We start from the raw sequence: 67,300 nt of genomic DNA on the forward strand, positions 1-67,300 counted from the left end.
GCCTCTGCCACCTGGAGCGGGTCCCCGAGCTCTGCCAGCCCAGCTCCTCCCCAGGACGTGGGCGCCATGGTGTCACGTGCCACAGTTTCCCCTGAAGGTCAGGTCAGGGAACACGTGCGCGTGCTAGTAAGTGGTAAAATGATGCATTTGGGGGGAGACTGACGCCAGGGAGCTCGGCCAAGGCTTCCTATAAAATGGTCCCCACAGCCCAGCCTGGGGACTGGGTCACCCCAACACGTCGCATTCCGTCCTGATCCACGCCCCCGCCCAGCCCGGGTGTCTCCCGGAGGCCGAGCACCCAGCGTGCGGCCGAAGTCGTACAGTCGACCCCGAGAAGCCGGCCGGCAGCACCCGGAAACCTGGCTTCCCGCAGCATCCCGGCTCAGAGCACTGCGGGCTCGGGCCCAGAATCCACGACCCAAGGCGCCTGCGCCTCTGCTGCCCATTCCAGGCCCGCGATGGGCCGTGTAGACGCACAGTCGGGTACGCCCACAGCGTGACCTCCGAGAGGGGGCCTGGGCACACGGAACCTACTGGAGCCCCGGGCTCGTCGCCGCGCCTTCCAAGCCCTCACGTCTGGGTGACTCTGGAAGAGGCGGGTGGGCGAGGCCGGGCCCACAGCCAAGTCTGGGCGCAGCAGGTGTCAGCACCGAAGCACGGCCGACGATGCCTGGTGCAGAGCCACCAGCAGGCTCTCCGTACCCCGGATGGTGGGGGGAGGCCGGGGCTGCAGGCGACATCGGGGCCGGCTTTCCAGGCGGCTGAGCCCCGTCACAGAGGGATTTGGGGGCAGCGAGCCGGCGAGGCCAGCAGCTCACTGCAGACTCCAGGACACGAGACTTCTGGTCACTTGGATATTGCATTTTATTTTTAAATTTTTTAAAAAGATTTATTTATTTATGATAGACATAGAGAGAGAGAGAGAGAGGCAGAGACACAGGAGGAAGGAGAAGCAGGATCCACGCAGGGAGCCCAACGTGGGACTCGATCCCGGGACCCTGGACCGTGAGCTGAGCCGCAGGCAGCCGCTGAGTGACCGAGCCCCCCAGGCGCCCTCTTTCCTTCCTTCCTTCCGTTTTCTTTCTTCCTCCCTTTTCTCTTTTTCTTTTTCTTCTTTCTTCCTTTCTTCTTTCTTTCCCTTTCTTCCTCTCTTTCTCTCCTTCTGTCTGTCTGTGTGTCTGTCTTCCTTTCTTCATCATTCACTACCTTAGAGACCCAGAAGCGGCCTGCAGTGGGGGTTGGTAATGAGAGGAAGGGCAAGGGGCGGACCTGAGGCCTCCTGGAGACAACTCTCCGGCCTCGAACTACAGTCCAGCCCAGCGGCCCGGAGAGGTCTGACCCCGCGGAGACACCTCAGCCGTAATCTCTTTCCTCAAAATGGGTTTGAAATGTCTGATATGGTCCTAAATGGGCTGTTTCCTTCCAAACTTGCATGGATCTAATAAATCGTCGGATGGGTGGAATGAACGTTAGCTGGGAGCCACGTGCTAACGCGGCCCGGAAGCTTCCATACACACCAACCCGGGGGTCCTTACAAGAACCCCAAGGAATAGTTGCCCTCATCCTTCTACATCCAGGAAAGAAATGCAGACTGAATTACATGAACGCCCGGATTCTGCTTGCCAAGCTCGCGTGAGCCAATGCCCAGGCTCCGCGGTGCCTCGCCGTCCCCCGCCCTGCACAGGCCTGGACACCGGGGGGCACGCAGGCCGCCCCTGCCCCCGCGTCAGTCAGCCGACGGGCGTCAGCACTGTGCACCGAGGCTTCCTCCTCCAGTCACCCTCCGCCGGGGCTTCCGTTCTCTCTCGTCCCTTATCCTTGTCACCTGGGCCACTATCCCAGTGTCCTGGCCACTCCCATCTCACCCCCGTCACGTCTGCCCTCTGTGCTAACCGGAGGAAGCAGACACAGAGCTGAACACGTAAGCCTTTCGCCTGCGAAGCCGCAGTCACTCCCGCAACCCACGGAGTCGTTTCCGACTTTAGGCCCGGGAGCCAAGGCGTCTAGCGTCTCCTCCTAGTCGGCACGTCCTGCGTTACCGCCCAGTCTCCCGGTCACCCCTGCTGTTGCGAGCCAGAGTCTCCACAACTCCGAACCACAAATTCCACGGTAGCCGTATCCCGGTGTCATCCCCTTGATTCATGCTGCCCTTTGGTTCAGGACACCCCTCCACATCCTGCACACGCAGCTCCTGCCCCCTCCCCACGCTTCATCGGCCATATCCCCAGGGACAGCGTCTCTGCGTGGGACAACGGAGGCTGCTGCAGTCACCACCATTCAGCTCCGTCCACTCCTGAGAAGCCCCAAAATTATATGCTGATTTATTGAGCCTACCATAAAGTTCCAAAATCAAATGTTAAACATTTCTGCAAAACAGGACATCCTCTAGAGGCAAGACAGCAGTTGTTTCAGCGCTCCGAGCTTAGTAAATACTCAATAAATGGGCGGAATGAATGGATGCCCCGTGGGCTAGAGGCCAGGACACCTGAATTCCAGTCTTTCTTCTACTAACTGGCCATGAGGTTTTGGGAAAATCACTCCTCCTCACTAAACCTCTCTCTGTTCATCTGTAAAATGAGGCATTTGGACCAACTCATCTTCTCTGAAGTAAATCCCTCGTAGCCCTAAAATTCTACAATTTCATGAAATTGCTAAATCCATTTATACTCTTGATGTCAAAGAAAAATGAAGGTACAGCTAATATTTATTAACTGTTCTTGTTTTCTGCTTCATTGCTCATTTCATGCATTACGGTGTATGCTTTGTGATCTATTCTGTGTTTTAGTTATCACAATAAACTTTTGAGGCAGATATTGCTATGCTTGTCTCTTCACTTTGGGGAAACTGTACTTATATTAACTTGAGAAGACTTCAGCTTCTAGTCTTGGTAGAATTACAACCACTTGAAGACACTGGGAAATAGAGTAAAATTGTGATTCCCAAGAGAAAGAATCAATGAGCTGAGCCTTAAAATAACCCTGATTTATGCTAAGGAGGGGAGACAGAGGCCGGGGATGGAGAAGCTGAGGTAGCCGGGAGTTCAGGATAACACTTCCAGAAAGGAGAGGAGCTACCCAGCAAAAGAACATCATCTGTCTGCTGAGATACCCTCATGAGTCCGCTAAATATCAGGCCATGTGTGTATAATGCGAAATTCCACAGACCAGGCAAAAGAAATGACCAGAGAGTAGTGAGCGGAATGACCCACGGCTCTCACAAGGTATGGAAATGGTGGTGTACTCACCAGCCAAGGGGGTGAGTGAGGCCTTGGTGACGCCGGGGACATTCAACCAAGACCCCAGAGGAGTCATCTTTGAGCAAAGCGGCTGAACCACTGTTGGACTGAAGGTTACTGTCGACTCCGCATAGCCACGCTTAAAGCCAAGACTCAAAGGGATCAAACCATTTCAGGAGTAAATGAACTGCCTGCCGAAACGAAGCCTAACTAAACGAAGATAGCAAAGTCCAAATACGTAACGAGACAGTCACACGGCATCTACCACGTAATTAAAAAATTATGAGGCACATAAAAGAGCAAGAAAATGTTCACCCATAACCAAGAGAAAAATAAGTCAATAAAAATAGACCAATAAATGACAAAGAGGAAGCACATGTATTTAAGTAACTGGACAAGACCCAACAAAGAGGCGAGAACCCAAACTCAAACCCAGGTCTCCCGACGCTTTTACATAGTATTCTTCCCAAACATGTCCTCACCAGGTTCTGGGCACCTGTGGTCCATTTATAAGGTGTTACCAAGGTACTCCCAAAGCAACTTCCCTATACTTCCCCGCTTTGCTGGAGTTAGAATCCCTCGGAAGCTTGCAGTGGTGAACACAGATAGGAACCTGTGAAGGCCGGTCTCTGATCCGGGACCAGCACGGGCCGTCTCCGTGGACACATTTCAGCAGCATTGGGATGCTGGTCTCCCCCGGCCCTCGGAATGGCACCTGCGCTGGAATTCCCCACAGCCCCCTGAGGTCTATCTCTGGCCAGGAGCTCTGCACTACGGGCTGTGGCTCACAGGAAGACGGGAAACCGTGCGTGAGCAGGGGGGGCCCATGCCCGGGAAAGCGGCCTCAACTTCAGCCTGAGCTGGCAAAACTGTAAACAAGACTAAAGGGGAACACGGCAAGTACCTGCGGCTGCGTCGGCCTGCGGGAAGGTGCAAGCACCCTCACCCCGATGCCAGGCTTCTGTTCACGTGTGCACTGCCTACAAGTGTTTGTGAGAAAATACTTTAGGGAGTAGAGACACAGGGTCACCTCCCAGGCTCCCTACAATTTACTACATAAGTTGTTCCCAAAGCAAATATCAAAGCCCTGCAATTTGCTAATTACAGGCGGGATCCTGGGCTTGTGGGCCCAATTAACCACTTGTTCCTCATTTTCTGTGTGTGACCCGCCGGCTGCACCCACAATTACCCACTTGTCTTTTAACTACCCTGAGAGCGGGCTGACTCACCTCCAATCCACTCCCACTATCACCTCCAGATGGCCTTGGGTATCTTTTTGCTTTCCAGGTGCCCCCCCCACCTCCACTCACCTATTATCTCTCTCTCGGTCTCTCTGCATCAAAGGCCGATGTCTGGTCTCCCCTCCTTGGGGCTCTTACAAGATTTCCCGGCCTTGCTCCTTGCCTCGGCTCGGAGCCCACAAGGCAGGAAGCAGCTCCTGTTGGTCTGGGCACCTTGCCTAGCTCACCCAAGGAAGCTCAGGAGGCTCTGGCCACGTTCAGCCTCTGCCCCCAGACACAGAAGAGGTAAAGAAAATTACAGCTTCTCCGGAGCCGGCCCACTGCCAAAGCTCCTGCCCACACTCTCCAGCGCGGCATCCCTGGCTCCCCACCTCATCGGCCAGGGCTGGCTCCAGGGACACTCGGTGCCAAGCTTGCGGAAGGAGGTCCCAGCAGTTATTACCATGGTAGTTCTCCAGGGGACGCGCGTCAGGGAAGGAGAACGACCTCCTCATGACCTCTGCTCCCTTCGGCAGGCTACCTGGCAAGCCAACATTTCCAGCAAACTTGTTGGTTTCCTATGACCGTGGTCCCCATCCTTTTTGGGAAAATCTGATGAAAGTTCTGGACCCTCTCCAGCATGAAATGCTCAGATTCATTCATCCAGTCATTCAATCCTTCATTCATTGCATCATTCAACAAGCACGGGGCACCTACGTGCTGGGCACCATTGTAGGGATCAAGGAAACATCCGTGGGCAAAAATAGAAATTCCCATTTTGGGGGGACCTGACCTCACATCCCAGCAGGAAAACATAGGCAATAAATAACAAGTGTAATAAGAAAGGCTTAATTTGCCAGAAAGCGAGTGCCGTGGGAGAAGAGCAACCCAGCAGGGAAGAGAGCCGTCAGCGGGGGAGAGGCCGCATCTGGGCACAGGGTGTGCCGGGCTGTGCTCCCCGAGGAGCGAACAGTCCGCGAAGAACTGAAGCAGGTGAGGGTCTGCCCGGCGGGCAAGTGGAGAAGGCGCCAGAGCCAGAGCACGCAGGCCAGGGCCAAGCAGGGCCGCGGGGTGGCCGGAGCCCAGGGGGGGCAGGGGCTGGGGGGACGGCGAGGAGGGTGGAGGCCACACAGGGCCGCGTGGGCCGCCAGGACTTGGACTTTGACTCCGAGGCTAATCAGGACCCATTAGCGGGTTTGAGCCAAGGGGTAATGCGAGCCGACTTTGCCTGGACGGCTGTGGTCGGGAGCAAGTGGTCCCAGTGCGAGATGATGGCGGCTGAGGCGGGTGGTGGCACAGCAGCCGGGGACACGGGGTCAGGGTGCTCCCTGGGTCGCTGCGGTGCGTGGCGTGCGCGAGAAGACGTGCGTGCACGGATTTACACTTCCCGTACTACAGTGCAGCGGGTTGTGGGTCACCTAGACCCACCCGTGATGCAGGTAAAGGGCCCTGTGAGATGATAAAGGGATGTGGGGACCCCGAGGAGGGAGGGAAAGCAGTGACCCCGGGGGAAAAGGGGGCCTTCGCTGCATCTGCAAGTTCCGCCTCTTTTATTTATTTATTTATTATTTGTTTGTTTGTTTATTTATTTTTTTTTTTCCGCTTCTTTTAGAGAACACGTATAGACGATATTTAAGGTCGGACGTTAGCATCGGGCAACCTGAGTGGTGGCTCCGTGTGCAGCTATTATGATATTTTCTGTGTGTTTAAAATAAACAGGAAATAGGACTGCTCCTCTCGGGGTTTTCCCGAAAGCCTCCTGCTGGCGTTGTGGACGCCGCCAGGGGAGGTCGGCACAGTTAATTCTTTTTTTTTTGTTTTGTTTCTTGTTTTTTGAAAAATTTATTTACATCCAATTAATTAACATATAATATAGCGTATTATTAGTTTCAGAGGTAGAATTCAAGAGGTGTTGGATATAACACCCAGTGCTCATGACTTCACGCGCCCTCCTTCATGCCCATCCCCCAGTTACCCTATTTCCCCAACCCCCTCCCCTCCTGTGACCCTCAGTTTGTTTCTTATGATTAAGAGTCTCTGTTTTCATCTTCTTCATTTTTCCTTCCCTTCCCAGAGGCACAGTTGATTCTGCTGGCACTTCCGGCCATGCCATTGGGGGTGGCCTCTTGCTCACCTGCTCTCCTCCCTGGGCTCCCACGAACAGAGCACACCCGACACCCGAAGAGTCCGGAAGAGGAAGAGGACGGGGACAACCCGGAGGACTGCGCGAGGCCTCCTGCAGGAGGATCCGGGACATCGGGCAGGTTAGGACTTGCACAGGGGAGTCTCTGCAGCGGGGGGGCTGCCTCTGAACGGGGCCCACCATGGGGCAGGCGCACGCCCTGGGGCCTACTCGGCTGTGACCCACTTTGGGGGCAGATGTCCTTTTCTGGGCACTGAGTTAGGGGCACAAGGTCAAATGGAAGGTGCATTCAGAGCCCTGAGGTCACCCCAGTGGGGCGGGTCTGTGGCAGCCACGCAGACGAGGTGGGGGGTCGTGTAGCTGGGGGGTCTCCTGGCTGAGCCTCCTCAGGAGCAGATGCCCAGCAGGCCCCCCTGCAGCTCTGCGCCAGCCACCGTCCGCCACCGCGGGCCGTGGCCGTCCTCACAATCTGCAGACCTGTCACGGAGCCTGGGGGACGGTCCCCCGCTGAAACCTGCCAGGTCACCAGTCCTGATTAGGTGCCAAGAGAACGATTTCCCAGGCCACAGCTTTAACAAGACCAGGCTTCCTAATGACTGGTTTTCTCCTAATTAAATAAAAAGAGGGGAGAGAAACCCGTGATTACTCCACCTTGGAGCACCACCTTCCATTTATGTGCGTCTCTCTTCAGAGGAGCTCAAAGTCTTTGTATGTTATTGTATATTTTTCCCTTGTAACGTCCTTGAGCTTCCAGGAGTGGTTATTATGGGACCACTTTACAGCTGGGAAAGGCTGAGGCCGGCGAACAGGGTCCAGGCACCCGCGCCGGCCGTGGTCACTGTCTTGAGGCTCTTTTTTTTTTTTTTTAAAGATTTTATTTATTTATTCATGAGACAGAGAGAGAGAGAGGCAGGGACCCAGGCAGAGGGAGAAGCAGGCTCCATTCAGGGAGCCCGACACAGGACTCGATCCCGGGACCCCGGGGTCACGCCCTGGGCCAAAAGCGGTGCTAAACCGATGAGCCCCCCGGGGCTACCCGTGTCTTGAGGCTCGTTTGGGGTTGAAAATCAAGTCACCCCCCCGCAGATAATCCAGGCTAAAGCAACACATAAGGAATAGTCACCTACGACGCACTTCGCGGGAGGTGTCGGCACTACGTCATCCTCATGGCAACCCTATTAAACAGACGGGGTCGCGCCAGGCTGACCCGCGAGGACAGCGAGACGCGGGAGGCCCGGGGAGCCGCGGGGCTGCTTCGTCATCCGACTCGTAGTGGGGGCAGGAGCCAGCCAGTGCTCAGTAAGCCCTTCCCGGGGACAGACGTCGTACGTTGGTTAAGTCAGTGTAACTCTTCCAACAACCCACCCCGCTGCCGCCGTTCTAGGTATCACCACCCTGTGGCTGACGAGGCTAAGTGACTTGCCCAGGGTCACGCAGCCAGTCAGTGGCGGAGCCTGTGGGAACCCGCAAAAGCCACGCAGGTGCCACCCGCCGGCGCTTTCTCCACCTGAAGGAAAACCGTGGTGCGTGGCTTGGCCTGGAAGGCCCCGCGCGAGTCCAGGCGGCCGAGGTCCAGCCCCGGGGTGGCTCTGGGCCCTTCTCGACGTCTCTGGAAGGTGGGTGTGGGTGCTCCCTCCGTGTGCGGCTCCGAGCCAGGCTCTGGGACCGAGGGTCCCGGAGAGGCGACTGCAGCGGAAGGCGGACGCTCGGGCCTTCGGCTGGCACGATGGCACCACGGGGGCTGTTGGCCTTGAGGGCCGTCGGCGTCCGTGGGAGGGGCCCCGGCGGGCTGTGCGTGTGCGGGGCCGGGCGCCAGCTCCCCCACACCCTAGGGAGATGAGCCCCAGACTGTCCTGGAACCCGGGCTTTGTCCCCAAGAGCACCCGGTCAGGGCCCGTGCACCCACAGGCATCCACACCCCATGGGGACGGCCCCGGGCAGGGCACCGCTTCCAACCCCTTGACGGTCCCGCCAACCTTGTCTCAATAGATCGGCCCCCCCAGCCTCAGAGCAGGAGGCCTCCAAGCTGCCACCCGGCCCCCTACCCCGACCCCCGACCCTCAGGGGAGGCCCCGGCCCGGATGCCAGGCGTCAAGTCCCCTCAGCCTCCCTTCTCCTGGCAGACTGACGCTCGGGGAGCAGACTGGCTACCGACCCCACCGCCTGCCGCTGCCCGGCTGACCCTCTGCAGCAGGTCCCGCCGCCGGGCAGCCCACCCTGAGGGCGACAGTGGGCACTAAGCAGCCGGAGGTCCCTAACCCGCCGCCCCTGCACCCCAGCCCTGTGGCCTGGTCACGACTTCCAGGAAGGCCCTGACTTGCCCCGACGTCCCTCCTGTGCAGAGCAGGTTTGTCCCGTGCCATGGCTGCAATGGCGGGGACAGGGACAGCAGACAGAGGCCCTGGGGAGCACAGCGGGTGCCACCTGCACGCTGGGGTGATCTGGACCCGCCTGCCCCTCGCCAGCTGTGACCCGGGCACGCAGCTGGGCACCCGCAGCCTCCCGGGTCTCCACGGCAGGGCCCGCACTCCCGATCCCAGGACGCCTGGGCTGCTGCGAGGCCAGGGCACCTGCACCCAGGAGGCCTCCAGGAAGGAGCCACCGCTTTGCTTCAACGCCCGCAGGTAGAGGCGCCTCGGGATCAGCTTTGGGGGGCTCACATCCCTCAGCCTTTGTAGGTCGCCAAATCCCTGCAGAAATGGGAAAAGACAAGGAAGAAGAAAAGAACACCCCCCCACACCGCTGACAATGAACCGCCCCCTCCCGCCCCCCCAGACGCATCTACCCCCCAAGCTTCCTGCACAGGTTCAGACGCTTCAGAAACGCAGAACCGACGCAGAGCTCGGGGGCTCCTGGGGCACCCCCCCCCCCCGCCCCCCCTGGGGACCTGCCAGCTCGGGCTGCTCTGGCGGGAGCTCGGGTTTCTCCCTCCCAGGGCTGAGCGGCAGCAGCTGCTCCCAGGTCATGCCCGAGACAGGTCCGCACACGCCCGTGGCCTGGGGGGCGAGGCCGGGATCTGTGGGGGGGTAGGGGTGAGGGGGAAGGCCTGTGGGGCGAGGGGAGCGGACTGAGGGGTGAGGCTGGGGAGTTGGAGGGGGACGGCCTGGGGGGTGAGGCTGGGGAGTTGGAGGGGTACGGCCTGGGGGATGAGGCTGGGGGGTTAGAGGGGGGGCGGACTGGGGGGTGAGGCTGGGGGTTAGAGGGGGGGATGGCCTGGGGGGCGAGGCTGGGGTGTTAGGGGGGGGACGGCCTGGGGGGCGAGGCTGGGGGGTTAAAGGGGGAGATGGCCTGGGTGGTGAGGCTGGGGGTGCTGGGGGCGGCCTGGGGGGCGAGGCTGGGGCCTGGAGGGGGCTGAGGGCCAGGCCAGCGGCGGGTGGCGGGGTAGGTGAGGCCGGCTTTCCCCTCCCCAACCAAAATCAAAACAAAAAGACCCGAGCTGAGGAGAAACGCTGCCTTCGGCGCCAAGTGTGAGCCCCTCTTTTGGCTTTGGTTTTGGTTTTCAGTCGTTTTGGGATTCGCTGTATATGGGATCGGAAGTTAGTTTTCGATACGCGGCTGAAAGGGCAGGACCTAACTTTGCCCTCGGAACCCCGAACCCTGCAACCTTGAAAAGCTGGTCTTCCCCCTGGATTAGTTCAGATGGGGCAGTGGGCGCCCAGGGCCCTGGGTGTGTGGTAGAAATAGAGGCACCGAGCGCCGTGAGCACCTGTGGGTCCCTCCGACTGCGTATTTTTCATAGCAAACAAACAAAAAACCCAACCCGAGGCTGGCAGCCCATTCATTCCTTCACGAGGAGGCTTCAGCCGGGATCTGTTTGTTTTCCATCAATGGAAACCAAAACCGACCCTTGCAAGATGGAGATATTTCACCAAAGAGGCCTCAGGACGTCTTCTATCCCCTCTGATGCTATTTCCACGGAAAGGCCAAGATTTCCTTCTGGTGCCTGAGACGGTAACTGCCGTTCCGCTCACTGAGCGCACGCGTGGCGCAGGGTACGGGCCTGACCCGTCATCTCGCTTGTGACGATGCTGAGAGGTTGTTTCCTTAACTTCTGCTTTACAGGGAGGATGAGCTCAGGGAGGACTTCACGGGCCTCCGCTGGGCTCTGGGAGCTGCAGGCCTGTGCTCCTTCCCAAGTCCCAGTACCCAATTCCACGGCTCTCAACGCCGGCTGCACCTTAGAACCTTCTGGAAGAGACTCTAAAATACAGACGCTCAGGCCGCGCCCCCGAGAGCCCGATGGAAGTGGTCGGCGCGCTGGCGTCCGGGTAACAGGTGATTGTTTTCCTTCGTGGGTGGAGACAGAAGGGGGTTATAATAACCAGAAGGTTCTGGGTCAATCGGCTCCAACAATCGACTGGCCAGGGGAGAGAAACTCCGTAAAAGATTGATCTGACCCATGGGTGATCCCTGTTTCCTGCAAATAGACTATTTTCAGGCCCGGCCTGAGAGAGGGCCCGAGCTGGCGGTGGCGGGAGGCCAGTCGGCCAAGGACGCAGCCCGGAGCGTGGGAATCCCGAAGGGCCTAGGCTCTTCCACGTGCCATCAGTCTCTCCATTTGCCACCGAGGTCGGGAAGACACAGACTCCCCCAAGGGCTCCGTGTCAGCGTGACGCAGGGACAGGAGGACCCGGGGACAGTCCAAGCAGTCTCATAAGTCAGAAAAGACCGACTTCTGGGACCCCTGGGGGGCTCAGCGGTTTGGCGCCTGCCTTCGGCCCAGGGCGTGATCCTGGAGACCCAGGATCGAGTCCCACGTCGGGCTCCCTGCGTGGAGCCTGCTTCTCCCTCTGCCTGGGTCTCTGCCTCTCTCTCTCTGCATCTCTCATGAATAAATAAAATCTTCAAAAAAAAAAAAAAAAAAAAGACCGACTTCTTTATGAAAACACCCAGTGATTTCCCAACACTCAGAAGAAATCCAGAGAGTCTGTTTCATTAAAAAATAAACTGTGACGGTCTGACTGCTCACGAGGCTTAACCCGCTCTCTCGCTCCTTCGCGTGAAGCTGTGAGACCCACCACCACGTCCCGCACACACACGGAAGCGGAGAAGCCGTCTGTTTTCATTTCACCCCTGGTGACACAATTCAGGTGGTTTTGGTATTGGTTGATTTTGTAGCCGGAACAGTGATTCCCCCCAAATGTCTGCGGTGGGACCGACCCTGGGACGGGAGCGCCAGGTGGTTCTGGGCACCTCGGGCCGTCACCTACCCCCGTCGTAGACGAGCGCAGCCGTACGAAATGGACACAAGATTCTACTTAATGTAAAAATGCATGAAATCGCCTTACACGTGAAACTGCTGTGTTTCCCCTTGGCAATAGAAAGATTAACATTTCTGTATGGGGAATGGTTTTGATCTTGCCTTCCGGCTGCAGTATTTACATTCCAGTAAAGTTCATCTGGATCAGTTAGTAGTCACATGAACCAATGTGCAGCCCAAGATCATGCTCTTTTTTTTTCTTTTTCTTTTTTTTAATTCAAGATCATGCTCTTAAATAAAGTCGTCATCAAAAAAAATGGGGTTGGGCGGGGGGGCGGGGGCTGCTTATCCTAATGATCTAAAGATGAAAATCTCAAAGAGGCAGAAATGTTCCTTAATGTGGATTTTTTGTCATATACTCTGGTCAAAAACCAGGAAAAAAAAGATTATTTCAGGACTAGAACAAGGCATGAACAAACTGGTTAGAGATGAGACTGAGAAAACATCTGGTCAACCCAGATACATTGTCCTGCAAAGATGAGAGACGGGTCTGTGGTTCAAAAAATTAAAATTAAAAAAAATTTTAATTGAAATTTTAATTTTATTTAAAAATTAAAAAAAATTTTAAATAAAATTAAAAATTTTTTGAATTAAAATTTAAAAAACATTTAAAAAATTAAAATTAAAAAAATTTAAATAAAAATTAAAAAATAAATTAAAAAATAAAAAATAAAAATAAATAAATTTTAAAAATTAAAATTAAAAAAAATTTCAGTCCAGGTAAGAGAAAGGGACTTCGACGTATTTCAGGAAGTCGTCGCTTCTCGCGTGAACAGTCAGGACCAGATCAGAACGGCCGACTTTGGAAAAGCAGCTAATAGCACGGTTTCCAAAGGAGGAAAGGATTTTTTTCATCTCTTTTGCTCATAATGGTGTGTACTCGGAGTTTGGGGACGGAAGCCATCTAATAAAAGACTGTTTCATTTCTATACAATGCAATGAATGTTTATTTATCTATTTATTTTTATTTTATTTTTATTTATTTATTTTTTTTTGCGATGAGTGTTTACTGAGCCCGCTCTCTGTACCGGGCACTGGGTGAAGCTGAAGGCCCCGGCAGTGGAGCCGCTTGCTTCCTGGAACCCTCACACCAGGCCACGTGCTTGGGAGTTCGTGGGGGACGTTGGCGGGACCTGGGGCGCCCAGCCGCTAGACCCGGCCCGGGGAGGTGACGGCAACCTGGGGCGTCCTCGAGGTGCAGAGGGAAGTCGACGCCGCGGTGACACACGCGCCTCCCAGCCGCCGGCCCGAGGCTCCCTGGGCCCCCGAAGCCCATGCTGACCGCGGCTCCTGCGCCTGCCACGCACACGTCCTCCTCTGCAGACAAGGACGCTCCAGGAGCCGCCAGGGTGTCATTTACTGGCTTTTGGGGGGAAAGGCGGGTCCCGGCACCACGGAATCCAGTAACCAGCTGTAGGCGAGACGGGAGTGAGTCCCACCGAGGGAAGGGGCACAGCTCGGCCGCCCCCCAGTGTCCCTGGCGTCCCCCAGCCTCCGGGCCTGGACGGCTGTACCGGTACCTGGGCGCCCCGGGCCCTGGGCTGTCTCCCGGGGTCGGCCACCCCAGCCAGGACGCTTTGGGGGTGGGTCAGGACCTTCCAATTAGTCTGGGAGGCCCTGACACCCCCCCTCCCCTCCCCTCCCCTCCGCTCCCCTCCCCAACACTCCTGTCCCAGGGCTCCTGTCTGATGTGGGCCCAACATGCCCTGACCGGGGTGGGGGAAGCCTTATGCTGGGACTGGAAGGCCTGGGGACCACACCCAGTACAACCGCCGACTCCTTGTTGACCCTAGAAAAGCGGCTTTTTCCGCCCAGGCTTTTGAGTCCCCGTCTAGAAGAGGGTGAGGAGAGGCGGAGAGGGTGGGCGGCAGGGTCGTTGGGGCCTCTGATACACACGCAGGCCTCCCCCTCCCTCTCTCTCCCCACCCCCCGCCCCTGCACACGCACCGCACCTCCCATCTCCCTTTTCGTTTCTTAAATAACACAAACACACCACCTCCAACACACAAACCTCAAATTACCGCCGTGAGGCCTCCCCAGACGTCGGCTCCCGAGACCGGCAGTGTGGCCCAACCACGGCAACACGACACTCCCCCCAGCTCCCACTCAATACAAAACACATGTGTCCCGGGGCCTCGCGGGACGGCCTCCCCCGCAACCGACACGGGACGGCGTGGAGCCGCAACAACCTGCCGCCGGGCCCGGGGCCGCGGGGGCGGGCTCGACGTCCTCTCAGCACCTAGTAAATCGTCTCGGCTCCGCAGAAGCCGGCCGCGCGCTCCCTTGGGTGCCGCAGACACAGCTGCAGATGCGAGTGGGAGGCAGGAAGGGAGCGGCCCAAGTTCAAGGAGAAGAGAAGGGAAGGGGGGGGCGGGAGGGCCGCATTCCGACTCGGGTGAAAATCCGCCCTGGGGAGTCAGAGCCGGGGCAGTCCCCGACGCTGCGCCCGCCCTGTCCCCTCCTAGGTGGCCCCGAGAAGAATGTCCCATCTCTGCCATCTCCCTCCAGCTGTCTGGGCTTTTTCAGTACCTCTCACTTGTCCGGGGCATCTGCTCCAGCCAAAAAATAGATCTCGGGCATTCGGGATGGAAAAGGGTATTAAGTGGCAAAAGCCAGCGCCGCGCCAAGGGTGTGGGCAGCCCCGCTATCTCTGACGGCCACGTGTCCTGGATCTGCTCCGAGGGTCTTAATCTAAAACATTCTGGTCTCGGGTCCCCAGAAGTGCCCTCACACTTGTCGGACCACGTGTCCCTGCTCGGGGCTTGGAAAATACAGTCACCACGCGGACGCCCGACAGCCGGCGCCCAGCAGCCCAGTGCCGCCGCCGCGGGGGGGAAGGAGGACGGATGCTGGAGCCCATGGACCTGGGGCCGGCCGGCGCCGCCGCTTGCCCTATGCAGCCTTTACTCTCCCGAAGCCTCGGTTCCGTCACCATCAGCTTCCCTGTAAGTCGGGGCCGTGGAAGAGCCCGGCTCACAGACGCTTAACGTCTTCCAGATGTTTCCGTCTGCGCTGTCATATGTTTAGATTTGGGTCAGGTCTGGCGTGCTGCTATTTTAAAGTGTGGAGCGGGACGCGGGGCTCGGGGTGCCACCGCCACAGCTGCGAGGACGGCACCCGAAATAGCCCGACGCTCGTAAAGGGCCCTTCTCCGTGTCCGTGCGTGGCCTCCCGGGCCCTCCTGGCTCCTCAGGGTCCAGATCCACTCCCCGGGCTGCTCCGGCACGGCCGCTGCGGCTCCCGCTGCCTCTGCTTTCGCCCCCCCCCCCCGCCCCGGGGCCCCGCCTGGGGCCCTCTCCCGTCCCCCGGGACACCCAGGGGCCGCTCTGAAGCAGCCGAGTGTCTCCCCACGACCCGCTGCCGCCCTGTCGGTCCCTGGGCCTTACCCGGCCTCCCTGTCCTCTGTGAGAACCGAGGGGGCTCCTATACAGTTCCCCCATAGGAGGCTTGTCATCTCTAGGGGTTTGCCCCTCTGGCCCCACAGCCTTCCCGGCTCCCTGTCGGGCCGCCAGCCCAACCCCAGCCCCTACCCTCCATGGTGTGGCCACACCTGGTTCCCGACCCTCCTTCCCCGCCCACTCCCCCGCCTCCCCCCGCCCCTGCACCTGCACAGGCGCTCTTCCCTCTCTGCCCGAGTCTCCAAAGGCGTCTCCTTCTGCACGGAGGCCCCGCCGCCCACTGCTGTGAGCTCAAGTACGACCCCAGAGGTCCCAGGTTGCACCCCGACTCCCCCAACGTGGCCCGTGTCTAGAGAGAGGTCCTTCCCGGAGGTAGCTAGGGTTGAATGAGGTTCTAGGTAGGACTCTATCCGACAGCATTAGTGTCCTTGTAAGAAGGGACGCTCGGGAGCTGCTTCTCCCTCCCTTTGGCGCCCGCCGCCACCCAGGCCACATGGGGCCCCTGCGGAAGGCGGCGGCCGAGAGCCGAGAGCTCTCACCAAGCAAACGACCCGTGGCCCTGCTCTTGCACTTCCAGCCTCTCAGAGGGAAGCGTGAGAACCCAAGCTCCATGGCCTGAGCTGGCCGTCCAGGGACCCTCACGCAGCCCGCGGACCAGCGGTGCCCCCGCGCTCCCCTCTCGCGCCGACCCACCCGCTGCCCCCACATGTGCCCGCTTTGCTCCTCCGGTGGCGCAGTCGCCTCCTCCGACACCTGCTTCTCTGTGCCCCGTCTTGGCTGCGTCCCCTTGCCCTGGGGGAGGGCGCTGGGAAGGGCAAGTGCACAGGAGACGTCACACTGGGCAGCCCGGTGGCCTCTGGTGCCGCCTTCAGCCCGGGCCGTGACCCCCGGGTCCCGGGATCGAGTCCTGCATCGGGCTCCCTGCATGGAGCCTGCTTCTCCCTCTGCCTGTGTCTCTGCCTCTCTCTCTCTCTCTCTGTGTCTCTCATGCATAAATAAATAAAATCTTAAAAAAAAAGAAGGCATCAGACTGACATCACTGCATCCCCAACCCCCTACCAGGGACACAGGTGCCTGGAATGCGCCTACACGGCCGCTGAAATATCCGTCACTACGTCCAGGTTTTATGCTCAAGCTGAAAGCATCCCCGTGCGTCCCAGCAGCGTCCACACCGTCCAGTGGCCGCGCTGCGCCAGCCGCTCACCACCCCCGCACCTCGCAGCCAATCCCGGTTGGACTCCTCTCCGCTTTATAGGTCAGCAACTCGAGACTTAGAGAGGACGGTAGGTAACGTGCCCGAGGCCGCACGCCCGGTGCCCGAGACCGAGCCACAGGCAGGCTGCTCCTGCGGGTCGTGCGGCCAGAGGGGCAGATACCGCACGCGGGACCCGGAGTCACTGAGCGCAGGGACACGGGAGGAGGCCGCCTGCTGTATGCCCGACAAGTCGTCGGAGGGAGGAGAAGGCGTGTGGGTCATGAGCTGCACGTGCTGCAAATGCCTTGGAGGGAACAGGAATCGGGGTTTTCAGAAGCTGGGGTGGGCGAGGGCTGCCCCCGGCCTCAGGATGGACATCGATGGACACGCAGGAGCCGGGCGCAGAGGTGGGAAGACGCCCATCCAGTGCGGAGAGGCACTGGAGGGCTCAGTACCCAGGGTCAAGGCCTGGGGGACCCCAAGGACACAGGACCCCAAGGAACAGGACCTCTGGGAGCAGGAGGCTGAGTTAGGGCACAGCCTGGTTTACCCCAATGTCCATGTGCCAGGATGGGGCACGGGAAGGGGCCTGGGGCAGGGACTCCACAAGGGCACCTGGAGGGTGTCAGGGCCTGGGGGGCAGTGGCCCGGCTTGCGGAGGTCACGGAGGTCACACTGGGGCTCCGGCAGGTGACCTGGGAGAGGCCCCCGCATGGCTGGAGCTGGACTGGGTGGTTTGGGGACCCCCACAGAGCCGGGCGCTGGGCTGGAGCGGGGCCCTCGGGCGATGTGGGTGCGGGTGCGGGTGGGGGTGCGGGTGGGGGTGGGGGTGCAGGCCACCTGGGCCGGGGCACTGCTGCTGGCCTGGGGGGTCAGCCCGCAGGTCACTGGGCCCCACTCGGGGCGCTGGTGGGGGACACGCCCTGGACCCACAGAGGGAGCCCCCCCCCCCGCCCGGGCCCCCCCAGGACGTCCGCCCCTCCCTGCAGCCCCCAGGCGGCTGGAGCCTAGATGGGAAGGCCCTGCGGAGGGTCCGGGAAGCTGCGGGCGGGCGGGGCGGGGGCAGCGCGTTCCCACAGTCCGGGCGGCGACACGCGGCGCTCGCACATTCCTGGGCCGCCGCAGGCCTGGCCGCCAGTCAAGGCAGCTTCCGACTCTGGGGGCCGCCCGGCGCAGGCACTGCACAAGCCGCAAGCCGGCCCGTCTCACCGCGTGCATGGGCACGGGTGGGGACCGGGCTGACGGAGCAGCGGGGCCAGGGGGCACGTTCAGGCAACCCCCCCCCCCCCGCCCCGTCCATTCTGGAAAAGACCAAGAGGAAACGGAGCGGCAGGCCCTGGGGCGGGGGAGGCGGGCTCTGGCCAGGCTCAGGGGCGCTGCCCACCATGTCCTCCCTCCAGCCCCGACCTGACCTGTAAGGGGGCTGCTGCCCTCTGCTCAGAATCGCCTCCCTGGGGGGGTGGGGGGCCTGGGGGTTAGGGCCTGCCTTTGGGTGGGGTCATGACCCCAGGGGCCTGGGATGGAGCCTCGTGTGCCCTGCTCAGCGACGACCCTGCTGCTCCCTCTGCCTGTGCTCTCTCTCTGCCAAATAAATAAACTAGGGGCGCCCGGGGGGCTCAGGGCCCAGGGCATGACCCCAGGGTCCCGGGATGGAGTCCCATGTCGGGCTCCCTGCATGGGGCCTGCTTCTCCCTCTGCCTGTGCCTCTGCCTCTCTCTCTCTCTCTCTCTGTCTCTCATGAATAGATAAAACATAAATAAAATATTTAAAAAAAGAAACAAGAATCCCCTCCCACAATTCCCTGGTTATTGATGGACGGGGAAGCCTGGGCGAGCGCACCCCAGCCACCGGGTAAGAGATGCAAACACAGACAAGTAGAAAACGCCTCAGAAATGGGTCCTCAGAGTCTGGGGGGACGTTGGCTTCCCCGGGGTGGTGGGCATCCCCTGGGGGGACATGGGCTTCCTTCTGCGTGGACGCCCCACAACTCCCCCGGTTCCGTCCCCTGTAGGACGGCGCCTAACGGCCCAGGTCGCGGAGCCACTGAGGCTGGAGAGCACCGGGAGCTTCCCTGCGCCCAGAAGCCCCCACAGGAGCTACCCAGACCCTAGGAGACAGGAATGTTCTGGAAATTTCACTGTTCTGTTGCCTTTAATTCCGACAACTGCCCGGTGAGGCCGGTGCTGCCGCCGCCCCTGGTTTACCCCTAAAGAAACAGGGACTTAAAGAGGTAAAGTCACCTGCCTGGGGTCACGTAGCTGCGTGTGCCTGACCCCAGGTTCCTCGGAGCAGCCGCCGGGGCCTGTTCCCTGGGTCTCGGTGCAGGCGCAGGTCAGACGAGATTCCAGGCGCACAGCTGCCCCCTCCTCCCCCCGGACGGGCTTGGGCCCCGGGCTGCCCCCAACCTCCTCCCAGCGGGATCGCGCTGGATCCTCGGAGTCGCTGAGGATCCGCAGTGGCTCTAACTTCGACAGAACCCAGTAGATGCTTCAACCCCACCTTTGTTCTGTGAAATAACCGACGCCCGATAGCTCGACCCTCACAACGTGACCGAAGGGGAAGAGGCCCGCCCCGAAGACGCACGGGGTCCTGAGCGCATTCAAGGTGACTCGTGCCTGAGTCGGTGGCCATGGCGAGCCCGCTGCAGGTCAGCACCCAGCAGGGCGCAGACGGAGATGGGAGGGCCCCGGGGCAGGGGGAGCAAGCGACGGAGACTACGCCCCGGGAGGCCACGACCCCCACTGGGGGCTCCCAACCAGGTCAGGTGGAAAGGCCCGGAGGGAGACTGATGCGTCGTAGCATGATGAGACGTGCGAAGCAAGCGGGGGCCCAGCGTCCAGACCGGCTGCTAGTGAGGGCCAGAAAGGGCGCCCCGAAGAGGTGACCACCGTCAAGGATGACGAGTGAGCGGTTCTGCAGACGGAGGCCCCTGGGGAGGCCGCTCCGGGCAGAGGACACACGACAGGACACGGAAAATACGAGCCACGCATAAAACACGCTGATCCACTGTAGAACATCGAAATGTTAAACGCTCGTAAAAAATTACATCCTGCAGAAAAACAAACAGGCAAACCCCAGACCAGGAGAAGCTAGTCTCAGGACATAAATCTGACAAAGGGCTTATCTGCACCATATATAAAGAACCCCGGCCACTCAATAATAAAAACACAAACACCCCAATTGTTTTGAACGGCCGCCGACTGCACAGACACTTCAGGAAGGACGCACCAAGGACCGCAGAGACCCGCGTGAGAGCCCCACGGCAGCAGGCACGGGGAGACGCAAATGCAAACTACAAGGAGGTCGGAAAACTGGCGCCCTGTGGGCGTGGGTGTGGGTGTGGGTGTGAGCCGCCCTCCCCACCGCTGCAGCCCGGCCGAGCCCAAGCTGCCCACGCCCCGCAGCCCATCCACTCCCGCGGGTTCCCTGGAGAGAAGCCAAAGCGCGGGTTTCCAGAGTCTCCTCCGTGAAGGGCTCCCGCAGCTCTTTCCACTCTGGGCCTGAATTGCAGCAACCCGGAGGGTCCTCACGGGCACCTGGGGCTCCGTCGTCTCACACCTGCCTTCGGCTCAGGCCACGATCCGGGTCCTGGGATCCAGCCCCACCTGGGGCGCCCTGCTCCGCGGGGTCTGCTGCTCCCTCGGCCTCTGGCTGCTGCTCCCCCTGCTTGTGCTCGTGGGCTCACTCTCTGTGTCAAACAAATAAATAAAATCCTTTAAAAACCAGCAAGAGGGATCCCTGGGTGGTGCAGCGGTTTAGCGCCTGCTTTCAGCCCAGGGCGTGATCCTGGAGACCCGGGATCAAGTCCCACGTCGGGCTCCCGGTGCATGGAGCCTGCTTCTCCCTCTGCCTGGGTCTCTGCCTCTCTCTCTATCATAAATAAATAAAATAAAATCTTAAAAAAATAAATATAAAAAATAAATAAAAAATGAAAACCAGCAAGAGCCCAGAGGAGAGAGGCCGCACCATGTTCCCACAATGGAGCGCTTCTGCTTGACAAAAGCAGTGACCTCTGGAGACACAACCACGTGGAAGGCTCCGGAAAAGAGCGTCACGGAAAAGACCGATGCGAGCAGAGCGTCCTGCACGACTGCGTTTATACGGAACTCTGGAACAGTCAAAACTGCCCAGTGCCCGCAGAAGTCGCATCGCTGTCGCCGAGGGAGGCGGCAATTCACCAGGCAGGACCGGAGCCAACCTTCGGGGCGCAGACTCGCTCGGGGCCTTGTGCCCTGGCCAGTACCGCCCAGCCGAGGCCTCAGCGTGTGGCTGCTCCCAGGTGATAAGAAGAGCCAGAGGCTCCACCCTAAAGGCCTGCACGTCCTTCACTCGGCGCCCGAGGTGACCCGGGGGCGCAGGACCGCCGCCCGGGGAGGCCCGGAGCAGCTGGCATAGCACAGGGGCCCCACAGGGTAAACTGTGTTTCTCTTATTTTCCTTGAGCAAAACCAACACAGCATTGTTTGCTTTGCCTCCCACTGCGGTTACTGGCCCCCGGCCGCTGGGCAGAGTCTGCGCTGGGGGGCCGCGGGGCACGCAGGTCACCGGCCGGTCATCCCCACTGCCCCCCCAGTCATCCCCACCACCTCCCTGGTGATCCCCAGTGCCTCCCGGTCATCCCCACCACAACCCTAGTCATCCCCACTGCCCCCCGGTCATCCCTACCGCCTCCCCAGTCATCCCCAGTGCCCCCCGGTCATCCCCAGTACCCCCCTAGTCATCCCCAGCACCCTCAGTCATCCCTCTGCCCCTCGGACATCCTCACTGCCCCCCAGTCATCCCCACTCCCCCCTGGTCATCCCCAGCACCCCCAGTCATCCCTCTGCCCCTCGGACATCCCCACTGTGCCCAGTCATCCCCACCGCCTCCCCAGTTATCCCCACTGCCCCCCGGTCATCCCTACTCCCCCCCCATCATCCCCACTCCCCCCCAGTCATCCCCACTATCCCCCCCACTCCTTCCCAGTCATCCCCACCACCTCCCCAGTCATCCCCACCGCCCGGCTCTCCCTCCCCGTCTGCAGGGATCCAGTGAGGGTAGCTCCGTGTCCATCTGCCTCCCAGGCGCCCAGCTCCGTTCCTAAGCGTCCAGCCCCTCAGGCTTCAGCTCCTGCAGAGATGCGCGCCTGGCAGCGGGCGGTCGGGGACCCGGGTCCTGCGGTTCGACGGTAACCGAAGCCCAGGGATGGCTAAGGAGCGCACGTTGGGCTTGGGCCCTCGTCCTGCCGCCCCTTAATCTGCTGCGAGATGGTGGGAATGTGACTCAGCTCTCGGGCCCCAGGCCCTTACTCACGGGCGAGGGGAGTCGGTTCCTGCCCTAGGGGTCACAGGGACCCAATGAGATCATCTGTCAGAGCACGTTCGGGGACTTAGGGTTGGGGTGTGTTCCCTCTTGCACCGTGGTTACCCCTTACCATAGACGTTTTACCCGAGCCGGTTGGCAAGAGACGGCGCGACCGTCCCGAGTCACGAGGCACGCGCGTGGGGAGCCACAGAGCCCGGCCTCCAGCCCCGGGCCTGCTCCTGTCGCGGCCTGGCCTCCACGAAATTAAAAATAAATTAAATAAATAAATAAATAAATACACTAAAAACCAGGGGCTAAAGAGCAACTTCTCTGGCCGGGCCAGCGGCACACTCGGGGATGAAGGACCGTCCCCTCCTGCGCTGTCCTGGGGGCAGCAGTCGCCCACTGCGCTCACCACGCACACTAGGGCAGATGATGCGACGGACAAGCTGGGATTTCAAGCTGCAGGTATTTGACGACCTTCCGCGGCCCTCGGTGCCTCGGTTGGCCCGTGAAGCCCGATGCACATGCGCATCATCCCAAACCATCCGGAAACTTCGAGCATCGGGGAGCTCGTGAAGCCTGAAGGGCTGGGCCGGGGGGGGCACTGGAGCCCCGATGGGGGAGGGGGCGCCTGGCTCTCACCTGCGCCCCCCGACCTGCCCGAGCCCCCAGCGGCGCGCCAGCTCCGCCCCTTCCCCTCCCGCAGCCCGCACCCACCGACCCCGGCCCGGCCCGCCCTCCTGGTGCCCGTGACATGACGCTGCTCCTCTGGGTGACTGTGGTGCAGACCCCAGGTCTCCTGCACCCCGAGGCGCCCTCCGTGCCCGGGCCCTGCTCATCACACAGCGGTGCAGAGGACGGTTGTTTTGAGCAGAACCCTCAGCCTCTACTTCGGGGGTCCTTAGGCTTCCAGGATAGGCCGCAGGAACGTCTGGGCCCCGCACCCCGGAACCCATAGACAGGACCCTCTGGTCCCAGTGCGATGGTCCTTGAGGGGCCCCTAGGGTCGGGGAGGTCACGCGGGGGGAGCCCCGGGAGGGATTAGCGCCCTTATGGGAACTCTCCCTCGGCCGGGGACACGGCAAGGACAGCGGCCTTCCAAGCCTGCGCCCCCGTCTGTGGGCACCCGGGCCTGGCTTCCCAGCCCTGTCGCGGGAGATGAAGGTCTGTGGGTTCAGCCGCCGCGTCCGTGGGTCCGTGGTATTTCGTTCTGGCAGCCCAACCCCTAGGAAAAGGGGAAAAGCAGCTTTTGACGTCAGCTTTGTCACATCTACTCAGTAAAAAACAGAAGCAAACCCAGGCGGGCCCGACGGGACATTACCAGGCACCTTGCGCCTTCCGCGGCGACAGGGAGGCCGAGTCGGAGCCACTCCCTGCTGGAAAGAGGACCCGGTCCCTGGGGCGAGAAACGGGCCAGGAGAGGAGCAGCAGATCCCAGACGCGGTGACTGGACTCGCGGGGATGACGCGGGCGGAGCAAATGGGGAAACAGAGGCAAGACGCCGCCCAGGCGGGGTGGGCGCAGAAGGGGACAGGTCGGGAGGGGCCAGATGGGAGCAGGGATGGGGCGGTGGGGGCGGGAGGGGGCGCCGGGCCTAGAGAGGGGCCCGCCTGGTGCTGCGGCTGGCCGGGGTCCGGTGACGCGACGGGCAGGCCCCCCCTCGGCGGATCCGGATCGGCAGGGAGCTGGGCCGCCCGAGGCCTGGCTGGAGGCTGTCGCCGCCCGCCCGGAGCCCCCGCCTCGGGCCCCGCCCTCGCAGGGAGAGGGGGGACAGCTGGGCGAGCAGTGTGGCCTCCCAAGTGGCCGTGGGAAGGGGCTGGCTTGTCTGCTCCCCCGCCTGCTCTTCCGCCTGCTGTGAAATCCGCCTCAGCTGGACGTGCCCAGGAGACCCGTCCCCATCTGTTCCGGGCACGGTTGGCAGGAAGGCCTCCGATCCAAGAGGTCGCTTGGCCGTCCGCGCGACAGAGGCCGCCTCGGTGGGGGCAGGGACGGAGCCGCTGCAAAGGCACGCTCGGCCTGGGAACAGCTGCCCCGCGGGCCCAGGAGGCTCCGGGCCGCTCCCACCTCACCCGGCCGGGGCGGCCTGCAGTGACGTCATTGGCCCCGTCGGAAGGGTCCTGGACAACGGGCCCGGGGTGCGGCCGGGGCGAAGCCCACCGCAGTTCAGGACTCGGGTGACCCAAGGCCAAGAGCCTGCAAAGGACCTGTCCAGACTTGTCCTAACTCGACCAGGATGCGTCCTCAGCCAAGACCCCGGGCGTGCCGGCGGGCCTCCAGCTGGGCCCCGTGTGCGGGTCCGGTGCCCCCCGCCCCTGCAGCAGCCCTGAGCCCCGGGAGGGGGCCGGGGGGGGCACCGCTGAGCCAACAGCTGTGCATAGTCAGCAGCTTCCTCCCAAAGCAGGCCTGACACCAAAGTTCCCCTCCCGGGGATTCCGTGGGGTGATGCCCCCACCCCGTGAGGTCGGAGGGAAATGGGACGAGGGGGAGACACAAGATGCAACTGAGGCAGCTTCCCTCCCGGCAACGGGTGTGTGCCTGCTTGTAGCACGTGTGTCCCCGAGGCCTCCTCCTCCCCAGGCTGGGCGTAGCCACTCAGCACAGACGCGGTGCCTCAAGGTGCCTCAAGGTGACGGGACGTCCTGTGCGGCAGCTGCGGAGCTGAAATGGGGCTCACTGGGCTGTCCTGGAAGCTCCGGGACACAGTCCGTTCGCTTGCCCTCCCTGGCTTCTGGAGGCGCCCGCGCTCCTGGGCCTGTGGCATCCCCGGAGCCGCAGGGCCCGGGCACGTCTTTGTCACGCCATGTCACCCGGACACCGACCCCCGGTTCCCCTTCTCACCGTCAGCTGACGAAGACCCTTAATCCCGCCTGACACCTGCGGACAGCCCCCCAGCAGGCCCACGGGTTGCAGGACTAGGCTGTGAGCGTCCTTGAGGGACTGTTCCCACCTTCCACAGGTGCCGTCCGTCCCGTGTCTTCCTGGAACGAAGGGCTCAGGGGTTTATGCATTTAATCAGGCTTGGCCCCGTGCGGTCCTTAAAGCTGGGAGGCGAGACCCTGGCTGTCCCTGAGCTGCCCTATGACCCCACATCCTGCTTGCACAGCAGCTGACTTCGCCAAGGACAACCAAACCCTCCAAAATCAGGGAAATCAGGGGACAGATGACCCAGGGTGGCCACTGCCTCCCAGGCAGACGGATCAAGCCCTGATCCCAAGCACCAAGCAGCTAGCCGTGGGACCTAGGCCTTTCGGAGCCTCCGGGTCCCCATTGGCACCGCAGGGCCGAGGCCTTGCAGAGTAGGCTCCCCGCTGCCTCGTTTCCATACTTTCATCCAGCAAAGGGCCCAGGAAGGAGACACCAAAGCCACCAGAATGGTTTTTCTCCAGAGCTCCCCATGCATTAGGATGTCTCGAAGCCCCTTTCTCACCTGCTGTAAGTGGTTCGCGTGTGTGGGGGTGGCCGGGAGGGTTTGCACTTCCTCGTCTCTCTCTCCCGCAGAGCTGTGAACACATCACGAGGGGCAGCAAGGCCCCGGGAAGTGCTTTGCAAATCTTCCGTAGCCCGGAGCAGGCCTTTGCTGAGCTGAGCTGAGCTGAGCGGCCTCCTCTCCCACCCCCTCCCTTGGTTGCAAGGACCCTCAGAGGACCCAGGGCCACCCCACGCGTGATGGCTCCTCTCTGAGTCCCTGTGCCTCCCAGGTTGGCTCGAGCTTCAGCCCCTGGTGGGATCGCCCAGGGGACACGGGCTGGCTTCTCCCTGCATCCCCGCCCCCAGCTCCTGCACCGAGAGCTCCACCCGGGCGGGAGCGGAGGGGCCGGGAGGGGCCGGGAGGGGCCAGGAGGGGCTGGTGCACGACGTGCGGGTGCAGGCAGCCGCCCCTGGTCGCGGGGCTTGGCGCGTGCCTCCGCCCGCCCTTTCCCACACCCTGCGCCTCCGCGACCGGGGCTCCCCCCTCGTCAGAGCTCCCAGGCTCAGCAGGCAGGCTGCCATAATTCTCAAGAATAAAGAAAACATTTTAGGGTTTGACAAGCCCAACATTTGCATGTCTGTTTTCAGAGAAATACCCATCTGGGGGGATTAAGCCTTTTTTTTTCCCCTCCCTCCCTTTCCAATCCCAAGTATGAAAACATTCTTGACATAGTTGCCTGAAAAAGGATTTCTAAAGAGAAAAATACCTCCCATACCCTGTGATTTCAGTGACTTGGTGTGAAAAGCACCCGAAAGAAAGGGAATGAGGTGGAGAACAGAAAAGAAAAAAAAAAAATCTCTTTAGGCAAACAGCTTGTTAAGCTTCCAGCAGGCGATGCATTGGGCTTCCTCTCCGGTCTCAGGAGCCACGCGTGTTGGCGCGGACTCATCCCCAGACGCTGGCCTCCCCGAGGAGCAGGGCCTGTGCTCCCGTGGGCCCAGGGCCGGGCAGGCGGCCCGGCGGGGGCAGGAATCAGGCCTGCAGCCCGGCTACTGAGCAGCCCCGAGCCTCAGGGAGCCCTTCTGGGGATGTGCCTCCCTCTGGGGGCAGCGGCCTCTGCAAACAGAGTGCATTGGACGGGGAGGGGGAGGGGCTCCCAGACAAAGGGCAAGCAGGGTGGCTCATCCCAAATCATTAAAGATTTTTAGCAGAAGGCGATTTCCACGAAAGCCAGCTGCTCTCCGTCGGGTCGGGTCGGGAACTGGCGAACTCCTCAGCAGCAGGGCCCTCGACACCCTGACCTTGGCTCCCCACGCCCCGAGGGAGGCGGACTTGTGCCCGAGAAAGTGACCGGGGACTGGGCGGCTGGTGGGCGCGGGCAGATGTAGCAAAAGGCAATTTTTAGGTTTTGAAGGTGAAGGAAGCGTGACATTGGCCAAGCTAAGGACCATCCACCCGTCGGTTCTCTCAACCATCGAGCATCCACGGCGGGCGCAGCGCTGGTGACGCCCGGGAAGGAGGTGGATCTGGAAGGAAGGAAAACTCAGAGAGGCTCCCGTGGGCTGACTGACGGGGGCCGGGCTCCCTGGACAGAGCCCCGAGGCAGGTGGCCGGATACACGCCGGACGCTCGGGCACTGGCGGTGGCCTGAGCTCCAAAGCGCACAGGCCGGGGTGGCCCATCCTGCGTGCCCGTCGGGAGAGCAGTTTCTCCACGGAGCCGAAGAAGAGGAGCCGCAGGGAAGGCCCCTCTCCTCCAAGGGGTCAGGGCGCGAGGGGAGAGCTCGATGTGGCTCATCACAGGACACGGGCCGGAGCCAAGGCGCTCAGGGCAGGACTCGGGGCGAGGCCAGGGGGGGCCAGGGCACGGAGACCATGGGGCAGGGGGGCTGGAGAGCAGAGGGCTGGGCCGCGGGGGCCTGAGGGCGAAGAGAGAAAGGGTGGGGGTGAGGCCGGACACTCCGCTTTGGGGGGAACCTTCCCTTCAGTCCCCAGGAAGCCTCGACTCTGCACGAGGCTGCCTGAGATGAGAGGAGCAGGGAAAGCGGCCGGGAGCCACCCATGTGTGACTTGTCCCAGAAGTTCAGCCTAAATCCCCCTCCCCACCGCCTCGTGCTGTCCCGGCGAGGGTCTCAGACTTCACGGCCGCTTCTCAGGAGCCCAGCACGTTCGTTCCTCACATAAGATGATGCACGCGGCCTCCCCGCCTTGGATTCCCCCCAAAGCCTTGCGCATTCCTCCGCAGGACGGAAGCAGAGGTTGGAGAAGCTTGCGACCAGCTTAAGGGACAAGGGCCCAGACAGACAGACTCCAGGTGCAGCGGAGCCGGGCCCGGGTGGGGTGGCTGCCCCTGGAAGGCGAGCGCGGCCACCCCGAGGCCATGGGGTGGCGGGTGAGACCCCGGCTCCAGCGCCCGGTTGTGCTCAGTGCTGAGCTGGTTAGTCACTCCCCCGGCTCAAGTCGTTAACTCCGGGAGGAAGCCACGCTAGCTGCCCCCCCTCGTCCCGGGAGCTTGCTGCCCTTGCAAAACCGATGAGTAATCAGACATTCCCGGAGCCTGGCTAAGCTCACTGCCAAGAAAGGTGTCTTGCAGCCCATGTGCTGCTGCTGGGGCAGCCACGCCACAGGCCCTGAGTCACCCTGGATCCAGCGGAGAACAAGGCCAGACTTGCCCGAGTTCAACGTGGCCCCGCGGAGACGGGCTCCCGGGGAGGAGGTCACGGGTCACCAGGCCCGCCTGCCCTTCCCTGCCCCGGCCCGGGCCGCCCCGAGTGGGACACACAGGGGTCCAGGGACAGGCCGGGAAGGACGGGACCAGCCAGAGCCAGGCGTGTCCTCGACAGACGGGGGAGCTGAGGCCAAGGAGGCCGTGGCGCTCGCCTCAAGTCAAGTCGCGGGACTGTCACCCCTCAGTTCCGGGTCCCCAGCAGCTCCCACTGCACCAGGTTCCTCCAGCGTAATGTTGAGGCCTCGATGTTCAGGAAACGCGGGAGCGGAAAAATGACGAAACCCGCTCCGGGCCCGTCAGTGGGCAGGTGGCTTAAAAAATGAAACATAGGGGATCCCTGGGTGGCTCAGCGGTTTGGCGCCTGCCTTTGGCCCAGGCGGTGACCCCCGGGTCCCGGGATCGAGTCCTGCATCAGGTCCCTGCATGGAGCCTGCTTCTCCCTCTGCCTGTGTCTCTGCCTCTCTCTCTCTCTCTCTGTCATGAATAAATAAATAAAAATTTAAAAAAATGAATGTAGTTTTTACATAACACGACATGTGAATTAGCCTCTCAGACCGACGCGACTGTCCGGGCCCCGACGCGGTCTCATCGCCAAGAGAACAAGACGCAGGAACCGACCGTTTACACTCGACCACCTCGGAAGAAGGGAAACTCGCACACTCACCCGCCGTGTGTGCGGGGCACACGCTCGCCTTTGCACAAACTGCAGGGAGCGGTGAAGAGCTTGCACGAGGCCCTGCTTGTGGCCTGCGTCCTTGAACCCTGGCCCGGGAGATGTGATTAAAACCTAGAAGTCGTAGTCCGCGCAAGGCTGGAAGTCAGCCTTCCTGAGGAGCTACAGTGCGTGGTGGCTTCTCTGGACACATAAGCATTTAAGCTGAATAAATGGCGGATTGATGATGGGAGGATGAGAGAATTAAAAAAAAATAAATGTTGTCTGAGCTCCAGGGTAATAATTTTTTTTTTCCCAGGGTAATAATTAACTAGATGGCATCACGTTTTGGAAAAGCCAAGGAGCATAACTCACAGAACTTTAGAGCCAGGGGGGAGTCTCGGGCTGTGACGCGCCGCCGCTCCTGAGGACCTGGACTCCCAACCTCCGTCAACTTAAAATCTCCGAAAACTTCTAAAAAAAAAAAAAAAATAGGGACGCCCGGGTGGCTCAGCGGTTGAGCGTCTGCCTTTGGCTCAGGGTGTGATCCTGGAGACCCGGGATCGAGTCCCCCGTCCGGCTCCCTGTATGGAGCCTGCTTCTCCCTCTGCCTGGGTCTCTGCCTCTCTCTCTGGGTCTCTCAGGAATAAATAAATAAAATCTAAAAAAAAAAAAAAAAAAAAATCTCCTGCTTCCTCATCTGCAAAATGGGAACCACAATATCCCCCTGCTGGGATTTTCGTGCGGCTCCCCCACGATGGAGGCTGATGTGCAGGACGGGTGTGGAAGGCCTGTGCGCCCCGAGCCCGCCTCCCCCATGGGCCTGGCCCCTCGGGCCCAGAGCCTCAGCATCCGTCTGTCTGTCCCTCGGGAGGCCCCTGCTGCCCCTGCTGCCCTTTCCCCAGAGGCCACAGAGGGACAGCCCCGGGAGGACGGGTGCTCGCAGGCAGAGACCATGAGGGCAGCCACACCTTGAGCTGAATCAGCCTCCACCGCAGATTCACCCACGATTCACGATTCACCCCCAGCCTCTCCCGGGACTAAGCGGCATCCGGGGGACGGCCAAGCCCTCAAGAAAAGTGTCCCTGCAGGTGGCTGCGTGCAGACCCCTGCAGCTGGGGGTGCAGGCCGGGGGAGTGGGGCGTCTCGGGGTGCAGAACCCACCCCTGGCTGAGGCCGGAGGCTGCAGAGAGGCCGGTGGGAAGGAAGCAGGCAGCTCGCAGAGTCCCCCACAGGTAGGGGGGTCATCCTGCACTTGGGTCCAGAGCCAAGGGCTCCCCCGTGTTCCCGTTGCGTCCCTCTACCTCCATGCAGACGGGTCTCGGAGGGGGGATGCCCCACTGAGGGTCCAAACACTTGTCTGAATGCAGGAGGAAGGCAGGGCCTGCGGAGACCCACCCCGCACGGAAGCGCGCTCGGCTAGGGCCACCGGGCCTGTCCTATTTACGGCTACTAATCATGCATAAGGGCCACCGGAGGCCCGGTCTCTGCTTGGCTGCACCCTAACCCCGAAAGCTTCCACCCACGTGTAGCTTGCACGGCCCCTGCAGCTGCACCCTCGCTCCTGCACCCCCCCTCCAGTTCTCCTCTCAGCACCCCGACCCCCAGGCACAGACAGGGCCTCTCCCCTTGGGGTCCCTCCACCTTGCACCAACGGGCTCACTCAGTCGTTCATTCATCAAATACGCACCAGACGCCGGTGGGCCTGCCGGACGCCCCACCGGTGTCGCTGCACGGGACTCCTCGTCGAAAATCAGGCAGAATATGGGGTGTCTTCCACGGCCGGCAGGAGAGGAAGGCTGTTGGGAAAAAATCCTAAAATGCGATGATTTCTAAGCAACGGGGAGAGCAGCAGAAAGCTGGAGTTTGTATGAATGCGTGATTATTTATTAACTATATTCCTCTGTCTTTGATTTTTTTCCCCTCAGTCACCAGAACGGAATCAATAAATGGCAACATTTTCCCATCTGATGATTTTATTTATTTTTTAAACTTTATTTATTTATTTATTTATTTATATTTTTCATCTGATGATTTTAAATGAGATTACAAAGACAGGGAGTTTTAATTTCACATGCATTAGTTTCTGGGTCTCGGGTCCTTTTTTTTTTTTTTTCTCAAAGCAGATAAATGAGGTTCTAAACTTAGGATAATAAGGCTTAACAGTGAGGCGCTTTTTAAAAAGTGAATCATTTCTCAGTTCTCCTTTGCTAATCTCTCTTGGTAACATTAATTATGAGTTTGTGCGGCGTGCCCCAAGGCAAGCTCGGCTTTCCCAGGACAATTAAAGTTACTTAATTATTAAAAACTGTGTGTGCTGCTGCCCAGAGAGAAAGAGGCAGCCGGGCCCGGCTCCCACCGCCCCCCACAGGAGTGACCGGACACTCTGTGGGAACTCGGCTCCTTTCCCTCGCCTTTGTAATTCTTTCAATATAATCTATGAAAATCCCCTCGCCGCCCCTCCCACCGGGCGGGAATGATTTAGAGGCGGCTCTCCCTGGGCTGAGAGCAGCCTGCCGGCTCCGCCCGCCTCAGGGCTGGGCTCCAGCTACTGCCGGGGGCTGGGGGGCCGGGGCTGGGGGGCTGGGGGCCTGGGGGGTCGGGGGATCAGCAGGCGGGGGGCTGGGGGACCAGGGGACGGGGGGGAGGCTGGGGGGCTGGGGGCCAGGGCTGGGGGGCCGGGGGACTGGGGGACCAGGGGGCTGTGGGGCCGGGGACCGGTGGTTGGGGACTGGGGACTGGAGGTTGGGGGGCTGGAGCCAGGGGGATGGGGGGCTGGGGGACCAGGGGGCTCAGGGTTGGGGAGCAGGGGGCCAGGGGGCTGGGGGTCGGGGACTTGGGACTGGAGGCTGGAGGCTGGGGGGCTGGGGGCCAGGGGTACGGGGGCCGGAGGACCAGGGGGCTCAGGGTTGGGGAGCAGGAGGTTGGGGGCTGGGGACCGGGGGCCAGGGGTCAGGGGTTGGGGGTCCGGGGACTGGTGGGGGCAGGACAGGGAGCCTGGGGGCCGGGGGTTGGGGGGCTGGGTGGCCGCGGACTGGGGGTCGGGGACTGGGGTCCAGGGACTGAAGGACCAGGGGGCCGGGGGGCTCGGGGACCAGGGGACCAGGGGTCAGGGGTTGGGGGTCTGGGGGTCAGGGACTGGGGGCCGGGGGTGGTGTCCAGAGCGAAGCCCCTCTGGCCCAGGGGCACTGGAGGATGTGGAGCCCTTGGTTCTGGGCCGCCTCCTCTTGGCCCCACCCCAAGCCTTCTGCTCCCAGCAGCAGGACGTCACCCACACTCTGAAAATGGGGAGGCGGGAGGACGAGGGGTGCCACAGCCAGGCCACGAAGGCAGCAGACAACCCCAGGGGCAGATGCTAGTCTGTAACAGCCCTGCTTCCGGGAGGTTCTTTGGTTGTGCTCCTGGTTCTGCCCTTAAGACCCCAGAGAGACCTCGGGCAAGTCACTCCTGTAATTCTGAGTCTTGGCTCCACGGTCCAGGCGTCCTGCAGGCTCTGGGGGCCTCCAGGCCCTGATTCTCTGAGGAGTCTGACATTTAACCTAAAAACGAAAACTCAGATTTTCCCATTCCACTTTCTATTCTCATTCATTCAGCACCCACCCCCCCAACCTGGGCGCTGTTCTAGCTCCAGGGGTGGAGCAGAGAGGCTGCGTTCTCGGATCCCAGGCATCATCCTGTACCACAGACGCCAGGAAGGGGGAGGCTGGTTCTGGGGCCCCCCAGACGCCACACCCGGTCCCGACCCCGGCCCTCGGCCTGCTGGCTGCTGCGATCTTTGCTTTCCCCGCTTCTGAGCAGTTTGGCTCCTTCTCCCCACGCCAGCCCCCTCCCTGGGCCCCAGATCTCCAAGGAAGCCCAGCCGGTTAGCAACACGCTGCCCACAAGCGAACGTGAGCCACGCAGATCATTTTACATTTGCCGGTGGCCACACAGTCAAAAGGTTTTCGGGAAAAGTGCCATTTATTTTAATGATATCTCTCATTTAACTGGTATGTTCAAAAAATCACCGTTTCAGCTTGTAATAAACATGCACTGATGAATCAGATATTTGATATTTTAAAAATGGAATCTTCAGGACGCCTGGGGGGCTCCGTGGTCGAGCATCTGCCCTCGGCTCAGGCTGTGACCCCGGGGTCCCGGGATCAAGTCCCGCATCGGGCTCCCTGCGTGGGGCCTGCTTCTCCCTCTGCCTGTGTCTCTGCCTCTCTCTGTGTCTCTCATGGATAAATAAATAAAATCTTTAAAAAAAATAATGGAATCTTCAAAATCTGGTGAGCATTTCACATTTACAGCACATCCCAGTACATCCCAGCCTGGCTGGGCCATGCTTCAAGGGCCCCCGGCCGCCCGCGGCCTGTGGTCACTACACCGGGCGGCCCAGGAGCGAGGCCCCTCACGTCCCTGACTCTCCATCACCCCTCGGTACTCAGCGCAGTCCAGGGAGGGACCTGTGGGACAAGCATGAGGCTCGCAGGCGAGATCCGGAGCCACGTGCCCCAGCAGGCAGGGGATGGAATAACCGAGAAGGAAAAGCACGCATCATTAAGTGCAGAGGTGGAGACAGAACCCTACGTGGAACTGGGCCCCTGCGGGGAGCTGCCTGCCGCTCACCTCCGTCCAAGGGGCCGCAGGAACCACCACCTTCCCACGGAGACCTGCGTGGACCCAGGGCAGGGCCGGAGCGGGGCGCCCACTGCACGGATGGCTCCGCGCTATTAAAATTTTGAAATACATGGAATGAGGACTGTTGGGATACCGGGCACCCCCCGGGTCCCCGAGGCCTGCCCGGCGCAGCACTGTGCCCGTTCCTCCCGGCCGGGCATGGGCGGGAGCGAGCGCAGGTCTCCGATGGTTCTGTGGCTCCACAATAGGAAGAGGGAGGCTTGGCCGAGGCCCAGGGCAGGAAGACGCGATATCGAGTGACTTTGAAGGGCCCTTTTGTTTCCGGAAAGGCAGCGGTTTCCCCTCGGCATCCCTGCCCCCGCTCGAGCCGCTGTCCCTGGGATCCCTCCACCACCTGCTACGAGAGCATCATCGCTCCCCCCGGAAGAGCCTCTGCCTGAGAGGTGGGGAGGGGAGGGAGGCGCTGGCTGGGAAGGAGCGTCATCCTCTCTTCCCAAAGGATGTCATTCATTCCCAGATGTCATTTCCAGAGGCATGATGCCACCCTGCCAGCTGCCCTGGTAAATCCTGGCATCTCCAGCCTGCGTATGACACAGAGCAGTGGGGCGGAGAGAGCGGAGCGTGAGCGTGGCTGCACGTGCGCGTGCCCACCTGTGCACCTCTGGGGCCTCGCTCTGGCGTCCACTCACTCATTCATCCCTTTAGCAAATGCTGGCTGGGCATCTGCAGCCCCTGTGCTGGGCCCTAGGGATCCGGGGGTGCCGGGCGAGGCCAATGAGATCTCACCCTCCGGAAGCTTACGGCCCCGCAGCACCAACAGGCATTAAGTTAGAAGGAATTTGGGGCTAGGGGAGGGCTCCCTGGTTGAGCTTCCGCCTCCAGCCCAGGGCATGACCTGCGGTCCCGGGATCAAGTCCCGCGTCGGGCTCCCTGCATGGAGCCTGCTTCTCCCTCCGCCTGGGTCTCTGCCTCTCTCTCTACATCCCGCGGCCCTTAGGATGGAGCCGGCAGGGCGGCCGTCCTCCCCGGGCAGCTAGAGGGCCCCAGGAAGGCCCCAGCAGCCAGTCTTGGGCACATGGAGTAGGATCATTACCGTCCTTTTCCGGAGCACTTCTTGGGGTTTAGAAATGACAGTCACAGGCCTGGGGGCGGGATGGGGCCAGGGAGGGGAGGCCCAGCGGCGTTTCTCCCCCCATCGGAGCCCTGAGCCCTGGGGAGCCCGTTCCTGGCCGTGCTCCCCGCAGCCCACGGAAGCTTCTTAAGGCCACGTGGCCGCACACACCACGCGCCCCGCCCCGGGGAAGGGCTCCTTCTCCTCCATGACGTGGAACTGGGGGCCCGGGATGCCCGGCCCAGCGTCCCCCCGCGTTCGTGAGCCCAGACATGTGGGTCCTCTGGGCGGGTTTGGAGAGCCGGTCCCTTAACGAGCGGAGGCCGGCTGCCAGGTGCAAGCGAGGGAAGTGCCGCCTGGCCTCCCTGGCCCCAGGGGACCACCCCTCCGAGCGTGGGACCCACAGAGTCAACACACTGGGCCAGGCCGGCCGGCTACTGAGTCATAGTCTGGGCTCGGAGCCTGGCGGCGTGTGTACTTTTAAAGCCTCCCAGGTGACCGGCTGTCACCTCAGCAACCAGGCGGCGGCCCAGCTGCCCTCGGCCCCCCCTGCGCGGGTCCCCCAGGCTGTGACGGGGACAGGCCCGGAGGAAGGAGACCCGCCAGACGCAGCTGCAGGCACACTCCGCCTGCGAGCCTGGGAGGGAAGGTGTGCGAGGATGAGCCGCAGCGTCTCTCGGCCTCAGTTTACCCCGTCGCCTCCCGTAAGGGCAGCGTTCCTACGAGTGTCCCCCGAGGGGGCGGCGGGGGCAGAAGGGAATCAGCCGAGCGGCCCAGTTCTGCTCTAGCCTCCCGGGAAAGCAAGCGCAGCTGTGGGCAAGGCCAGGTGCGGCGTGGGGGGGGGGGGCAGCTGCCCAGCCCCTGCCTCCCCCCTCCCCCCGTGCAGCCCCCGCCCCCCGCAAGCCCCCCCAGCTGCAGGGCCAGCGTATTTGCTTTCTCTCCAGTTACCCACACCCCTCAACGGGGTCACTCTGCCCCACGCCGGGGGCTTCTTGAGTTTCTAGGCAAACACTGGGACCCTGGGGCCCTGCAACCTTATCCCTCCTGTCATTAAACGCCGAGAGTCCCAGGGGAGCCCAAAACTGTGTGAGAGCCCCCCCAGCTTCCCGGCCCCGGCTCGGCCCGACTTGGCCCCTCCCTGCTCGCCCGGCTCGCAGGCGCTCGGGCCCGAAGGAGCTGCCACAGATCTGCCGTCAAAGCCAGGGCCCCACCGAGGGCCACACTGACCCAGGGAGCTCCCGGGTGCAGCCCCGTCCAGGCGACCCCCCAGGTCCCCGTCCAGTCCTGTCCCCGGCCCCCCAGGACTTCTCCTGCGCCCGCAGGGTGTCAGCTAAGCCCAGGCGGGGAACTAACAGGGTTTTATGAAGACTCAGCAGGTGTGGGAAGCCACCCACGCGGCGCGGAACCACAACAGCCGGAAAGGATCCCGCCTCTGATTCTCCAAGCCTGGCCCGCCCTCGCCTCAAGACCTGGAGGCCAGAGCCAGCTCCTCGGGGCAGGGTTCCCGGATCCCTGCCGTGGAAGCGCCCGCTCCCTCCTCTCCCCGTGCAAGCACCCACCGCATCCTGCTGCCCCGAGCCTCAGGGACCGCTTGGGGGGCCCAAACCCAAGCTGCCACCGTGGGGCAGAGCTTCACCCTCCTCATCCCCTGCTTCTTCGAGGACCACATGCCCTTCAGGACTTTCTTCTCCCGCCTACGTGGGGATGTGGGGATGCTGGTCGCACCTCAGCCCTGCACGCTCCCCCCTCCCGTGCACCCCCCTGCACATCCCCCCATGCATCCTCCTATGCATCCTCCCACATCCCCCAACCCCCCACACCCCCAGGCACCCTCCTCCGCATCCCCCCTCCCCGCACGCCCCCCACTCCGCCCCACCCTCTCACAGGTCCTCCGTGTTTGCTGGTGCTGGGCCCCTCTGCAGACTCCGCCGGCCTCACCCGGTGACTTCCCCAGGCCCCCTCACTGCCCGCCGGGCGCACTCCGTCGGGGAGAAAACCCAAGGAGCGGGACCGCGTGGGCTTCATCTGTCTCCCAGTCCTGGAGGCTCAGGGCCCGGGCGGCTGGGCCCCCCCCCAGGGAGGGGCCTGGGGGTCCCTGGACCTCCACCCACCGGACTGCAGAGCTCACCCTGTGCTCTCACATCCGGGATCTGCAGGCGCCTCAGAGCACCCTGACCAAGCTGCCCACGCCGGAATCATCGTCGTCGGCATTTTACCAAAATGCTAGAACCCGAGGCTCAGAGCAGAGAGAGACGCACTTTCCCCGTGGCGCACCTGGCGGGGGCAGATCCCACGGCTTGCGGAATGGGTCCAGATTCCCCGGGTCGCTGTGAGGTCGCTGTGCCCTCCGCTGGTTTCCACTCGGAGGAATCGGGCCCAGGCTGCGTCCACCCCCAGATGCTCTGCTCCCCAAGACTCTGCAAAGTAAAACATGAGACTGCCCGGGGCGGGGGCGGAAATGGGGCCCCGGAAACCAGCAGAGCACCCAGAGGCGAGGCAGCTGGAGCCGGGGGAGCCCCCGTAGGCCAGGGGGTGCGGCGGTGGGTGCTGGGAGCCCAGGAAGCCTGAGGGCGGGGGCTGCCTCCCCTGCGGTGCTTGTGTGGCTCTGGGGACAGGTGTGGTGGCCGCAGGGGCCCCGCAGGGTGGGGCGCTCCCGGCCGCAGCTTCCTGTTCTGGCTGACGCAGGGCTGACACGGGCCCCCGCTCACCCCACGGACGTGCCTGTCATGGACCGAAACCTTCCGATGCCGGTCCCTAGCCCAGGTGGGGGCGGGGCTGGTCACACCCAGAGTCCCAGCAAGCGCGGCCCCGGGCCCTCGGGTCCCCCAAGCCAGCAGGAGGGGCAGCTTGCTCCGTGGTGCTAGAGGGGAAACCAAGGCACGAGCCCTCCCGAGCATCACGTTGTAAAGGGGAAGAGTCCACATCTGAATCCAGCCGGGCCCCGAGGACGCTCCACCCCACCCAGGGCCTAAGGGCCGCGGTCATCTCGCTCAGGAGCGGGCAGCCCACGCGCCCACGGAGAACTGAAGGGGACCAGTGACTGGGACGGTTCTAGCTCCTTCCTTTGCCCACAGGGGACGAGCACGAAGGCCGAGGGTAGTGGTGCAGAAAGCCGTTTGCCCAGACGTCCTTGCCGGAGACAAACAGATAAACCTTTTTGCAAGTTTGGTTACACATTAACTCGGCACCCAAGGGCGCTGCCCCTACGAGCAGACAAAGTCCTTGCCCTTGGCCTGAACAGGCCTGAACGGGCCAGAGGAGCCCCGCAGCATCCGGCCACGCTCCTGGAGCCCATGCGGGCACCGCACAGCCGCACGGTGTCGCCCGCGGCCCCCTTGCCCCAGCCACCATGACCGGCCGACCCCAGGGGCATTGCTGGTGGCTCCGGGTGGGAGCCCCCTCTTCCGCCCGGATCGGAGCCTCTGCTGGCTTTCCTCGGTCACCCGCGGGCCGGCTGAGGGCCTCCTGGCCCGGAGCCTGGACGCGGTCGCGGGGAGCAGGGCGGGGACGTCCTGCACAGGCCTCAGCGAGGTGCCCACCTGCCTTGCAACGCAGCCGTGCACCCAGGTGGCGCGGGAGGAGGCCGCCGCGGGTCCCCTGCTAAGGGGTCGGTCCCGAGCCGCGGGGCGCGGGGTGGCAACGGGCTCGCCCACTGCGGTGGGTGAGGAGGAAAGGGAGCCACAGGCCAACAGACCCGAAGAGGACGGCTCCCCTCCGGCGGTGGACGGCGCGGGCGGGACGCTGACCTCGGGCTGACGCCCCAGCACGGGCCTGGGCACCCCAGTGAACCCCACGGGGCCCAGGCGCCTCTGCCCCCTGCCCGGCGCGGCGGGGGCCATCGTGACTCCCACTGGGGTCGCCGCTGCTCCACCTCAGGACCGACGGCCACCCCAGCCCCCTCAGGCCTCCCACCCCCCAAGCCCCTTCTCTCCCTGCCCGGGCTGCGCCTGCACGACCCCCGCGGCCCCGCCGAGCCTCCCCTCCGCTGCCCAGCCCTGCGTGAGCGCTGCCGCCCTTGCCGCCCCGACTGCGAGCACAGCCGTTGAAAGCACGTCCCGGTACACTCAGCTCTGCAAACCAGACGCTAGAAGACCGCAGCCCGGCCCCCAGCAGCGGCCCAGCCCGTGATCCCCCGACCAGTGAGTGGCACAGGCCTAAGTGCCTGCATGACCACAGAGCACGCGGCCCCCGCTGAGCTCGGGGCTGGGGCAGCGCCCCCACTCCTGAGGACCTGAGCACACTGACTCCCCCAGATCTCAGCTGCTCACCGCCTGAGGACCGCACATCCGTGTGTTCTCCGTGTCGCGTAAAGTGAGCTGAAGAAGAAAACGTCATTAAGAAAGCATAACGGGGCGCCTGGGGCTCAGCGGTTCAGCGTCTGCCTCTGGCCCAGGGTGTGACCCCGGGGTCCCGGGATCGAGTCCCCCATCGGGCTCCCTGCATGGAGCCTGCTTCTCCCTCTGCCTGGGTCTCTGCCTCTCTCTGTGTCTCTCATGGATAAATACATAAAACCTTTAAAAGATTAGGAAGGAGGAAGGATAGAAAGTATTGTGCCCATCTTCCAGCTAGGGAAGCCGAGGCCAGGAGGGACTACATGACTTCCCCAGGCCTGGTCCGAGCGTCGCACCCCTGTCCCCCGGTGCCCAAGTGCACGGGGCTTCCTAAGGGGAGCATGGCCCTCCCCCAGGGAGACGACGGGCCGATGGCGAGCACGGGGACCGCAGCACAAAGTCCCCTGGGGAAGAGCCAGGAGTCCAGAGGCGGCGAACACGTGCCGGCCAGATTCCACCCGGAAAAACGTGCTACATCTTTGTTTTCTTCCCGCAGCCCAATTAGACTGCAGATGGGGGTCTTCTTCCATCAACCCAATCCCTTTAAAAGAAAGGGGGAAAAAAAAAAACCAGTGGCTTTAGGATTTTTCTTTTAAGCCCTGAACCTCTTCAGCGGCAAGTGCTGCCCTTCCGACCTGTTGATGTAATTGCCATAATTGAAGATTCCAGGCCCCCATGTGGGTGGACAGGGCCCCATTCATCCATCGGGTCAGCGAAGTGTAAACCTGCTGAGTCCTTCAGATGCCCTGGCCCTCGGCCCCCCTCGCGGCCCCCGCCAGCCCTGCAGGCGGGGCTCCCCGCGACGCTGGGGCGGCCAGGCCCAGGCTGCTCGCCCGCTGGCTCCGGGGACGGTGCCTAATTAAGGGGTCTGCTCCGGCCTCGGGGGGGCCGACTTAAGGCCTCCTGCCAGTAACAAGAGCCACACGCATGGGGGTGGGGCGGGGGCCAGCGCCCTGCTGCCCGGCGCCCCGTTAGCACCCGCAGGCCCACGTCGCGGTTCCGCAGGGATGGCCCGCACGGCTCAGAGCTCCCGGGCGCTCCAGTTCCGAGAGACGACGAGCCAAAGAGCAGGAGCCCCTCGCCCCGGACTCGGGTGTCGCAGTTGCACGTCGCGGCCCAGACTTCCCCGGAGTCCCCAGGGGAGCACAGGGGCCGCAGGGAGGATGTCCCAGGGCTGGCCACGCGGCACGGAGAGGACCTAGCGGGCTGGGGCCGGGGCTGGGGCCCAGACGCCCTTTGACCCTAGGACAAAGGCCGCCTCACACGCCACATCCCGGGCTGCAGGTGGATCCCGGGAGTCCTGTGCTGCGGCCCTCGTGCCCCTGTCTGAGCCCTCCTGCCCCCCACCCCCCTCCTCTCCCTGTGCACGCCTGAACACGCTGCCCTGCACCTCTGCCCTCCGCCCGCAGCAGGGCAACCGTGCACAGCACCCAGCACTCAACTGGTTCCCAGCAAATACTCACCAAACCTAATAAAAGTCGATGTTTGCTCCGGCTCCAAATCACGTTAGTGCACGGTTTTCATCGCAGCTTGGCTGAGAGGCCCCCCCACCGCCGCCGCCCCCCGAGGTAAAGCAGAAATGCTGACAATCGCATGGAGCAAATGTCAGAGATCCTGGCCCATTAATAAGGTGGTGAATGAGCGGGAAGGGTTCAGTGTGCGTGACTCCAATTCCCGGCACAGCGGTGGATCCCAAACACCAACCACATCCTGGGTGCTGACGACAGCGGACACCCCGGGCTCCTCCGGAAGCCCCCGCACAGCCTCTCTCCCCCACCCCCTTCCACCTCCCCAGCCTCTGTGCAATCCCAGAGACCCTACCCCTTGCATCACGTGACCCGATTTCCTCTGCGGGAAGCCTGCACTGGACCTCCTCGGCCTGGCGCAGCTCGATGCCATCGTGTTCTGCTGCTCTCTGGGGCGCTTCTTCCCCTTCGGTTGGGTGCGCCCCTTGCCCGGCCCAGACACTGCAGGACACAGGGTGTGGTAAAGGTGAAATCTGGAGCCAGAGGACCCAGGTGTGAGTCCCAGCTCCAGCCCCAGAACCCTCTGAGCCTAGGTTCCCGTGGGTAAAATGGGGATGATGATGATAACCACTGCGGGCTTGGTGTGAAGATTAAGGGGTATAATGATGTTAAAATACCTTACAGGCTGCAGGGGGCTATAGGGATGGCGGCTGTTCGGACCGAGTCACGATTATTCCCACCTCCAACCCCGCGTGTGACCCTGTGACTCCCCCACTGAACCCAGCTCAAGCCCTGCCACCTGTAGGGCCTCACTGTTAACCTGAGGCCTCACCGAAGTCCTAGATTTTAAGGCCTCACCCACAAACGGCCTTGACGTGTCCACTGGGTCTCACACGGGGTAGCCTGGGAGCTCTAGCCTTTGGCCGTTCACTCGTACGTCAGACGACGCAAAAATTTAGGTTGCTTACAATCTAAAAATACACACACTTATAGTAGCGAAGCTCAAGAAACAAATGGAGGGAAAATCCGAAACATCCCTGAGGGGAAGAAAGGGACGATCACGTTAGACGGCCAGGCTAGCGGGCTACGGCCCGTCAGTACCCTTGGGGACAAGCCTCATTTTCTCTTCCTCACCCTTCTGTGGGGGAAGGACTCGAACACTGAGGGCCTCATGGCGGGGGCGAGGGGGCTGGAGGGGAACTTCGCTGCCTCTGTCCTCCTGGGAGGAGGGTAGCTAAGGAGACTAGCGAGCACCACACGCACCGGGAGGCGGTCACGGAAGTCATGAAGCTACCCCTGCCCTTGGTGCCTCAGCTCATCTCAGCAGGACACACGCCTGTTGTCCGCCCCTCCCAGGCTTCGGTCACAGGCCACCTGCAAGAGGAATCACCTCTCATTGCCCACCACCGCCACCACCACCACCGAGCAGGACAGTCACTGTTCTCCCACTGCTGCGACACTACCAGCTTTCTAGAAGCAAGCCCACAATCTCTCCTTGCAGTACTTTAAACACAGGACTCCGGGTCTGCTGGGCTGAACATGCGGGCCTGACGTCTAGCACAGGGAAGAAGTAGCAGGGGCCACCTCAGCCCCTGATACGGGGGTTAAAAGGCAACCTGCAGTGTTGGATGCTGGCCTCCTTACCAATGACGACACCTGATGTGCATTTGGCTTGTGGCCCTTGAGCCTGTTCTCAGTCTCCCCGAACAAGGAGAAGAGACGTTTTATTTTAATTTTTATTTTTTAGAAGAATCTTTCTTTTTTTAATTTTTATTTATTTATGATAGTCACAGAGAGAGAGAGAGGCAGAGACACAGGCAGAGGGAGAAGCAGGCTCCATGCACCGGGAGCCCGACGCGGGACTCGATCCCGGGACCCCAGGATCGCGCCCTGGGCCAAAGGCAGGCGCCAAACCGCTGCGCCACCCAGGGATCCCAGAAGAGACGTTTTAGAGACGTTTACTTCCCATACGCACCAAAGGGAACTCTGAGCACTTAGAGCCAAGGTATTATGACCTGACACACAAAAGGAAACAAGGCTGGATGGAAGAGGTAAGACATCCTGGTACAAGGGACCCTGAGGGGCCCAGTGGATGCCGCACTCAGTGACGGTTGAGCAGAAGATGCAAAAAAGCACCTTCCTTGTGTTGTCACGACACATAAGAAAAGCTCAGGTCGTGTCTAATTTATAATTCAATGTAAAGGAAACTGAACTAATGTAATTCAAACCGATTTCTCCGTGGTGACTCTATCGGATACAAGGACGGGGCTAAATTCACTCTCGGCCGTGCTTCTGGCAACAGACAAACGGCAGATGATTCAGAATTAATCTCATTTACTCCGGCATCCTATGGACATAAAAGCCGGCACGACCCTCTGATAAGCATCTGGCGACGTGTGCTTGGGCGTAAGCCGGAGACCGGCAGGTGAGTCCACGAGCAGGACGCTTCCGATCGCTCTCTTCCCCCCCAGAAGTTTCTCAGCCCCTGCACGGACCTCTCCCCCGGCACGGGTCACACTGGCGTCACTGAACAGCAGCGTCGTCCTTATGTCCCCAACACCTGACACAGCGCACGGCCGCCCGCGGGCACTCAGCAAACATCTGTCCAGTGGATGAATGGGCGCGGGCATAAACGGAGTTAACATCACCCCAGACTAATGACCCCCCGCTCAGGGTCCCCCAGCTCTTCCAACAACTTGAGCAGACCAGGACTTGCTGAGGGAGAGCAGTCCCCATTCTCCGGGCCCCGGGGGATGGTCGGGGACCCCGACTGGGAAGCCAGCTGTGGGGTCGGAAGCAGCTCCGCCGACACAACCTGCAGGAGGCCCCCTGGGAAGGTGGTTCCCCCCAGAGAACTGCGGGTCAAGGTGCCCACGGGGCTGCTGCTGCGGGGCCGACCTGCAGCGGAGCCCTGCTCAGCCCCCGAGCTGGAGGCAGGGCGGCTGCTGGTGCTGAGCTCGCTTCTCCCCACACCCACTGGGGCTGGAGATACAGTGGAGAGGCTGACGCTGGATCCGGAATCAGAATACAATAAGCCTTTCATTCCTTCCGACTCACATTTTCCATTCTTTTGTTTTTTAAAAAAAGATTTTATTTATTCATGAGAGACACAGACAGGGGCAGGGACCCAGGCAGAGGGAGAAGCAGGCTCCATGCAGGGAGCCCAGCTCGGGACTCGATCCCAGAACCCGGGGGTCACGCCCTGGGCCGGAGGCAGATGCTGCACCTCTGAGCCCCCCGGGCTCCCCGACTGTTCTTAAGGCCGTAAAAGCAGACCCCTCGCCCCCCGGCAAGGCCGCTCGGGCCTAGTCAGAACCTTAGGCTGCTGTCACTCAGCGGGTCACACGACAACACTCAGGAGGGAACAGTCCAGGCAGGCGGGCTGCTCGGAAGGTGTCACTGGCGGAAGCGCGAGCCGCGCCATGAGACCAGCTGGGACTGTGAGGTCAGTCGGCCCAACAGGTAGGCGCTTTGTTTTCTTAGCCCTGACATTTGATGCCCCGCCAGTTATCCAATAACCCGAAGTGAGGTGGGTCCTGCAAATTCCCGAGTCTCCTTGGGGATGGAGGGGGAGGGCCCATGCGCGCCCGATCCGGGGCACCCGCAGACGCCGCGCGGGCAGCCTGCCCCCGGGGAGACTCAAAAAGAGAAAAAGAGTCGGAAGCAAACGTAGCGTCGCTTCTGCAGAGGGGCGAGCGGTGACGGCCTCGCGTTCCGCGTGGGCCCCCAGGCCAGCTCCCGGGGAGGAGGGCGGAGGTCACCTGCACACCGGCCAGGTCCCAGCTCTCAAGTCGAACGAAGCAGCCAATTCTCCGCAAATCGGCCTCCAAGAAAGCCGAGGGCCAGCAGCCGAGCGTGTCGGTTTGTTTGGGGGGAGTCCTGAGTCCTTTGCTTTTTGTCTCTTCTCCTGTCCAACATGTGCACACACAGGGCCCGATACGTGAAGATTCCAGAGCTTTCGCTTGCCCCCCTGGCCGCTGGGGCCGGCATTCCTTAGCTTCCCTGGGCCTCTCCACGCACCAGTCCATCCCCGCCTCCACCGCCACGTGACCCTCTTCTCCCCGGGTGTCCGCCCGTCTTCTCCTGGTCCTGCAAGGACTCCGGTCCTATTGGATGGGGCCCACCCTACTCGACCTCACTCTTAGCTGACTACATCTGCAACCTGCCTTCAACAAACCTCTAACGACCCATATTTCTGAATAAAGTCACATCCTGAAGTATGGGGGGCATTGGGATTTCGACATCTTTTTTAAGACGACACAGTTTGGCCCATAATAGGGGATGGCCCCCCAACAGCCGTACGAGGAACAGCACCCGCAAAGGTGCGGTCAGGCCTGGGAAGGCCCTTCGCTCCGGGGACATGGGGACATCTGTGAGTCCTCCCGAAGCGGGGAACCTTTGTTCATCAGTCCTGTGAGCAGAGCTACTAAGCCCCTGGTCCACGTCCTACACGTGCTGGCTGTGGGTAAGGGACATAAGATGCGGTCCCAGGTATGGGTCCAGGGCACAGGAGCCCGTCCCCAGCCCCCGCACGGCCGTGTGTACGCGGCCCGGGCAGCCTTTGCCGCAGGCCCCCCCATGCTCTGGGGAGTTGCCTTGTGAGGAGCCTTTGGAAAGAGGAAAAAAATGAGGCGATAAGGGGTTAGTTAGCGCAGAGGGTGCTACAGAGCGGAGGAGCCCAAGACCAAGAGTCAGGGAGGCGTCGGGGAAGAATCATAGGATTCCAGCGTCGGAAAGAATTTTCTAGACTCTCTGAGCTGGTGGTTTTCAAGCTTAAACACAAAAACCAGTGGAACACTTTGAACAAAATCGTATGAGGACGTGGAACGTGCGAACAAGCCAAAGCCGAACTGTGCTGGCGGAAGGACCGAGAGGGCTCCTGAGGGCCCGTCCAGCTCAGCGTCGCCTCCAGGCTTGGACCCCGCAGTCCCTGGGCCCGACACGCCTCCCAGTGCTTGAAAACCATTAAATTGCTGATGGAGAAACTGAGGCCCAGAGTGGCAGCCGCGAGCACCGTCTGCAGGGACGGCCACCGTGACTAGGCGGGACTAGAACTCGATTCTTCTTACAAGTACCAAGCTTTTTTTTTTTTTTTTTTTTTTTTTAAGATTTTATTTACTTACTCATGAAAGACACAGAGAGAGGCAGAGACCCAGGCAGGGGGAGAAGCAGGCTCCATGCAGGGAGCCCGACGGAGACTCGATCCCGGGACCCCGGGGTCACAGCCTGGGCCTTCCAGTACAAAGCCCTCTGGGCCACCTCCCGTCCGTGGCAGAGATGAAGCTTCACCCCCGGTGTCCCTGCTGTCCTGTCCAAGCCCCACCTGCAGCCCCTCGGGGTCCCCGCATGCCCGGCTGGGCGCTGCAGCTGCTGGCTCTGACCCCGGGCAAGCCCTTCTGAACCCCGGGCCTCCCTCCCTCCCTACACGGCCCTTGGCTCCCCACGTGGAGGAGACACCAACGGGGAGGACTCCTGCCAGGGCTCGGAGCTCCGCTGCTTCTGTCCACAGAGACTCGGGCGCTGGGGCGCTGCAGACGCTCCCACGGGCGTCCGTCCCCTGAGCGGGGCCACTCGGAAACCCAGAGCTACCAACACTGAGCCCGCGCTTCTCAGCGCCACCAGCTCAGTCCCGGGGAGCCTTCCAGGGCGCAGGCCTCCTCCCGGCACGTCCTGTCTGTCCTGTCCGTGAGCTCGCCGTGGCCGAGGCCTGATGAGCTTCGACGTGTGAATCCAATCCCCACCCTGCCACCTACTCCCGAGGGGCCTGGGACCAACGTCTTGATTCCTTCCAAGCCTGCGTGGCCTCTGAAGTTGGGGGTTTAGTCAGCATTTACTCAACAGCCTCGCTGAGCACCTACTGGGCGGTGGGGGCCAGGGGCTGGGTGCTGGGTGCCGAGGTCCAGGGGCCGGGGGCCGGGTGCTGGGTGTTGGGGGCCAAGCAGCAGGGGTGGGGGGCCGAGTGGTGAGGACTGGGGGCTGGGGGCCAGGTGCCAAGGGCCGGGGGCCGGACTCTGGGCGCTGGGTGCTAGGGGCCGGGTGCTGGGTGCTGGGGGCTAGGGGCCGGGTGCTGGGTGCAGGGAACTGGGGGCCAGGTGCTGAGGGCTGGGGTCCTGGGGGCCGGGGACCCAGGGCTGGGGGCCAGGTGCTGAGGGGCCAGGGACTGGACTCTTGGCGCTGGGTGCTGAAGGCCAGGTGCTGGGGGCTGGGTGCTGGGTGCTAGGGGCTGGGTGCTGGGGGCCGGGGGCCGGGGGCTGGGGGCTGGGTGCTGGGTGCTAGGGGCCAAGTGCCAGGTGCTGGGTGCTAGGTGCCGAGGGCCAGGGTCCGGGGTCCGGCCGGGGCCGTGGTACACTTTGCCCCCCTGCGTCACAGGCTGAGTGCGGCCCATCCATGCTGGTGTCACGCGTTGTTCCTATTTCAAGGCTCCTGTGAAGCAGGAGACGTGTATTTCCTTGGCACGTCCTTCACTCTTCCGGACCTCGCTCCTTCATCTCATGGCCTCAGAAAGTGGTTGGATCTCATGTTTTTCACAATTTTCCGTCACGTGAAGGCCGAGTTGGCCCCTGAACTACCAGCATCCATGTGCATCACCCTCCTTCAATTTCCCTTAAACATAGTGACGGCGGGACCCCTGGGGGGCTCAGGGGTTAGGGTCTGCCTCCGGCTCAGGTCACGATCCCAGGTCTGGGATGAACCCCCCCTCAGGCTCCCTGCTTCTCCCTCTGCTGCTTGCCCAGCTTATACTTTCTCTCTTTTTCAAATAAGTAAATCTTTAAAGATCTTAAAAAAAGGGGGATCCCTGGGTGGCTCAGCAGTTTAACTCCTGCCTTTGGCCCGGAGCATGACCCCGGAGTCCCGGGATCGAGTCCTGCATCGGGCTCCCTGCATGGAGCCTGCTTCTCCCTCCTCCTGTGTCTCTGCCTCTCTCTCTCTCTCTCTATGTCTATCATGAATAAATAAATAAATACATCTTTTAAAAAATTTTTAAAAAATAAAGATCTTAAAAAAAAGGAAAAAGAACAGTGAATGGCTGTGCTTTTCCTCATTCCTCTATGTCCACAGCGGAGCCAGCACATAGTAGGTGCTCAATAAATCTGCTGAACGAATGCATGAATGGGAAACCTTGCCTCCTAAGATAAGACTTAGAAAACTTGGGATTAAGAGGAAGATGCTTTTCCTACAGCTTATTTTACCCAAAATCTCCCAAAGGATCCGCGTGGTCCCCAATGCCGTCTTGCCGGCCGTGGGTGACCCGGGGCTGCGCCTTCCCTGTCTTCCCTTTCCTGGCGGGAACCCCTCCGGGCTGGTGACGGAGCGCGTCGTCCAGCAGCCACCGACGTCGCCCGGCTGTGCCAGCCGAACAAAGGCCGCGGGCGACGCGGGTGTCCCCCGCCACCCTCACGCTAACGGCCGGGGCCGAGGGGAGTGTTTTCACTCAGCCTTTCTCCTCCTTCCTTTTTTCTTTTAAGCTCCTTCTAGTGATAAAAGCTGAAGAAAATTGAAATTGGCAGCTCTGTGGTCTTCACTCAATAGGAAAAGTACTAGAGATCATGTGAACCACGCTTTTGAAAACTCAGAAAAAAATCTAATCTTGCCTCAATAAAAATGACATCATGTCACCGTAAGCGGGGCAGGGGGGTGGAGGGCTGCTGGCAGTGGCCCAGCGGAGTTCAGGGGTTCTGCTGGCTGAGCGCGATTCCCACGGGAAAGGTAGCCGAGCGCGTGCCTCTCAGGTGAGCCTCCGAGGCGGAGGAGGGGCGGGAGGGAGGATGGGCCCCGAGCCTCCCCGGCCCCCCACCCGCCTGCCCCTGACCTCATGTGGCAGCGCCCCCGCCTCGGCCGCCTGCCGACCTCAGTGACAGCAGGCCCCCCGCGAGGCCTCAGGCCCAGGGCCACCCGTGTGGGGTCTCTGTAGACTCACCCTTAGGGGGGCCTGAGCCGAAGACAGCCAGCAGGTGAGCTGAGCCTGCGTGGAGCAGCGTGTTGCCAGGCCTGGGCTTCACAGTTGCCTCAGTTTACCTTCCGGTGGCCCGCACGTTCTGCGACTGGCCACTGACTGCTCATCAGCCGTCCCCGCTGGTGTATACGGGATGAGCAAGAGGGGCCGCCCCAGGGCAGGGCCGGGCCGCCCACCCGCCGAGGGGTTACTTTTAAGGATCCAGGCTTCTGTGCTGCTTGACGCTTAACCATACTCGGGTTCTAAAGTTAAATGAGTCACCAGGTAAAGAGAAACCCGTTAGCCGCAAGGGAGCCTCCGGCGATGGCGATGGCCTCTCCCTGAGCCCCCAGCTGACCCGGCAATTGTTAAAGATTCCATTTATCTGAAAGAGCGGGAGCAGGAGCCGGGGGAGGGGGCGAGGGCGAAGCAGACCCCCACTGAGCGGGGAGCCCCATGCGGGGCTGACCCGGGGCCTGAGCCCGAGGCAGACGCTTCACCTACGGAGCCCCCAGCGCAGCCCCAAATGGTTTTGCAGCACCGCCTCTGGGTCCGAGGCCCCCCGGGAGCTAACCCGGGAGTCCCAGGTGACCTACAGAGCCGGGCACGGGAGGCAGACGCGTGACTTCTGTGTCCATATGAGCACCCGCGGAGCATCGTGCGGAGTGTGCTCACGGGCGTGACACGAACACGCACGGCCCATTCTCACGGCCAGCGGTAGACCCTGAGCCCTGCACCCCGCCTGCCGCGGAATGGCCCGAGGCCACCGGGGCACCCAGGCCGACCTGGGGGGTGCACACCTGGGGCACATTGGGCTCGGGCACCGGGGCGGGGGCGGCACACCTGGGGCCTGGGAACGCGGGCAGAGGTGCAGAGGGTGGGTCGGTGCTGGTGCCGGGGGGCTCTGGGGCGCGGACGAGCAGATGGGCCCGATAGGGGCCTGGACCCCCCACCCCCCGCAGAGCTGGGCAGGGAGGGTGGGCGCGGAGCCCAAGGCCCGAGGCCACACAGAAGCCCCTCGGGGCAGGAGTAGCTCCACCTCGGAGGTCCACCCACGGTGCCACCACCTCCTGGACACACGCTGTGGCGTCCTACCCGGGGCCTCCTGCCTCCACCCTCGCCGACCACGGGGCGGCCAAGGGACACTTCAGTAGCATGAGGTGCCGTCCGTGCCCCCTGCTCCAGCCCTGCAGTGGCTTCTGCGCCCTCAGAGCAGCAGCCAGGCCACAGGCGGCCCCCAGGCCCCGCGCCCGCCTCGGTCACCGGCCGCTCCCTCTGCCCCTCCGCATTTGCTCGCTCTGCCGCCGGGGAGGCATGGTCCTGCCCCAGGGCCTTGGCACTCGGCGCTTCTCCTCCTTGGACGTCCACAAGCTGGCCTCAGCCCCGCTTCAAGTGTGCCCTCCGAGGCCACCCCTGCCGAGCCCCCGCCTGCTGCCCCCAGCACTTCCCCTCTGTCCTCCCCGACTCAATGTCTCTCTAGAGCCTGTCACCTGTTCACGTACAACCTAATGCAATTTACTTGCTTGTCTCTGTCTCCATCTAAAACGCGGCTCCCGAACGAGCGTGGATTTCTTATTTTGTCTTTTATCACGTGTAACATCGTGCAATTCCTCCTCAAAGAGCGTCCCGACGAGCACATGCAGAAGGGCTGCCACGGGCCCTGCTGAGGCGGGCAGCAGGGTAAGCAGAGATGGCAAATCTGCAGGATCTTGAAGTCTTGCCCCAAAACTGGACTCAGGGGCTGGGAAGGGGGAACCCGTGACGGGAGAGAGGACAAGCGGCAGGAAGGACCTTCACCTAGAGCCCCAGGCCGCCCTGCTGCCCGGAGGCGCCCCCCATCCCTCCCCCTAATGCTCTGCCCCCGCAGGCCCCAGGAGCACAGTGGGCTCCTGAAGGTCTCGTGGAAGCAAGGAGAGGCGTTGCAAGTGTTAGAGAGAAGGCCACAGAGGACATAGCAACTCGGTGCCCCCGGAAGCCCGGATGGGACCCTGGAAAAGGAAAAAAAAAAGCAATGCAAAAAATAATGAAAATCGGCATGAAGCGTTGCACCCGGATTACCTGCTTGCTTTGGCCGATCGCCCCCCGGCCAGATAGGGTGACCCGCGCGGGGAGGCCAGCCGACGGGCAGGAGAGCGCGCTCACTACTGTTGCAACTTTCCGGTAAGTCTAAAATCACCTCAATATTAAAAAATAATAATAATAATAATAAATTAAAAAAAGGAAATTATTGCCGGGGGCAAATTCAGCAATCTTTTTTCACTGAACGCTAGGCTGCGGGATGGAAAGGAGGGAAACTCAGCGTGTGGGGCCTCGGACAGCAGGTGGAAGGTGAAGAGGTGGCGTCCCGCGTGGGCTGCGCAGTCGGCCCGGCCCGCTCGTCCCGGAGGCCCGCCTGGTGCTCATCTCCTGTCCGTGCCCTCCTGGCCCCCTGGCCCCTCGTTGGCCTCTCCGCACGGCCCCAGGCTCCAGGGGGGACCCCCTCACCGGGGGGCAGCGAGTGAGGCCTGGGGAAGCCGCGAACCAGGGACAGAAACCTTCCTAAACGACGGACAGGGAGCAGACGAGGAGCGCGCGTGACCGGGGAACTCGGAAAAGTCGCCTCAACCCCATCAGCGAGCGAGAGGAGAGACCCACAAACCCCGAAGCCCCGTCTGGGTCATTCTACGGGGTCTTTACTCTATGAGAGAAAGCAGAGGGCCCCACGCGGGGTATCAAAGACCGAGATCCCCTGTTATCTCCAGTTTTTTGTTCAAAGAATTCAACATATTTGGGTGGGTTTGTTTTTTTTTTTTTTTTCCAATCTCTCCCTTTCGTTTATTGTCTCAGGGTAAACACTTGTGATTCATAAATGCCTCGAGAGTGAATCAGTATTCTCCTGTTCAAACCAGCAGAGGCCACATCAAACAATAGCCCACAAGGTATTATTAATCATTAAATAGGCACATAGGAGCACACTCAGGCAAGGGACCCAGTTTTCTTTTCTTTCTTGTCTTTTTTTAAAAGAAAATAACAAAGAGCAAACCTTGGCTTTGACCTACTCAGAAAAAGAAAATTTTTTTGTTTTGTTTTTTGTTTTTTTGTTTTTTGCTTTCCCATAAAAGAGCCAAATTCAAGACGTAAAGGGCACGTGTTCCGGGTGGGGCAAGGTCTCTTTCCCTCGGGGTCTCCCGCCGGCCACTAGGCAAGGGCCTGATTTCTACCTGCAGCACTTGCTTCCTGCGCCTTCACGAGCCTGAGACAAGTGGGGGCCGTCGGCGCGGTTGGCAGGCGCAGGAGCCGCGGGCACCGCTGTGCAGCACACGGCCGGGCGCCAACCCCAAGGCGGGGGGTGGGGGGGGAGCTCTACGGAAGAAGACAGCGGCGCCGTCCCACCAGGACCCGGCCTCCCGCGGGCCGCTCCTCCTACATCCTCGAACAAGGCCCACCGGGCTCAACCACGGGCTCCTCTCTTCCCGGAAGCTGGATCAACGGCATCACCTTCCAGAGATGGCGAAGCCCTACAACATCAGGGACTTAGAAATTATATTTCTCCTTGGGAAGCATCTCCGATAAAAACACAGCTAAGGACAGATGAACAACGCAGCACACGTCACCACGGGCCGCAGACCGGGGATGGCCTGGAAGCCCCGAGCATGCCAGGAGCCCCACGCGGGGACCCCCTGTCACTGTCCCCAGTGACCCATGTCACCGGCTCGGGCTGGGCGTCGGCCTCCGGCACAGGTCGTGACCCCGGGTCCCGGGATGGAGCATCGGGCTCCCTGCTCGGCGGGGAGCCTGCTTCTCCCTCTGCCCTTCCTCCCTGTTCGTGATCTCTCTCTCTCTCAACTAAATACATAAAATCTTTTTTTTTTTAAGATTTTATTTATATATCCTTGAGAGACACAGAGAGACAGAGAGAGAGAGGCAGAGACCCAGGCAGAGGGAGAAGCAGGCTCCCTGCAGGGAGCCCGACATGGGACTCGATCCTGGCACTCCGGAATCATGCACTGAGCTGAAGGCAGGCGCTCAACCACTGAGCCACGCAGGCGTCCCTAAATACATAAAATCTTAAAAAAAAAAAAAAATTTGACTCAGCGGGAACCATAAGCTCTAAGGTCACGTTCAAGGACCTGCTGGAGCAGGAAAGGCCCAAGCGGTTCATCTCAGATACGTGTGACGGGGGCCAGGGCGGGTCTGCCCGTCTGCTCCTGGGCACTGAGTGTCCCTCTGCAGAGTTCCCCGTCGCCCTGCGGGGCGGGCCCAGCCCAGGACCACGCTGAGACCCTTGCCTGCATCCAGAATTCCCCTTCCTGTGGGCCTGGGGCTCGTTTCAGTTACTCAGAGTGGGGCTACCTGAAGGTCCGCATCGCATCGGCCCACAGGGCTGCAACTGCAGGACCCTCTTCTCTGGCAAAAGAGAAGGAATTGCTTTTTATTATTTTTATTTTTTTTGAATGGGGGTAAGAGGCGAGGGGCAGAGGAGAGAGAGAGTCTTCAGCAGGATCCACGCCCAGCGTGGAGCCCGACATGGGGCTCGAGCTCGCCACCCTGAGATCACCACCTGCGCCAATATCAAGAGGCGGGCCCTTCAGCCACTGAGCCACCCAGACGCCCTGGGGCCCCGGGCTGATTTTTTTAGGCTCCTCCTGGTCCCCAGCCTGTGACTCATAAAAGACTGGCTGAAGCCTCGGCTTTGCCAAATGCTTGTGCACCAGGTTCGCACAGTGGCTGTCCATCCATATCAACCAACATCTTGGGGGTTTTCTGAGATGGACGAGGCGACCTCTTGCCCGGCGGAGGTCCTCGGAGCGCACCGAGAGCAGCTGGAGACCTGCCCTGTATCTGTGATGTGCCAGGCCCTGTTCTGAGCACACTACACCTCCGTCCTCACGCCAATCCTACAAGCAGTAGGACCAGCTCCCCAGGTGGCAGGTCAGTAAATCGAGGAGGAGTCACCCCGCACGGGGATGCGGCCTGAGGCAGCGTGGCTCCGTCCTCCTCGCCTCTTAGCCACAGTTTCCCCCGAGCACGCGTAAGGATGCGCGTCCAGTGTCCCTAACAGGAACCATCACCAGGTTGGTCAAATCTCAGCTGTAAAACACTTGAGGTCCATGGAGGAAGCTGCTATTTAAACATGAGGCCCTTTCACCTCGGCTTTATAGGCCCTTGATCAATAGCAGCGGAATCGTAAAGCAGCAGGTGTCGGGGTGCGGGGTGCTCTGTACGGACTGCTGCTTTGCGGGCTGCGCTGACACGTATTTAGCCCCCATGTGGCTGCGCCCGGTTACCCCGTCCTCCCTGCTGCCTGGTCGTCCGCGAGCGCAAGGGCTGGTGCCAGGCCGGCAGGGCTCCTTCCTCAGGACGCCCCCCGCCCCCCCCCGCACTCCCTTCCCAGGTGGCCTCCTTCTCCGTGTCCTCCCCGGCTTTCCAGATCTCCCCGATCTCCCCGATCTCCCCGAAGCTGCCTTCCCCTTCCCGTCCGCTGCCGGTGCAACCGGGCCGCCCGAATCTTACTGATTAACCCTCCATCGATTGGGCGGACGGCGATTACAGGAGAGCTCTGGGAGCTCGGTATCTCGCGCCTTCCCACGCACCTTACCCTGGGAATTGCTTTGTACTCTCACGGCGCCGTGTGCCGGCCTGCCCTTAACAGCCGCCCATAAAGATAGGCCTGGGAAAGCCGGACGCCAGACTCCTCGAAACCCACCTGCCTGCCACGGAGCGCGGCTGCCGGGAGGGCCGCGCGGTTGCTACGACCGAAACCCACCTCGGACTCAGCAACCAAGGGACATTTGGATGAAATGCACTGACCCTGGGGCACCCGGGGGGCTCAGCGGTGGAGCGGGGTCCCGGGATCGAGTCCTGCATCGGGGAGCCTGCTTCTCCAACTCTGCCTGGGCCTCTGCCTCTCTCTGTGTCTCTCACGAATAAATAAATAAAATATTAAAAAAAAATACACTGACCCTCTGAGGGTTTCACCGAACTGCCAATAAAACATATTTCCTTAAACCGAAGTTCATTCATGCATTTATTCTCCAAAGATTTGGGGGCACCGGACGCCATGAAGTGTCAGAGCTTTGTCCTTTTTTCTTTTCTTTTCTTTTTTCTTTTCTTTTCTTTTTTATCAGAGAAGCAATAGGAATAAAGACTGGGAGGCACAAGGAAATTTTTATAATGTAAACCTCACTACTCTGCACGGATGACCAGCGGGGACGGAAGCACCTGTCAGAAGAGGCCTGTGTTCCCGCCGTACGCACAGTAGGTGCTCTGTCACGGAACTGAGTTCAGGGAATCCAGGCCATCGGAGGTTGGACACTCGTAATCCTCGACTACATCCTGTCACCCCCTTCAGCACAGGTTCCCTCGGGTCGCAGAAACCAAGCTGAGGCTGTGTCTTCCACCCAGATGATGAGGAGTCCCAGACAGCCAGGCCAGGGCCGTCCCGAGTGCCAGGACTCGCAGGGCAGGTGAAGAGGGTGAAGAGCCACGGAGGGGAGGACATAAAGGAACAGGTGTGCTGGGCCCCCCATGACCTTGGAAGCCTAGCTGGACACACGGCCGACACACGCGCAGCTGGCAACCTCCTCCCAGAGCTGCCCCCCCACCCGGGGACTCTACGGAAAGGCCCCGGGCACCGCAGAGCCCGCCCGCCGACTGCCATCAGATTCCAGGCGAGGCTGCCCCGTGGACGTGCTGGCCTGCAAAGGAGAGGCTGCTTCCCCCTTTCTCACGGAACGCCCCCGCAGAGTGGGGCTCGGGGGACCCCAGATGAGCTGCATCACGCGGGCAGTTGCCCCCAGTGGTCAGGGAGCGGGTGCTCTGGGGCTCGCCTCGCCCTGGGCTCTGAGCCACCCCCACCCCCCGCGGGCCCAGGACCCTCACACTAACCACGGGGTGGGCCCGTTTCCTGCTATCAACCCAAACAATCCTACTGCCTTCGGGGGCGTAGGGGATTGTATGTTGTTATGCCTGCAGCGATTCAAACAGCCCAGAGCAAACCCACTAGTGAGGGAAAGAGAGGCCAGTGCCAGAGCTTCACTAGGGACCCCCCCCCCCGCCCCCTCCATGCACAGCCCCTGCCTCCCTCTGGGGAGCCCGGGATGCTGGACTGAGCCTCCACCAGGGGAGACCGTGGCCTGTTCTCCATCCTTTCCAGAACCTGCTCGGTCATCATCTTGCTGAGAGGGGTTCCTTCCCCCTTCGTCTCCGCCGCCGGCTTCCCATCACAAGAAAGGTCGCTCCCGCCTTGCTCCCCCAAAGACGCGTCCCCTGCGTGACTGATGCCCCGAACCCCGTTGACGGACATCTCTCTTCTCCGCTCTGTGCCATTTTTCCGGAAAGCTTCCCCCTGCCTACGGCTAAGAAAGGAAGGTTGGTTCTCCCCGGCGGCTAAGCTCCCTGCTCGGCGTGTCTCTCTAGAGGGAAAGCTTACCGACCCTACACGCTGTGCCCCCTGCCACCCAGGCCTGGCCGGACGCCTCCTGCGCTGACCACTTGACTTTCCTCTCCCTCCCTGGGCTTCCCTCCAAAATCCTTCTAGATCATAAAACTATAGATGAGGACAAAACGCTGTAACGGACTAGCAAGAGCCGTGTCGGCTGCAAGGGCTCCCAGACCCGGAAAGTTAGCACCAGCCCCACGGACCGGCCGCAAGGGCCCCACACGTGCTGCAAACCCCGGCTGTAGGCTGTGCTGTGGCAGCTGCCTGAACCCTGAACCCTCTCCTCTTGCTCCCTAGGCCTGAACCCTAAAAGGAAAATGACGCATTTCCCATGCAGATGCTATCCACCAGCCACTTGGAGGATCCATCATATTGCTCACCCGCAGCTCCGTACCTTTGTACCTGGTCCCAGTAAACGCCGAGTGTTGATGAAGCGCGGATTCGGGGGCTGCACCCACTCTCCCCCGCCCCCCACCTTCCTTTCAGAGCGCCAGTGAAGGACGGAGGGTGGCGACCAGAAGGAAGGAAGGGCGCGCGCGGCCTGGCGAGCTCTGAGGACCGAGGGGCAGGCTGACCTGTTCCGCGCGGCCCCTGCAAGTGCCTCCTCTCTCCTGGAACTCAGAAGTCAAGATCCTCTCTTTTCCGGAGGTTATAGGGCGATGGGCCAATCCAGGAGAAAAATCACCGCTTTGGCAAGCCTGGAATTGACCCATGCCCGGCTCTGGGCATCGTGTGTCACACCAGCAGGTAGTTCAGGTTCTCAACTGCAAAACCCGACTTTGGTGGTAACGCGAGCCACTTGCCGCGGATGAGGTTTCAGGATGTTCTTAGAGACATACGGCGAGGCATGTCCCTGACCCTTTTCCTGGAAGCGGACTGATGATGTGAGGATGACAACGACCGAGATTTTAATTTAAAAATGTTGCGACACTCATCCCATATCTCTTTCGGGCCCTGAGTTTTACCCCAACGGTTTTCCTGGCTAGCTGAAGGGTTTTGGGTTATTGTTGCGTTTTTGTTTGGTTCGTTGTTTGACTGATTGACCTGATATCACAATTTGAGCAGCCATCAGCAAGCCAAACAAATGCGTGTCCTGGGTGGAAAGGGGCTGGGCTCCACTGCACGCTCTAGAGCCTTCTGGGGACGCCCCTCCCCCCACCACCCTGCGCAGACAGGCACCAAGCCCTGTGCGGCTCTGAGCCTTTTGCACACAAGGGTGCGAGTTAGCGACCCTGTGAGCCCTGGGGACGCCCTCGTCACCCCTGGGCTTGCAGGTCTGCCCCACTGCCGCGTGCTCGGAGGGTGAAGTCGGCTAAAAGCAAGTTGGGAGGCTTCCCCGCTCTGCCGCTGCCACTGTGGCTGGGCCAGACGTGGGAGCGAAGCCGTTCCAGAGCGCCCTGCCCCCACCCCGCTGGAACAGGCTTTCTTGGCAATCATCCTTTTTCAGGGCCCATCGGAAAAGTGCACATTCCCCTGGTCTCACTGGCTGGGGCAAGTTTTCCAAGGGGGGGTGGGGAGCGGGGAGCAGAAAGCACCGCGGGCTGCTATCAGCCAACGGAGACGGCTTCTGTTTTCCACCTCCACCCCACTCGCAGCTCGAGGTCCCCGCTTGGCTGGCAACCACCCGGGCCGTTTTGTTCAGAAGTAGCAACTTATTTTTATCAAAGATGGAATGCAGGGTTGCAGTTGTTTCTAATGCCTGTTCATGGCAACCGGCACTCTTGTTCCAAGCATTCCTGAATCCTCTTCTGATAAACACTTGGCTTTCTCGCCTATCCTTCCCTCCATCCAAAAATCGGGTGCGGAGCGGCTCAAGTGCCTCAGAATTTAACACAAAAAAACGTCCTGGACGCTCAAAGTACTTTTATGAACGTGTCTATTTTAAATCCAGGCCTTGGTGGTCGTCGCGACTCTATAACCCACCCCCCTAAGTCTCCCGGGACCGCGGCCGAGGGGTGGAGGACAGAGCTCGGAGCTGCTCAGAGCTGGCTGCCGGCCCCCGTCCAGCCCTCCAGCCAGTCCCTCGCCCTCTCTGGGGCTTGGAATACACACCTGCAAGGGGACACTGCCTCGCTCGCTTTCCTCCACCTACGGGGTGACAGGAAGCTTTGAAATCCTGCTGAGAGCTACGGACCCTCCTCTCTGGGAAAAAGAAAAAATGATGCATTCATTTATTCATTTGTTTGTTTAAAAAGTCTACATGCCAAACAGGCATGTAGACTTAGGTCTGAATTCCATTGCAGGCATATTTTAGGTTCACAGGAAGGAGGGTGGGGCATTCATCTGTGAACCCGAAGGTAAAAAGTCCTGCTTGTGAATTCTGCTCTGCCGGCCTCGCAGCCCCTTATCTAGCAGGACCGCAAGGACGCTGCCAGCAGAGGATCGTAAAAACGTACCGGGCAGGCGGAGGCCAGGCAAGGTGGGGGGGTGAGCGGTCCCCGTGCAGGTGACCTCTGCCCGCCCCCCACACGCCGCAAACACGCGTGCAACCTGCACCCCGCGGGCAACGTGCTGTTTCTGGGCGCTCAGACCGCAGGCCGCAGCCCTGGAGAGACAGCAGGCCGCCCTCCTCTCCAGGCCGCACTTTCTCACGGTGTCTGGGAAGGCGGCGGTCAGGTGACGTGTGGGGCCGCTCCCGGCAGGTGCGGGGCAGGTAGCAGGGAGGAGAACCCCGCCCCGGGCGGACTCTCTCAAGCCCTTTCAATAGCTCTCCCAGGACGGCTCTTGGCAGGGCGGCCACCGCGGCTCTGGCAGGCTGCAGGGAAGCCAGTGTGAGAAAGTCAGTCAAGCGGAGGAAAAGGGGGGGGGGGGGAGCTTCAAGTCCTCAGGCAAAATACCTTTTTTCTTCTCTCGCTGCTCTGTCTTTTCTGTAGCTTTAAACCAAACCCACAAACCATTCTGACGGCTAGGGACAAAGGGGAGTCTCACTAGAGGTGCAGTTATTTGTTTTATGGTTTCAAGCAAGCAGGTGATGGAAGAAGACAGAGAAAAATCACCTTTCGTGGGCCCGACGGGGTCGGGCAGGGATAAACGGAGCAGCCCCCGGCCGTATTTAGGCAGCAGGATGCAGTGGGAAGGGGTCCCCGCGTGCTCGGCTCTCACAGCGGGATCAAAGAAGTGACCTCTAAGGATGAACAGGGCTCCCTCTTCCTCTGCTTTCAGGGTGGGGGAGGCCTGAAAAATAGAGGCCGTTCCATCCAAGGGGAGGCTTCCGATTCCAAAAGGTTCTTTTCTTGAGCGGAGGAGCTTAGATCCTCATTCGATAAGGAGTTGGAAAAAGTGTCAGCTTGGCCCTATTTTCCCTGCCCCGGAAAGAACACCATAGAAGTACATTTGCAGAGAAATGTCTTTCTTGAATGGTTAGGGTGGAGGGCCAGAGAGATTTCATGGGGTGGGTTTTTTTTTGTTTGTTTGTCTGTCTGTTCGGTCCAGAGACAAATTCATGGCAAATTTCTGGTTACTTGACTGACCCCTCTGTCTCTTAAAAAATGTGTGTGTGTGTGTGTGTGTGTTTAAGTTATTTGCTCACTCTACCAGTCTAAGCACTCCTAAAGTGGCAATAAAAGAGTTGCTGATTACTCTGACCCGCGAGGGCTGCTTCAGGCACAGCAGAGACCCTCACCTGACTGCATCCGCATCCAACATTCTCCGCGCACCTTCAGCCAAATGCGGAGGAGACGCCGGAGGCAGAGACAACAAAGACTCGGGCCGGCCGGCCAAGGGTGGCACACCCAGGTAGTTAGCCGGCCCGACAGTACAGTAGACCGCAGTCAACGTCATAGCAGAACTTGGGGGAGGAAGCCAGTAGCTCTCATAACCCAGGAAGGGTTAACATGCTTCCCTGGGAAGGTTTTAGTTCCTCGGAAGAATCTGGGTCAGAGTATTTATGCAGTTTTTAAAAAGTCAGATGCTGAGCAGAGCATTTTAAGAAGCTCGCAAAGTTTGCATGGCAGAAAGGAGGGTAACCTCGGAGCTCATCACCTTTCACCAAGAGGATTTCGAATACCCAGGGAAACTCTACTTTTTTTTTTTTTTTTCAAAAGCAACAGACAATTTTCTGTCATCGCCACCTTTCCATCTGCTTAAAATAAGAAAGAAAAGTCCTGTCCCAGTGGCCCAGGGTGCAGGTCAACAAAGGAGACATTGTTCATCATTTCTTCAGAACATGATAGGGCACAGCCCACTCTGCAGTGTGTTAAGAAAACACAGAAAAATCCCAGAGAGTAGCCCGAGGGGCAAAAGTGAGTAAACCAAGCCTGCAATGAGGTAAAGGTTTGGCTGCAAACTCAAGGGCTGTCCTGGAAGGTGGAAATGACGCTTGGAAGGTAAATCCAGTCAGAGTCAAATGACTTTAGACTCCAGGTCTTGGGGGGGAACGTGGCAGGAAAGGGTAGGCAGGTTTCTGCTGCGCGTGGGTCACTGGACAAGGTGCAGTCAACGCCCGGGTGAGCTGGTTCTGGGCAGGTGCTTCCGGGTGAGTGTCCGTGTACACCTGGCACTCGGGAACCTTCTTGACCGGCCTGAACCTCCTAGCTGGGCTCTCTGCCTCTAAATCCTGCGATCCGCGCTCCACACTTTTGCCGGAGCCACCCTTCTGCAGGAGAACCCTGATGCCCCTGCTCTATTCAAGAGCTTTTCGTTGCTCTCCATTGTCTAGAGATAAGGCTAAAATCCTTTAGCAGGATGTTTAGGGGTCTTGCGACTTGGCCTCACGCCTCCTCCTGCCGGCCCTACACCCTGGACTCCAGACCGCGATCTCTGAATCACGACCTCAAGTTCCAGACTGTAGGGCTTTAATGCCACGGGGTCCTCCCATCCCACCCCCTAGCCCCATGACCCACATTTCCAGGGGCCCAATCCTACCTATGTTTCAAGATCCCCTCCTGGAAACATTCCAGGATGCACCCACTTATTAGCACTGGACTCATCCTAGACCTCCGGAGCACCTTACTTCTGTCTGGAGCACACAGGTCTCTCCTGAACCTGCGAGAGGCCTGTCGTGTGAAAGAGTCGCCGGCCGCGCTGGAGAGCGTGGGGTCTGGGCGCTGCAGGCCTCCTGGGGGTCCCCGGGCAAGAGCGCCCATGCGAGTGTTTAGGGCCTCCTTAGGCTCCCCTGACCCCGCAGGCCACCACCCGGGCCCCGGGAGGAGTACAGGGGCAGGCCCGGTCATCGGAAAGTCAAGCTCCTCCTCGCCGCCGGCCAGGGCACCCGCCTGCCGGTAACCCGGGGCCCAACTCGGCGCCTGGCACGGAGCGGGCGCTGCGCGCGGGGGAGGGGGCCTCGCGGAGGTCCCGAGTCGGGCCGCTGAGGCTGAGGCTGCTCGGCCGGGCGGGAGCGGTGGGAGCGTTTACAACATTATCTCAGCGGGGAGCTCGGAGGAAGGAAGGAATGAAGTGTCTGGGAACCGTGTGCCAGGCCTCCGGCGGCCTCCAGGCCTGCGGCGGGGCTGGGGGGGGGGGGGGAGCGCCAGCAAACGCGACGCCGGCTCCCGGGCCCCCCAGCGTCCGAGCAGCGCGCCGAGCCGGCGGGGGCGGGGGGGCGGGGACGCAAGGGTGGGGGCCGGGGGCGCGGGCAGGGTGGAGGAGGCGGGCACGGGGGCGGGGGGCGCGCAGGGTGGAGGGGGTGGGGGGTAGGGGGTGGGGGGTAGGGGGTGGGGGGCTCGCGGGGAGGAGGGGGCCCGGGGGTGGGGGAGCGCACGGGGTGGAGGGGGCCCGGGGGTGGGGGGCGCACGGGGCGGAGGGGGCTTGGGGGTGGAGGGGCTCGCGGGGTGGAGGGGGCCCGGGGGTGGAGGGCTCGCGGGGCGGAGGGGGCCCGGGGGTGGGGGGCGCACGGGGCGGAGGGGGCCCGGGGGGTGGGGGGGCGCACGGGGCGGAGGGGGCCCGGGGGTGGGGGGGCGCACGGGGCGGAGGGGGCCCGGGGGTGGGGGGGCGCACGGGGCGGAGGGGGCCCGGGGGTGGGGGGCGCACGGGGCGGAGGGGGCCCGGGGGGTGGGGGGGCGCACGGGGCGGAGGGGGCCCGGGGGGTGGGGGGGCGCACGGGGCGGAGGGGGCCCGGGGGTGGGGGGGCGCACGGGGCGGAGGGGGCCCGGGGGTGGAGGGCTCGCGGGGAGGAGGGGGCCCGGGGGTGGGGGGCTCGCGGGGTGAAGGGGATGGGGGCGCGGGGGGCGCAGGGGACCCGGGCGCCGGCAGGGTGGCGGGGGTGGGGGGCGCGGGGGCGTCCGGGGCGCGGGGGCGTCGGGGGCAGAGCGCGCCGCCGGGCCGCGCGGCAGGCAGGTCCCCGGGGAGGCGGCCGCAGAGCCCCGGCGCTCCCGGCCCGGCGCCCGCCACGTGGCACCCGGCGGCGGCGGCGGCGGCTCCTCCCGGCGCGCGGCCCGGCCAGCCGGCAGCACGCAGCCGCCCGCGCCGCCCGCCTCCTCCCGGCCGCCCGCCGGCCGCCTCCCGGGCCTCCGGGGCGCAGCGAGGGGGAGCCGCCGGGCGGGGGGGCGGGGGCGGGGGCGCGAAGCCGCGGTGACCGCAGCCGCCGAGCGGAGGCAGGAGGCCGCCCGGCCGCTTCCTAAGTGCGGTCAGGCATCTCGTGACCGCGGCGGGCGCCGGGGCCCCGCGGGGGGGGGCGGGGAGGGGGGAGGCGGGCCGGGAGGGGAGGGGGAGGGGAGCCACCAGGAGCGCCCGCCCCCCTCCGCCTGGAAGCCCCAGCCCGGGTCGGGGTGCGGGGGGGTGAGTGGGGTGAGCCCGCCGCCCCCGCCCGGAAGGCCGACCTTGGCCCGCCCCGCCCCTCCCCTCCCCTCCCTCCCTCCCGCCCCGCCCGGACACACGCACCCCCGCCGCCGCGCGCGCCGACGAGCCCGCCGGGCGCAGGGGCGGGGTTTTCCCAGGCTCGGGCGCAGCAGCTGCTCCTGCCCTCCCGGCCCCCCGGCGCGCACTCGCCCTCGCGCTCGCGCTCGCACACGCACTCACACACGCACGCACACACACATCCTCCGGCCCGGCCGCAGCCGCCGCCGCAATAAAACATCCTGGCACGTGCTCCGGCCCCGGGCGCGCCCTCCCGGCCGGCTGATGTCAACCGCGGCGCGGCGGCGGCGGCTCTTAAAGGGCCCGCGCGCGCCGGGGGCCGCCGGGGGAGGGGCGGGGAGGGGAGGGGCGGGGAGGGGAGGCCGCCGCCCGGGAGCCCGTGGGCGGGAGGGGACGCAGGGCGAGGGCGCGCGCGCGGGCCTGGGGCCCCGCCATCAAAGCCCCTCTTGTTCATCTTTCATTTGAAATTCCATTTCCTTTCTGCCCGGTTGGAAATTATTCTGATTGTTTCCTGGGGAAGCGCGGGATCCAAGGCCCCAAGTGCAGAAGAGGAATGAGGGGCGCGCGAGGGGCGGCGGGGGGGGGGGAGGGGGGAGGGGGGGGAAGTTGCAAAAAAATAAAAACATCTTGCTCTGGAAACTCGCTCACGTAAGGTGGGAGGCACCTTTTCCTTTTAACGTATGCAAAACAAATATAGATATTTTTGCCTCTTTTCTGCATGATCGATTTTACATCTCCCTCCTCGCCCCGATGTGTAGTGTCTCAGGGGTGACTCAGTTGAATGTTTCGGTAACTCACACCCTTGCACACGGTCTCCTCTTTCCTCCCTGCCCTTCTAAACCCTTTAAAAAATTATATATATATATATATATATAGCAAATGAAGTTCTTATTAGTGCCAGAGCAGCTCTATGCTACACGTGGAAGGGAATAAAGAGCAGAGACTCTGGCCCTAAAAGAAATAAATTAGACTGGGGCGAAACCTGCGGAAAAATCCCCTCTAAAGCAAAGCCCAGCGGGGAGAATAGCAAAGGGTTAAAATCCTTTTGATTGACGTTGTAGCCTCCGGTGCCCCGGGCTCAGGCGCGCGCCATTGGCCGCCAGGCCTTGTGCCCGGCGGCCAATGGGGGGGCGCGGCCCACGAGCGGTGCCGCGTGTCTCCTCCTCCCATTGGCTGAAAGTTACTGTGGGAAAGAAAGTTTGGGAAGTTTCACACGAGCCGTTCGCGTGCAGTCCCAGATATATATAGAGGCCGCCAGGGCCTGGGGATCACACAGGATCCGGAGCCGGTGCAGATAACAGTGGGATCCCCCGTCTACCTCTCTCCTTGGTCCTGGAATAGCGCTGCCGGCCGCCGAGTGGCCCTAAGACTGTACCATAAACCCCCAGCACTTGCTCAGTCGTCCTGCGGAGGCCTCCAGTGAAAGGGACATAAACAAAGCAATTTTTTCTGTGTGTGTGTGTGTGTGAAGGACTCCAAAAATAAAATTCTCTAGGGACTTGGGGAAAAAAAAAAAAAAAGCAACAGAAAATGCCAGCTGATATAATGGAGAAAAATTCCTCGTCCCCGGTGGCTGCTACCCCGGCCAGTGTCAACACGACACCGGATAAACCAAAGACAGCATCCGAGCACAGAAAGGTAAGGGCAGCGCCGCTCTCCCTGCAGCCCCGAGACCCAGGTCGGGCGTGGGGGGCGGGGGGGCTCCCTTCTCCTAACCCCGGGGTGAAGCGGCAGATCCCAGGGGGAACTCGGGGCGCTTTGTAAAAAAAATATATATATATATAATTTCTTTGCAGTCATCCAAGCCTATCATGGAGAAAAGACGAAGAGCAAGGATAAATGAAAGTCTGAGCCAGCTGAAAACACTGATTTTGGATGCTCTTAAGAAAGATGTAAGTGGGTAATGCTGCCTTTTTTTTTTTTTTTCTTTTTTCTCTTTCAATTAAAATGAAATCCCATTTCTGGGCTACTGAGCGCGAACCCCCCTCGCTGGCGGGATCGTCCCCGCCCGCACTGCGGTCTCGGGGCCGGCGGCCGGGCCCCTCCAGGGTCTGGGGATGTCGGGGGGCGGGGAGGGGAATCCCAGGTGTCGGGGCCGCGGCAAGCGGGGGGAACCCCAGGTCTCGGGGCTGCCGTTGGGGGTGACCCCAGGTCTCGGGGCTGCCGGCGGGGAGTCCACATGTGTCGGGGCCGCCGGCGGGGTGACCCCAGGTCTCGGGGCCGCTGTTGGGGGTGACCCCAGGTGTTGGGGCCGCCGTTGGGGGTGACCCCAGGCCTCGGGGCCTCCGGCGGGGCGACCCCAGGTCTCGGCGCTTCCGGAGGGGGTGACCCCGGGTCTCGGGGCCGCCGGCGGGGCCCTCACGTCCGTGCCTTGCCTCCTGCTGTGTGCAGAGCTCGCGGCATTCCAAGCTGGAGAAGGCGGACATTCTGGAAATGACAGTGAAGCACCTCCGGAACCTGCAGCGGGCGCAGATGACGGGTGAGGCGGCTGCGCGTCCCCTGGGGGCGCCCCGTGCGCCCCGCGGCGACCCCTCCCAGACTTCCGCCCGCGGTGGAGAGAGGCATTCAGCTGCGTTTTACTGCCTTGGCTCAGCCCCGCGTTCCCACGGTCTGGGCTTATTTATAGCCGCGGCTCCAAGTTGTTAGTGTTCCGGAGAGGGGGGGCGCGGGCCGGCGGGCAGGGGGGCGCGGGGCGCGCAGCCTGGGGTCCCCTGGCCGCCCCCTCCCCCCCCCGCCCTGCAGGAGCCAGGCCCGGGCGGCGCGGAGGGGGAAGGGCGCTGCCCAAGGTCACTAGCGCGGGGGCGGGAGCAGAGGTGCAGGGCCCCCTCCCCCTCCCCCTCCCCCTCCCCTCCCCACCGGGTGGTCCGGGCGGGGCGGGCCGGGGCCTCGGGTGACCCGCGCGCCCCCTCTGCCCGCAGCCGCGCTGAGCACAGACCCGAGCGTGCTGGGCAAGTACCGCGCCGGCTTCAGCGAGTGTATGAACGAGGTGACCCGCTTCCTGTCCACGTGCGAGGGCGTCAACACCGAGGTGCGCACGCGGCTGCTCGGCCACCTGGCCAACTGCATGACCCAGATCAACGCCATGACCTACCCGGGGCAGCCGCACCCCGCCCTGCAGGCGCCGCCGCCGCCCCCGCCCGGCCCCGGAGGCCCGCAGCACGCGCCGTTCGCGCCGCCCCCGCCGCTCGTGCCCATCCCCGGGGGCGCGGCGCCCCCTCCCGGCGGTGCGCCCTGCAAGCTGGGCAGCCCGGCCGGGGAGGCCGCCAAGGTGTTCGGCGGCTTCCAGGTGCTGCCGGCGCCCGACGGCCAGTTCGCCTTCCTCATCCCCAGCGGGGCCTTCGCCCACAGCGGCCCGGTCATCCCCGTCTACACCAGCGGCGGCGGCGCCTCCGTGGGCCCCGGCGCCGGCTCGCCCTCCAGCGGCCCCTCGCTCACGGCGGACTCCATGTGGCGGCCCTGGAGGAACTGAAGGCCCGGGCACCCTCCCCTGCCCTGCCCTGCCCCGCCCCGCCCCGCCCCGGGGACACTCAACAGGAACTTGGACACTGGGAGACCAGAGGACTGTAATGATCAAGTGGTTACTTTGTTTCTTTTTTTTAATTCCTAAAAAGTTACTTTTTTTTGTAGAGAGCTGTATTAAGTGACTGACCATGCACTATATTTGTATATATTTTATATGTTCATATTGGATTGCGCCTTTGTATTATAAAAAAAACTCAGATGACATTTCGTTTTTTACACGAGATTTCTTTTTTTATGTGATGCCAAAGATGTTTGAAAATGCTCTTAAAATATCTTCCCTTTGGGAAGTTTATTTGAGAAAATATAATAAAAGAAAAAAGAGTGAAGGCTCCTATGTCTTAGAACTGATTATTTCGGTATATATGTAAAAAAGAAAAAAAAGCTCTTGGCAGAATTTGTGGATTACATGTAATCTGAGAATTCAGTCATTGGCTCTTTTGTTATTAAAAGAACATTTTAAAAAATCCAGCAGACCTTTTACCGGCCTCCATGAAGTAAATTCCACTTAATTTGCAAGAACCCGTCTAATATGGCTACTCTGATCAATTTGAGGTCAATCTCTTAAATAGGATTTCAATTATTATTATTTATTTTTTTTTTTTAGTTGCAGTTGGGTATATCATTCAGTCCTGGTTTTCCTTACAGCTCCTTCTGAAGAAGGTTGAACCAGACTGAAGTCAATCAATCGAGTAATGCGTGCCCACCACACAGTAAGTGAGACCCCCGTGGCGCCGCTTCCCTGGGGTCGCACCCCGACATCCAAAGGAAACGGATGCAGCCTCTGGCCCTCAAACGTTGGAGCCCGTTTACTTAGTACATAGGTGCAGCTAGCTGCGCAGTCCCTTGTACCGGCATCCAAAAGTTTGAAAATGCCTCTCTGCACCCTCTTCAAGCAAGCTGAGAAGGTCAACAGATTCCTTCTGCCAGGGGACAGCTAGTTAGACTCCCAAGTGGAGCCCAAGTCCAGATGATTAACACCAGACATATGTTTTTGATAAGTTTCTGCGCTTGGCTCTAATAGAGAAAGCATGTGGGGGCCGCGCTGGCAGGCACACAGGCCATCTTCCCTTTAATACAAACAGCAAGCGACCCCTTCGCTTGGTCATGCCCCATTTCCAGGCAAGATGTGGGCTCCAGATAGAAGCAAAAGGGTTGTCTCGGGTTTCAGCTCACATAACCCTCCTTAACAAGTCCTAACTCAAAGCGGACAGCTTTAAACTGTGCCAGGATCTGCAGGGAATTTCTTCCAAATCCCATCACAAAGGCTTGTCAGATTTTGTCAGATTTGGCCAGGTGTTTGACTGCATCCAGGTGTTGGGGAAATGAAAACCACGAGCCCTGCGAGACCAGACACATCAGCCGCGCTGTGGGTCTGGCGGGCGCGCCCTCCTCCCCCACCGCCGGCCAGTCCTCCTCCCTGCCCGGCCCCTCCCGCCAGCCTCCTCTCATCCCCCTTCTTTTAGAACGGCTTCTGGGAGGAGAAGGATGAGGCGGGAGAAATCAATCTTTGAAGCCTTCCTAACAAAGATAAAGCCAACGATTTTCTGTCTTGTTTCAAAAGCTTTACCTCTCCCCCGC

At 61.4% G+C, this 67,300-nt stretch overlaps 3 protein-coding genes and 2 long non-coding RNA genes across 8 annotated transcripts; 2 read left to right on the forward strand and 3 right to left on the reverse strand.

Moving 5' to 3' along the window:
* Positions 1–5,315: 5,315 nt before the first annotated feature.
* Positions 5,316–12,797, forward strand: LOC112678689 (uncharacterized). Of its 4 annotated transcripts, none has more exons than XR_007405255.1 (8): positions 5,316–5,448; positions 6,530–6,719; positions 7,685–7,897; positions 7,983–8,214; positions 8,722–9,222; positions 10,338–10,549; positions 10,661–10,866; positions 11,026–12,797. It is a non-coding gene; the product is annotated as an uncharacterized LOC112678689 (long non-coding RNA). The 4 variants fall into 4 exon arrangements; XR_007405254.1 differs by lacking the exon at positions 7,685–7,897 and having other exon boundaries at positions 8,722–8,945; positions 9,118–9,222; XR_007405253.1 differs by having other exon boundaries at positions 7,685–8,214.
* Positions 12,798–19,453: 6,656 nt separating this feature from the next.
* LOC112678688 (uncharacterized) lies at positions 19,454–21,079 on the reverse strand. Its single transcript, XR_003147770.3, has 2 exons — positions 20,418–21,079; positions 19,454–20,139 (listed from the first exon to the last, which is right to left on the reverse strand). It is a non-coding gene; the product is annotated as an uncharacterized LOC112678688 (long non-coding RNA).
* Positions 21,080–21,446: 367 nt separating this feature from the next.
* Positions 21,447–24,497, reverse strand: LOC125753424 (translation initiation factor IF-2-like). The gene is made up of 4 exons (XM_049099886.1): positions 24,411–24,497; positions 23,700–23,853; positions 23,058–23,601; positions 21,447–22,961 (listed from the first exon to the last, which is right to left on the reverse strand). Exons 1-4 carry the CDS (start codon positions 24,495–24,497, stop codon positions 22,787–22,789), a joined length of 960 nt encoding a protein of 319 aa, XP_048955843.1. The 3' UTR covers positions 21,447–22,786.
* Positions 24,498–31,566: 7,069 nt separating this feature from the next.
* On the reverse strand, positions 31,567–37,243 carry LOC118352100 (uncharacterized). Its single transcript, XM_049099887.1, has 4 exons — positions 37,159–37,243; positions 36,533–36,961; positions 33,136–33,236; positions 31,567–32,063 (listed from the first exon to the last, which is right to left on the reverse strand). Exons 1-4 carry the CDS (start codon positions 37,241–37,243, stop codon positions 31,938–31,940), a joined length of 741 nt encoding a protein of 246 aa, XP_048955844.1. The 3' UTR covers positions 31,567–31,937.
* A 26,166-nt stretch (positions 37,244–63,409) lies between these two features.
* On the forward strand, positions 63,410–66,056 carry HES1 (hes family bHLH transcription factor 1). The gene is made up of 4 exons (XM_025478075.3): positions 63,410–63,838; positions 63,997–64,092; positions 64,592–64,679; positions 65,119–66,056. The coding sequence occupies exons 1-4, from the start codon at positions 63,731–63,733 to the stop codon at positions 65,667–65,669; spliced, it is 843 nt and encodes a 280-aa protein (XP_025333860.1). The 5' UTR covers positions 63,410–63,730; the 3' UTR covers positions 65,670–66,056.
* The last annotated feature ends 1,244 nt before the right edge of the window (positions 66,057–67,300 follow it).

Source organism: Canis lupus, chromosome 23 (genome assembly GCF_003254725.2).
Source record: "Canis lupus dingo isolate Sandy chromosome 23, ASM325472v2, whole genome shotgun sequence".
Classification (NCBI taxonomy): domain Eukaryota; kingdom Metazoa; phylum Chordata; class Mammalia; order Carnivora; family Canidae; genus Canis; species Canis lupus.

Excerpts from the sequence above, each read along its gene's own strand:
- LOC125753424 (XM_049099886.1), bottom strand. The coding sequence starts at position 24,497 with ATGCCACAGGCCCAGGAGCGCGGGCGCCTCCAGAAGCCAGGGAGGGCA. Across the intron at positions 23,854-24,410 it reads GGAGCTTCCAGGACAGCCCA|GACCCTTCCGACGGGGCCAA; the intron begins GTGAGCCCCATT and ends CCCGTTGTCCAG. Across the intron at positions 23,602-23,699 it reads CCCCCACCGAGGCGGCCTCT|GCGGATTTCACAGCAGGCGG; the intron begins GTCGCGCGGACG and ends CGTCCAGCTGAG.
- LOC118352100 (XM_049099887.1), bottom strand. The coding sequence starts at position 37,243 with ATGACCGCGGCCCTTAGGCCCTGGGTGGGGTGGAGCGTCCTCGGGGCC. Across the intron at positions 33,237-36,532 it reads GTGGGATCTGCCCCCGCCAG|CGCGGAGCCATCCGTGCAGT; the intron begins GTGCGCCACGGG and ends AAATTTTAATAG. Across the intron at positions 32,064-33,135 it reads CTGCGGCCCCTTGGACGGAG|GTTAAATGTCAGACTCCTCA; the intron begins GTGAGCGGCAGG and ends TTTCGTTTTTAG.
- HES1 (XM_025478075.3), top strand. The coding sequence starts at position 63,731 with ATGCCAGCTGATATAATGGAGAAAAATTCCTCGTCCCCGGTGGCTGCT. Across the intron at positions 63,839-63,996 it reads CAGCATCCGAGCACAGAAAG|TCATCCAAGCCTATCATGGA; the intron begins GTAAGGGCAGCG and ends ATTTCTTTGCAG. Across the intron at positions 64,093-64,591 it reads TGGATGCTCTTAAGAAAGAT|AGCTCGCGGCATTCCAAGCT; the intron begins GTAAGTGGGTAA and ends TGCTGTGTGCAG.